Source organism: Capra hircus, chromosome 21, assembly GCF_001704415.2.
Source record: "Capra hircus breed San Clemente chromosome 21, ASM170441v1, whole genome shotgun sequence".
Classification (NCBI taxonomy): Eukaryota; Metazoa; Chordata; class Mammalia; order Artiodactyla; family Bovidae; genus Capra; species Capra hircus.
The window spans coordinates 33,911,371-33,980,832 of NC_030828.1; the positions used below are offsets into that span (position 1 = coordinate 33,911,371).

A 69,462-nucleotide genomic window follows, 5' to 3' on the forward strand; every position below is an offset into this window, starting at 1 on the left:
AGGCTACCCTGTAAGCCAGGTCCCCTCAGTGGCGGGCCGTGGGGTCTGCACTGGCTTGGAGCAGAGCCAGGTTGCCGCAGTAGCGGTACAAGTCCTCGTATTCCTGTCCCACGCGGAGCGATTCACACGGGGCTGGTCTGGATGTGGGTAGATGGGGAAGATGGCCATGTACACCCCCTGGGCTACCCTTCCCGAGGCCCTGCCCAGGCTCAGCGCCTCCACACGCAGTTATGCGTCATGCTGTCCATCATTCTTGCAGAAACCTGGGTAGGGAACGTGGGTCCCAGAGATGGACTCTGGAATCTCTCTCTCTGCCTCCCCCAGGGGATGAGGATGACAGGCAGGGCCCCTGGGAAACACAAGTGGCTTGGCCTTCAAATTGAAGCCAGGCTTGGCTAGGAGTTTCTTGAGGATGACCCTTTGCCAGGCCACACCCATGGCCTCCTCCCTTTACTCATGTGGGTAGCTGAGGGCTCCTAGCCTGTGAGATGATCCTGGGTCCTGCCACCCAGGGAGGAGTTCAACCTGACCCTGATCTCTGACCATGTGAAAGCCTGGGACTTAGTTTCCCTATTCTCTCACTGCCTCCTCCTTCAGGAAGACTCTTTGGATGGCCTCACAAGCTAGGCATGGATTTTCTCCTCTTTCCAGATCAGTTAACTATTCTTTATTTGGAATTTCTGCCTTTCTACCTGATTGCTGGAATATTCCAGAAAGTGGGGCCCAGGTCTCCATCTCTCTGTCTACCCTGCGTGCCCACAGTCCAGTGGCTACTCAGTGTGATGCCCAGCAGGACTGGCCCCAGACCTGCTGTGTGCTCAGCTCTTACAGTTTCACAAAGCCATTCCTCACCTGTCCTTTCATTCCCTCCTCATCTGACCCTGACCAGCATCAGTGTCCCCAGGTCACCTTGAAGGAGGCGGGGGCTCACAGAGGGTCAGCTTTGCCATCAGTCACACCAGCAGAGCTGTGGGTTCATCTAGAGCTCTGCCCCTGCCCCTCCTGTTTCCCTTGAGGCTCCCTGGAGTCCCTGACAGGGGCTGGGCAGAATTTGCAGGGTCTCTGTTCCTCCCCAGCCACCACCTTTACTTCATACCTTTAGGAAAAGTAAAGGCTAATTTGTTCCTGGTGAGGGTGAGGCTCTGCCCAGGGTCTTTCAGCTCAACAGCATCAGTGACAGCAGAGTAGGTGGGGAGGGGGTCCCCATCAATCACCTGCAGCTACACCCCAGCCCCAGAGCAGGCCTGCAGGGGGTCCTCAGTTGACAGCCAGAGGGTATACCTGCCCTCCTCATTAAACCCCACATTCAAGACTTCGAACTCCAGGTCCAGTGTCTTTGCCTCAGTCTTCAGCCTCTGACTCAGCAGGGATGTAGGGACCTGGGGTTCAGGCCCCCGGAAGGCCTTGCCTGTGTTGGGGACTGACCCCTGGGCTCAACACAGTCCTCTTCCACCCACAGTCCCTACCTGGGCCCAGTCTAAAAACCTACATGCTGGGCACTCAGGGCCACACTCCACCTTTCTGTTTGTTTGTGGAGAACCCAGGTAACAAGTTAGGAAGCTGGACCTATCCCAGGGAACAAAGGCAACAGTAGATTCCTCCCATTTAGCTTTTGTTCATTCAACAAATATTTATTGAGCATGTCTTATGTGCCAGGCACTATTTTCAGCATCAAAAGTGAAGCAGTAAGCCAAAGATTCTTGCCCTCCTGAAGCTTATCTTCTAGGCGGGGAGGGACATGGGGCAGATACAAGTAAACACTAAATATAGAAAATAAGTAAACGGTGATGTCTGCTAGACGATGATAAGTTCTATGGAAAAATTTGACCAGGGTCAGGGTTAAGGAGTACTTATCCCTGTGTGGGGAGCATGTGGGTATGGGGTAATCAGGACTTCCCATTTCCAGGAAAGCCTGTTTCCACATGCCTATTCATTCCTTGGAGATCTTGAGTTAGGGAAGTGTCTGTTCCCTGGGAACATATCCTTAACACCTGCTTCTAGAACTAGTTTGTTAACCTTCAAAACATAGAATATGGGGCACAGTTTCTCTTTGCAGAGAGCCCAGAACTTGCCACAATTCTTGACCAAAGAATTGTCAAGCTAGAACCCATCCTTCCTCACCCTGGGTCTTGCTGATACCAGTGGGAGAGGGGGGATTCTGAACACTCCTCAGTAAGAGCCATCTCTGCCATCACCACCAATATAACCATCATCAGCACCACTATTATCATTCTAATCCTTAGCCAGTATCATCACCATCATTTCCTCTTCATTGAGCAGCTACTGGGTACCAGACACTATATGGTTCTTCATTGAGCAGCTACAGGTACCAGACATTATATGGCTCTGTGAGATACATATAATTATCCTCATCTTACAGATGAAGAATCTGAGGCAGAGAGAATCTCAGATAATGTGTCTAGTAAGAAGCAGAGTTGAGATCCGAACCTAGAGATTCTAAATCTATCTACATTTCCCCCTACTAAACATGTTCTGGGACTGGCTCATGGATTTCAATCATACTATTCAGGACTTCTGTACCTTAAAACTCTAGAAGTAAAGTTCTGAGACTAACAGGTGGATTTATGGACAGTACAGATTTCATCCAAAAGCATTCATTTGAAGTCATCTTGACTGGAAGGCATCATTCTCAAAATATAAGAGAACCAGTGTACAGGTGGGCTTTCCTGGTGGCTCAGATGGTAAGGAATCTGCCTGCAATGCAGGAGACCTGAGTTTGATCCCTGATTGGGAAGATAACCTGGAGAAGGGAATGGCAACCCACTCCAGTATTTTTGCCTGAAGAATTCCATGGACAGAGAAGCCTGGTGGACCACAGTCCATGGTGGGTCACAAAGAGTCAGACATGACTAACACCTACAGTCTAGAGATGGTTTGGCCAGTCCAGCTAAGGGCCCTGGTGTATGTGGTAGTCTTCTTCTACAATGATTAAAATTCAGTTTCTTCAGCTCCTCCAAGGAGAAACTGAGACAGAGAGGGTTCATAAGGCCAGAGATGTAGTCACCTAACTTGCAGGTCATCTTGGGCAGATTCCTTTCCCTCTCTGGGTATCAGTGGACCAATCTGTATAATGGGTAGGAGTCAGATGGATAAGTTTTCCCAGATGAATTCTGGTGGTCTAAAACTCTGGAAGTCATATTGGGAAAGGCCACAGTCTGGCCATTTTGGCTGGCAGAGGTTACCTAGAAACCTTTGGCTCCACAGCTGGGCCTGACCAACCAGCCTGAGTCCAGAAGCTATGGTATGCTTCTTCTAGGTCTGAAGTTTTGGAGGTTCAGTGAGCCTCTTCTCTTGCATGTTTGAAGTGACCCTCAGAGCTGCTACAAGATGGGAACCAGTCTCTTCTGCCTTCGGACAAACGTCTGTGCACTGCATCCAGACCCTTGCTCCTGCAGGCCGGCCCTGGGCACACCACTGTGCTTTGGACTGTCCTGAGTCCCTTCCTCAGCGCTTCCCTCTTTCCCCTTCCTCTCTTCTTTGCCTCCCTCCAACTTTCCACAGAGGATCTGAGATGACTATGTCAGCGATAGTATAGATTGAGGGCCCTCTGCATCTGACACCCCACCCCCTCCCGTTTCTAGCCTCCCCTCCCCTCCTTAGTTTCTGGGTGAAACTCATGTTTTGGTGTGTATGTGTGACTGTTTTTTGTTTTTGTTTTTAACTTGTGATAAAATATATGTAATATCAGGGCTTCCCTGGTGGCTCAGACAGTAAAGAAACTGCTTGCAATGCAGGAGACCTGGGTTGATCCCTGGGTTGGGAATATTCCCTGCAGGAGGGCATAGCAACCCACTGCAGTATTCTTGCCTGGGGAATCCCATGGACAGAGGAGCCTGATTGGCTACAGTCCATAGGGTTGCAGAGTCAGACATGACTGAAGTGACTTAGCACGCACACAAGCACACATACACAAGATAAAACTGACCATCTTGACCATTTTTAAGTGTGCAAGTTCAGTAGTGTTAAGGATATTTACTTTGTTGTGCAACCAAGCTCCAGAGCATTCTTCATCTTGTAAAACTGAAACTCTACACCATTACACAACATCTTTCCACTTCCCTTCCCTTAGCCTCTGGCAAGCACCAGGCTACTTTCTATCTCTATGAATGAGATTACTCTAGGCGCCTCAGGTAAGTGGAATCACATGGTACTTGTCCTTTGGTGGCTGACTTATTTCATTCCACGTAGTGTCCTGGGGAGGGCTCACTCTTGCCCCAGGCCAGGCCTGCCCTGTCTCCCCTTCCTGTCTTTGCTGGGGCTGTTTTCTCTGCCCAGACTGCCCGGGCTCCCCTGATGTCACCCTACTCAACCTCCAGTCTGGCTAATAGCCTCCTCCTCTGGAATCAGGTTGTCGACCCCTCCCGGTTGCCACACACTGCATATTCCTCTCCTGTCTCAAATGATGTCTTGCCCATGCTCCACTGAAGGTTTTTCAGGAATCATGTCTGTGTGCCCAGGACAGGGCTGGGCAAAGGATAGGTGACTGGGAGAACTTAAAGCCTTGCAGAAAGAAAGGAAGGAAGGTAGGAAGGGAGAGTGGGAGGGGGGAAGGGAGGGAGGGAGGGAAAGAAGGAAGAATTGAGGGACAGACCTCACCCAGCTTTGGCGTGTGCAGTTGCACGCGGCTCTTTACGACCCCATGTACTGTAGCCTGCCAGGCTCCTCTGTCCATGGAATTTGCCAGGCAAGAATACTGGATTGGGTTGGCATTTCCTATTCCAGGGGATCTTCCCAACCCAGGGATCGAATCCTACATTGTCTCCTACATTGGCAAGGGGATTCTTTACCACTGAGCCACCTGGGAAGCCGGTGAGTGCATGAAAGAATAGGAAATAGTTCTTTTGGTCATTTCATCTGGAACCCATCTGTGATAATGAAGACCATTTTGGGCTTTTGACCCCCACTTGGACTCAGAGATGCATCCTGGTATCTCAGGGGACAGGCTGGTGCCAGGAGCGAGGGGGGCAAGTGGCAGGGCAGCAGGCCTGTTCCTAATTCTCAGGCTTCTCTGAGCCTAGCCTCTGTTCCACCAAGAAAGTCTGGACACCTCATGAATTTTATCAGGTCAGGACAGGATAGTACCCCCATTTTACTGATGGAAAAACTGAGCCCAGGATAGTAGAGCAGGACCAGATCTTGACTCCCTTCCTAGTATTTTCTCTATTCCCAGCTGCCTCCCTGATTCAGCCTCCTGTGGTTTTTCAAAAGGTTTAAACTCTAGGAAGAAGCCTGACTCCCACAGAAGGAGCCAAGAAGGGGCAGGGGGTGTGGCGTGAGGAGAGGAGGCAGTGGGGCGGACTTCCAGGCTGCTTCCCACAGTTCCAGCCTGCAAGGCCTACAGTGTTCTTTCTTCTCCAGAAGAGTGGCCATTCGGAGGCTGCTGGCTTTGTCTGGTAGAGCTGCGGCCTGTGATTAGCCCACTCCAGAGAGCCCCCTTCCTGCTTCCCACAATTGCTCCCCTGCTGACAGCCCCCATGGCTCCTGTGGGCCCGAAGATCCCCACCTCCCAAGGCCCACCGCCAACTCCCCCCTTCCTCACCCCTCACCTCCGCACTCTGAGCTGAGTCTTCCTGGCAGGGACCAGGAGGAGTTCACTGGGTCCTCCCGAGGCCTGGGAGCTGGGACTACTATCCCCTTCTACAGAAGGGAAAACGGAGACACAGAGAGACCAGGTGGATGAGTGAAGGGACAGATCTGGACCTCAGACTGCCTCATTCCCAGGCCAGTGGGATCATGTGATCATCACTGCTTCACACTGGGATTTCAGCCCCCAGCCCCTCTCCAGTTAGCCTCCCCTCCCCAACAGTGAAACCATCTGAGCCCCATACCCTACTCCCTTCAGATCCATTGTGCTAGAGATTCATGGGGTGATAGAATCACAGACTCAGACCAACAAAGTGAAACACAGCAGCCTGTTTCCGTCCATTGCACAGAAGGGAAAACTGAGGCCCAGTGCTGGAAAGGACTTTATTTGTGGTCACTCAGCTAGTGAGTGATAAAGGCAAAATTAGAAGCCTGGCTTCTTCCCTCCTTTGATTGTGGTGGTCAGGATTGGGGCATGGCTACCTTGAAACTCTCCTGTCTGAGTGGTGGCTGATCCAGTCCCCAAGCCTCCGAACCCATCAGTTTACATACTCTTCCCCTGGTGGTTTTTGCTCCAGGAGCCAGCATGGAACATTGGAGGGTCTTAGGTCATTCCTGAAGCCCTCTGGCTCTGGCCTTCAGCCAAGTGTGAGCTAGAGTCATACCCATGGTCCCTGGGCTCACCCCAATAGCCCACTCTGCCAGCCTTGGTAAGAGGGGATAAAGTTCTGGGGTCGCAGGAGGGAGCAGTTGCTAGCCTCTTGGCCAGCATCCGCAGCACTGAGCTTTGCTTTCTGCGTGCCCAGTTGCTCAGCTGCCCCAATGGCTTCAAGGACTCAAACCCCTGAGAGGGCGTCCAGCCTGCCTGGGGGCCACAGGCAGACAGAGCAGGTAGAGGGGGAGAGAGGAGGCAGGAGCTGGCGGGGTGGCACCGAGTCAGCACACAGTGTGACCGAACGAAAGGTACTGCCCGAAGTGTTGAGGAGAGAGGTGTGCTTCACAGTCAGGCTCAGAGAGAGGGAGATGGAAAGAGAGACAGTACAGGACCAGGAGCGAAACAGAAAGGGAAAGCCAGGAAGACCAGAGGGAGACCGAGATAGACAAGAGAGAACGAGGCAGAGCCAGACAGGGCAGAGAGCAGACAAGCAGACTGGGGTGCTCAGAGAGCGGGTGGGCTAGCCAGACAATAACTGGGATGAAAAGATGCGCTGATGGATGGGGACAGACAAGAAGACAGGACAGAGAGAGAGAGAGAGAGAAAGCAAGTAGGAGAAACTGACAGACCCACCGGTGGGCAGAGGTTCTGCTATGTCCTCACCAGAGTCCGAGTCCTGAGAGGTATGTCCCAGGCCGGTCACTTAAGCAACTGTGGGGGCCTTCACGCAACCCTAAGACTGGGCCCCAGAGGGAGTCTCCTAGTCACAGAACGGAGCAGCATTAAAGCTCTGGGGAGGGAGGTTTCTGGGGAAAGAACCATGAGCTCTGTGTATATGTGTGGGTGGGATGGGGGTGGGGGATCTCTGGCAAAGCTTCTGCTAGCTCAGTCACTGCCCCTGACATATCACGTGCCCCCTCTGGTTCTGTTTCCTCTGGATGTGGGTTCAGGCAGGGGTCTCAGGTCTCCTCCAGCCCTAGGATGTGGTCTTAACTCAGACTCTGTTTTTGCCGCTAACTTATTGCTCTTTCCTACTTAACTCATGACCTCTACCTTATAGTCCAAGATGGCTGCTTGTGGGCCAGCCATCACAAGCACATTTCAACCAGTTGGAAGAAGGAAAGGCTAAAGAAACCACCCCTCTTTAAAAGAACACCTCTTTGGAAGTCACGCTCAGCATTTCTTTTTCCATCTTATTGGCTAATACTTAGAACACAGGGTTGCATCTAACTTCAAGGAATTCTGTGAAATGTGCAGTACCACGTTGGGCACAGAATCGTTTCACACAGTTCAGTGATGGTGTCACAGCTCCTCACAGCAGCTTCAACACAGCCTTACAACGTTTTCCTTTGTTTACTAAAGACAGATAATAGTTTTCATTAGTGAAAATTGCCCTTCATTTCCCCAAACTCATCCTTCCCCTGAGTGTGATCACTGTGGACAGTTTGATGTGTGTCTGTCCATTTCATTTTGTGTGTTTACAGACACACAAACAACACACACACACACACAAATGTGTACCTAGTTTAAAGGAACATATGTATATAGCATTCTGCAACTTGCCTTTTTGGTTATTACATGGCATTCTGCCTTGGAGCTCTTCCTTGTTGGTTCACAAGGAATAATAAACTTACCAAAGTTTATTGATGAATATTGGGCTTGTTGACAAATTTTTACATTACTGACAGTCTTGGGCATCTTCTCTGCATATATATACAAGTGGTCCTTGAGGACAGATTTCTAAAAATGGGCCAAAGTTGAATTCTCTCCTAGTGTTGGAGGTTTAACCCTTTCTGTGAAAATCCTTCTCCGTGGGGAAGATAGTCAGGTCAGAGACCCCTTCCGTCCTGGCTTGGATGGCTCCCTCTCCCTCCTGCCTTCCTTCCCTCCCTCCTGTTTGGCAGGCACAGCTCTGGCAACATCCTCATCTCTGTGCCCGCTGTTTTGGGGTCTTTTTTTAAATTTATTTATTTGGCTGTGCTGGGTCTCCGTTGCTGTGCGCGGCCTTTCTCTAGTTGTGGTGAGTGGGGGCCACGCTCTTGTTGCAGAGCATAGGCTCGGCACGTGGGCTTCAGTAATTGTGGTGACAGGCTTAGTTGCTTCATGGCACATGGGATCTTCCCTAACCCGGGATCAAACTCACATTCCCTGCATTGGCAGGTGGATTCTTAACCCCTGGACCACCACAGAAGTCCTGCTCTGGGGTCTGTGCCATGACCAGAAGCCAATGTCACATTCTAATTGGTGCCTAGGCCGCCCCACCCTTTCATTGACTGGGTCCCCTTCCCAGGTTGAGGAGGCAGAAGACATCTCCCCTGGTATCCTTCTCTGGGGAATTGAGGGCCCTGCTTCTGGTCTCCACCTTCATTCCTTCCCTCCCCGACTACCATAGCACCATATGTTGGCATCTTCTGAGCCCTGTTTTCCTTTCCTATCTGGTTCACACTCTTCCAGGTCACCCCTCCTGGGTGGGGGGGGGGATGGGAAAATCTGACCCAAACATCTCCCCTTCCCAACTCAGGGACAGGGATGGGGCGACTGTCCCTGCAGCCTTGGGGGTTGTGCTTGGGGTGAATAGCAGCCCCCAGAAACCCAGCCTTCTAGAGTAGAGAGAAAGCTCTTTGAGAGATGCTTTAGGCTCTCCCCCTGGAATGGATCCTACCTGAATTTTGAGCCCCAAGGCTCCATGAAAGTGTGACAGATTCCCCTCTTCCCAGGGTCAGGGCCCTCAGCCCAGCTGGGCAGCAGCAGGACGCTGATCGGGTTATTAAAAGATTAGCTGGTGGTTCCCCTCCGGCCTGGTGCAATTCATCAGGCAATGGCCCCCCGGGAGTGATGGATGGTGACAAACGGAGGTAGGTAGGGGGTTCCTGAACCCACCCAGGGCCACAGCTGGGGAAACTCAGCCATCAAAGAAAGCCCCGTGCAGGCTTCTCCACCGAGGTGACTAAGGGCCAAGGAGATCAAGTTTCGGGCAAATGGTTTGGGGGTTGGAGAGTCTCTGCCAAAAACAAGCCGCCCTGTGTGTTGTGTGGGGCCCCAGCCGGGCTGTGGGCCTGAGCTGGAGAGATGGGGGTGGGGTGGGCTTCTCTGATCCCCGGAATCACAGGCAGGAGGCTTGGGGGGTTGGGGAGGCCTGGAGGATGGGGGAGGCCTGGGGGGCGGGAGAGGCCTGGGGGGCGGGAGGAGGGGCAGGGCCAGGACTGGTGGGAAGGAGGGAGCTGCCTTTCCTGGAGGGAGGGAGGAGATCAAACACCTTTTAAAGCAGGTGCTGGGGACTCTGCTCAGGGCCAAGTGCTGAGACTGCGGTACAGCCAGTCATCCCTCCGGGATCCCAGCCAGAGCTGGGGCTGGTGCTCAGAGGAGGAGGTCCCAGGTGGTGGGGAACACTCTGTCTGCCCGGAGGCACAGGACTCCTGAGGGTGATCACTAAAGAGAAGGAAGAGATACCGAAGGGAGAGGTCAAGAGAACACTGCGGCAGTGGGGCTGGAGCCAAGCCTGCGGGCCAGGTAGGTTTGCGACAGGTTGGGGAGCAAGGAAAAGGTATGGTGGGGGGCAGAGCACAAATGAAGGCGTGGGGCAGGAAGGAGGCAGGAATGGTAGGGTTGAGCAATTCTGGGGGATGAGGTTGGAGGCCTGGAGATGGCTGGACTTGGGGCACCCTGGGAGCTAGTGCAAGCTCCAAAAGGCAGGGGCACACCAGAACAGTTGAGTCTGCATAAAGTCCGCGTTGGATTCCCAGGTAGCTCAGTGGAATCTGCCTGTAATGCAGGAGACACCAGAGACGCAGGTTCGATCCTTGGGTTGGGATCCCTGGAGGAGGGCACGGCAACCTACTCTAGTATTCATGCCTGGAGAATCTCGTGGACAGAGAAGCCTGGTGAGCTATAGTCCATAGGACCATGAAGAGTCGGACGCGACTAAAGGGACTGAGCACATAGGATTTGCAAGTGGGCAAGAGATTGATGGAGAGCCCTGTCCTGTAGTCAGCAGGCAACAAGGAAGGAGAACTCGGGATCTGCCCAGTAGTCAGTGTCCTTAGTGAGGAAAGAGGGTAGCACAAAGCCCACATCTCAAGACCAGACCACGGTGGTACCATCCCAGGGAGGAGGTGTTAGGAAGGGAGAATCCAGGCCTCTAAAGCTAGGGGAGTCCTCATGGCCTTTTGACCAGCCCTCCTGTGAAGGCAGGAAACCCTCTGTAGCATCTTGATGTTACTAGCCAATTCTTGATTGCCTCCTCTTGTGGCGGGCTCACTACTCTGTGAGATTAAGAAACCTACCTTTGTCTTGAGCTGAAATCTGCCTCCTTGCCTTCCCTCCTCTGAACCAGTTCTAGCCTAGCACTCTGGGAGGGGAAGAACAACTACTCCCCTGAAAGAGCTGGCTGCCCTCCTTCCCACCAGTGCCCACACTCATGCCAGCGCGCTCTGGCTTCAGTCTCTCTTGCTGTGGTGATGCTATTGGTGAGGGGGCAGGAGAATTCCAAGAAGGGCATATCAGATGATGCTACTGATGCTCTCATGCAGCAAGGGAGGTAGGAGTAGAGAGCTAACCCACACTTTTCCTTCATAAGCTGAGCAGCCAGTAATGCTGCCTTCCAACCACTGAATGGGGTCAGGCTGGGTCTGGAGCCAGGATTAGGTATCTGTGTGTGCCGGGGGCAGTTCTCTCTGTGTGTGTGTGTGTGTGTGTGTGTGTGTGTGAGTGCACTGTGTAGATGGGGACAGACCCAGAGCTCATAGGTCCACATGGGGCTGAACCTGCCTTGGCTGCTTATCCACAGGCTCGTGGGGGCTGGACTGCACAGGTAGGGGCATGGGCCGTCCCCCTACTCCTGGACTGAAGCACTCCTTGGCCATAGTCTGCTGTGGGAGATTTCAGGCTCCCTGCCAGAGACTGGGGTGTTGCTGAGGCTCTGGGATGTTACTGAGGTTTCAGTGCTGTAGAAATTTTGGGGGTGCAGTTGGACTTCTAAGGCAAAAGCTGGGATAGGAATGTGGTGAGCAGTGAGGGGTCTCTGGGCCTTTTGAACCTACCCACTATGATTTTGACCATCTTGCCCCACCCATGCCTGATTTGCCAGAGTTGAGGGTCCTCAGGAAGTAGCTGGAGTTCTCAGGTGTTGTAGATGTTCTGGCGTGTTACTGAAGTTCTGGGGGCTCATAAAGGGTTGACACTGGGTTCTGGGAGTTCTTGTGGTGTTACTAAAGTTCTGGAGATATTGCTAAGATGCTAAGTGGGGGCCTCTGGAGGAACTGGGGGTCCTTGGGGGTGTGTCTGAGGTTCTTCCTCCTGCCTTCTGGCCCACTGTCAGCTCCTTTTAAGCTTAGCACTTTGCCCTTTAAGGATTTTGATAACCATGGGCTGCTGAAGGCACACACGTGGGCCTCTGTTCCTGGACGCAAAAATTCCTCAGATTTAATCAACTTGAACAAAAACACGGAGAGGAAGGAAGCCCTGTCCTGAGGTCTGCATGGGCCAACTCCAGCCCGAGGGGCAGGGCTGGGCAGCTCAGTGCCAAGCCCAGATGGCAGATGACTTTTGTCTGCTCAAGCCCAGAAGCTTTTAGTGACCCCCTCTCAGCATGAACACCCCCAGATCTGTATTCAGCTGGGAGCCCTGTTGGCCTGGGCTGTTCCTTGGGTGTTGGCATTGGCCTCATCTGAGTGTGCCAGGCATCTCTGACCCCTGCTCTGCACTCTCCTTGTCTCTCAAATTCCCCTTCTCAACTCTCCTATGACACACCTCATCTTTGCTGCCATTGCTGACCTCAAGGCCTCAACTCCAGGCCCCCTCCTCCAGGAAGTCTCTAAGACTGCTCAAGTGTTAGTCGCTCAGTCGTGTCCAACTCTTTGCGACCCCGTGGACTGCAGTCTGCTAGGCTTTTTTGTCCATGGGATTCTCCAGGCAAGAATACTGGAGTGGGTTGCCATTTCCCCCTCCAGGGGATCTTCCCAACCCAGGGGTCAAACCCAGATCTCCTGCTCTGCAGGCTGATTCTTCACAGTCTGAGCCTCTGGGCCTCGCTCCAGGCCCCCTCCTCCAGGAAGCCTCCAGGACTGCTCAAATCATCTTGTTATTCCTCCTCCCCTCTTCTCCCTTCTCCAAGATTTCACTGTCTTCCAAGTACCTCCACTCGACATCCCCTCCTCTCCTGAGGGCAGGTGCCGGTCTCTGACTCTTCTGGATAGAGTCCCCCTATACAGCCAACCCCAGAGGGCCTGCCCTGCCCTCTACCTGCAAGCCTTTGGAGGAATTCAGGAGCATGTCATTGCCATCTTTCTTTTCTCAAGACTTTTCCTTACCAGCTCACAATCTGACTGGGCTGCATCCTTCCTAACACCTCAGTGATAACCTTCCATTTCACAGATGTGAGCTCTCCTACCTTCAAGCTGGGGTGGTGCTTTGGGCTCAAGAAGTGGGGTTCCCTTCCTAGCCTGAGCTCCGCAACCACCCAATAGCCATGGATCTTCAACTCAGCCTGCTTCCCTCCCCGCCCGGAGTGGAGGCCACTCTACTGGGGGGCCAAGAGGGTGGGTGGGTGAAAGACAATGGGGGACCCTGGGCAATCGCAGCCGCTCTCTGTGGCTTTGACCTTCTTACTACAACCAGTGCCTGGTGTGCTGGCTTCACATTCCTGGGCCATGAAGTCATTGAGGGCAGGGAGTGGGGGCCTTGGAGAGAGGAGAGAGCCCACAAAGAATCTCCTGGCTGGATAACCTACCCCATCCTGCAAGAGAGGCAGGGCTGAGACTCAGAGAAGCCAAGGGAATCACTCACGGTCACACAGCCCGTCCCAGGGCTCAAATCACCCAGGTAGGTTGCCTGCCCAACCAGGGCACTTCTCCCTGCCGTATGGAAACCCAGCTCTTTTCTTCTGGACCTGCTTCCTACCATTTTCAGCCTGGCTCTGACTAGGGGAACTGGGCAGAAGGCTGCCCTCTCTCCACTGTGCCTGGAGCTGGGGAGAGAGGCGAAGCTCATCATTTCCTCACCTCTGCTGAGGGCCTTCCTGAAAGTGGTCTCCGCATTCTTTGCGTAGGCTCCGGGCTAGTCCCGGGAGGAGGCACGGACTTCACTTGAGGTCTCTTTGGAAGCAGAGCAGGCTTTGGGTGAGGAAAGGGTGCTATGGGGAAGGGGCTAAGCCTGGACCTTGTAGCTTGGGCCCCTCCCTGCTGGTCTGGCTGCAGGCCCTGAGGCTGATGGAGGCCCCTCCAGGCAGCGTGAGTGCCTTTCCTCAGTGCCCATCTGGGTGCCTACCTTCGTTCAGGTGTCTGCTGAAACATCACCTTCTCACCTGGCCTGTCCTCAGCATCCTGCCGAAAACAGACTGCTTCTGTCTGTCTGTCTCTCCTCCCTCCTCTCACTTTATTTTCCCTTTCAGCACACGTGATGCGTGTTCTTTCTCCCCGCCCCCACTACACATGAAGGTCCCTGGGGTGCAGAACTTTCTCTGTCTTGCTCACTGCTCTATTCTCAGCGTGGAGAACCTTGCCTGGCACATAATCGGCCTGCAGTTAGAGCTGTTGAATGAAGGAGGGGATGAACAAACCAGACTGGGAAGGCAGATTCAGGCTGCCTGCAGGGTAGGAAGCAGTTTCTGATGGGCTTTTATCCAGCTCCGAACTTCTCTACCTGGTAGAGCAAGTGAGCTCCCCAGCACAGACTGGATTCCAGTTGTTGGAGGAATCAGGAGGGAGATTTAACATCAGAGAGTTAGCTGTTCCCTAAAAGATCCCCTGGAGGAGGGCATGGCAACCCAGTCCAGTATTCTTACCTGGAGAATCCCATAGACAGTGGGGTACAGTCCATAGGGTCGCAAAGAGTCAGACACTACTGAAGCAACCTAGCGGGCATGCATGCAAGCTACGGGTCTAAGACTCCTGAGCAGTGAAGGGAAGGTGGGCTCGGGTGCTGGAGCAGAGGGCTCTGGAAACCTGCCTGGAGAAACAGCAGTGTGCACGAGACAGGCCCATGGAGGAGTCACGGTCACCGGAGCAGGCAGCGAGCCAAACCCAGCTTAGATAGCTTGTGTGGCCCCAGTCAACCATGCATCAGGGGGAAGGAGGGCAGAGGAGCAGAGACCCAGCTCTGTCCTTAGATCGTAGTGGGGCCTGGGAGGCAGGATTCACCCCCACATGCCTGAAATCAGATGGGAAGTGTGGGCTCCTGTGTTGCATCAAAGTTCAGGTTCAGCTCTGAGTCAGCAAGCTACTGACGTCTCTGTGGGGGAGGGGAGGGGTGGCCGGAGCCCTCTTCCCGGAAGAGGGGCCATTGGGAAGGAGAGGGAGGAGCCAAGGCCAACAGGGCAAAATCACGTCCTAATTCTGGAAGGTTTGGTGGGCCTGGCTACAGAATCTGGAAGGACAGCTTCTAGGATCTCAAGCTCTGACCCTTCTGAGCATCACTCAGGCTGTTCCCTCTTTCAGGAACATGCTTCCCTCCAGCCCACCCAACCTGTCCTTTCAAACCAAATTCAGTTTCTTGTGTACAGCAGGGCAACCTGCGTTCCCTTTGTAACCTTCAGATTCGAGCTTATTTACCGCCTCCTCCTAAACTGCTGTATCCTCCTAAACTGTAGACTCTCCTGTCACAGGGCCCCAAACAGTGCTGGCACTTAGTAGGTGTTCAGTGAATTTGTGTTAAAACCATAAATAGATAAATGTCCTTTTCCGAAGCTGTTGAATGAATGCCTTAGCTGGGTAAGGCAGTGGCTCAGGCACCTGTGGGGTATTGAAAGGACAGGGACCCTCAAAAGTTCAGGGACCCTCAAAAGTTCAGGGAGGGGGTCTGCCTCCCACCCAGGAGTAGGGTCCTGAGAACCGCTCTCTGCCTTGTCTGTATCTTGCTGTACTCCCACCCACAGTTGGGGACCAGGAAGGGGAGAGGAACCCCACTCCTGCCTTCCTCACCCACACCCCACACTCTGGGGGGAACAGGAGGCAGGCAGGGCTCTTGCCTACTCGCGGGTCTGGTTTGAGTTTAAAGGACTAATTTAAATGCCTTGTGGGGGTGAGTTATCTCCTTGTGAAATCAAGTTGGAGAAACAAAAAGGTTTTACCCGCGAGGGACACATGTTCCTCCAGGAGAGGGAAAGGACGGGCTCCCTCCCCTGCCTCCACCCCTGGCCCAGCCCCAGCAGTCTCCCTGGGTTACCAGAATGCCTGTCTTGTAAGTAGGGGCCCAGTAGATGTGCTGGGCAAAGGTGTGAGCGATTTGGGGCAGGCGCGGAAGGCAGGTATGTGGGTGCAGTGAGGTGCTGGCCCTCCAGGCCACGCTCTTCCCAGGCTCGGACCGCCGGTGGAGCCGGGCCTCCACCTTTGGGAGGGGGGCTTGCGAGGATCCTGGGTATGTTCCCATCAGTGGCGCCCACAGGGGCCAGTGAGGGGCAGGCTGAGGCTGGGGGATGGTCTCCAGGGAACCTGAACAAAGAGGAGGGGATTGGGCTGGACCCCTGAGAGCGGGAGGGGACAGGAGCCCAGCTGGGAGAGTCCAGCCGGGTGTGCTGAGCCCGCCCGCTGCCCGCCCACCCTTTCATCTCCGCAGCTTCTTCCTCCCTGGTCCTTCCTTGAGTGTGTGTCTGTGGGTCCATCTGGGTGGGTGGGAGGAGGGGAAGGAAGGGGGGAGGTCTCTGTGAGCAGCTTGGATTGGATAAAACTTCCTTGAAAATGGTGCTTTGAGGCAAAGCCTACCGGTGGCCAGTCACAAAGAGACAGACAGGTGCTCTAGCAAGAGCCTAGGGACCCCGAGGGGGCACCGACCCCGAGGGATAATAGCCTCCTGCAAGACCACACAAGACTGGGGGGGAAGGGACAGGAGGGGACAGAAGCCCTTCCCTCCTCTTGCAGCCCTCACTCCCAGACGGGCTTTTCCCAGAAAGCTAAAAGCAAGAAAGTAACCTTTAGGATTAAAGAGAAACCTTTCTTTGTTTGGGTTTTCTTTCTTTCTTCTTTTTCTTTCCCCCTAAGCCTCTTTTCACATCTATAGTGGTTTTTTCCCTCTTGTTCGGTGTCAGAGGAGAAGGGTTTGAGGATGTCCACCCAGGCAGCAGGGAACCAGACCTCCTCCGGGGCCACTGACGACGAGGATTCCTATGACAGCTGGTACATCGACGAGCCCCAGGGTGGCCAGGAGCTCCAGCCCGAGGGGTGAGTTGTACTCTCTCTGGCTCTTCTTGGCCAGCATGTGGGGTGTGGCAGAGGTTACTGATATTGGGGGGTGGTTGGGGAAGACCCTGAGCAAGGGTTGCTAAGAGGGACTCTGTTGCTCATTTGCTCTGTGGACCCTTGGCAAGTCACAGCCTCTCTGGGTTTCAACTCCTCCCCTGTTCTGTGAGAACAGCCCTTGCGCTGGTGTTAAGATACTTGAGGTGGGGGACCTTGGCCATGCTGGGCACCTAACTATCACCTGTGTGGTGTGCTTATTTTTTGACTGTTATTTTGGAGGGGATGGTGGTGCCATGCTGCATGGCCGGCGGGATATTAGTTCCCTGGCTAGGGATTGAATCCGGGCTCTGGCAATGAAAGCGCTGAGTCCTAACCACTGCACCACCAGGGAACTCCCTGTGGTGTGTTTCAAAAATAGACTCCTGGGGCCCCTCTTGCAAACTCAGATCCAACTGGGCTGGGTGACTCTGGCTTGTAGCCAAGACGGAGAGTGCTGGGTGAGTGGCTGAGGGAAGTTGGTCCTGCCTTCAAGGGGTTACTGGTCTCTGAGGTGACCATCTTGGGTGTGCTGTTAATGAGCGTCAGTTTCTCTGAGCAGGCCCGGGTCAGGGGGAGGCCTGGGGGAACAGGCTGCCCTGTTGGCGCAGGCTGGTCTGAGGCTCTGTGGAGATAGGAGATCCAGTTCTCTTCAGCAGGAGTGCCCGGGCCAGGTCAGGGGAGGGAGGTGGCCTCTGCCCAGGCCTGTGTGGCCTGAGGACTCGGCCCACGGCTGCCTCTGCCCAGATCCCTCTATCTTTGTTTAATCTGGGCAAGCTGGCAGAGGAGCTGGACCTCCCTGTGCCCCCATGCTGCCAAGGACACCCAGCCTGCGTGGGCCCCAGAGCCCAGTTCTCCCATTGTTGTTCCTGACCTCGGCCCCATCCCCCACCTCCCTGCTCTGTCTGAGGGTTTGGGGAACTGGAAAGGTGAGGTAGGCCGGGGGTGGGGGGTGGGCGGTGTCAAGCCAGATGTGTGCACATCTGTTCTCCATCAGCAACCAAAACTGGAGAAGGGAAAATGCTCTGGTGCCTTCCCAGGGGCCGGGCTGCAGCCTGGCCAGGCCTGGGTCACCCGGCAGGGAGGCAGGCCCCACCCCAGCCTGGGGGAAGGAGTGTTGTTTAGAGAACTTGGGCTTCTGACCACCTGGGATGCAGTCCTGCGGTCAGCACGATGTACCCACCTCCCTTGCCTGAGAGCCGAGGGCTCCCCAGGTTCCTGCTGTGTGTGTGTGTGTGTGTGTGTGAGCTGAGAGAAGCAGAAGAATGGAGAGGGTCCCAGGAGCCCCAGGAGGACACAGACTTCCACCCAAGTTAAGGCCTTAGTTGGAAGCTGTGTCCATAGCCACCTCAGGACCCAGGCATTGGCTGGGGCCGGGTGCCTGCAGCCAGCTCCGTGGCTCCGGTATTTAGACATGGCCTTAAAATAAAATTGGAAGCGTGGCAGGGACTGAGTGACGAGCAGTACTACCTCTGAGGTAGGTGACATCTCGTATTTGTAGCTCCTTTCTCCCACTGCAGGTGAGAATGAAGAACTTTGTTTGACTCTATTTACTTGGCCCAACCAAGTCGAGCTTCTTGCTGAGGTGGGCGTGGGAAGCTGGGAGCCCAGGGGAATCCCAAGGAGGTGAATTTGGACTCACTTCTTCCCGTGTGAGTCAGACACCCCGGTGAGGTGGTGCCCCCAAACTTGGAGGAGCTCTGGACAGGGGTTCCCCCCGTGCTTCACTGGGCTGGAGTCAGGGTCGTGGAAATGGTGACAGTGTCTGGGATGGACTCAACCTCCTGGTCACACTTACCCACGTGCCCCCTTGGCACCAGGGCCTGGCTGGAGAGGTTAGGGGGTGGGGGTGCATCTGATGGGGATGGGATGCACTGGCAGGGGTCTTCTCTGGACATAGGATTGATCTATAGAAGCCAGGCTGGCTCCTTCCTCCCCGCAAAGGCTCCTCCGGCCAGGTTACGGGCGCTACTTGCCATGTGCTCATGTGTCATCCACCCATCATCAATATTGAGCTCCCCAGCCAGAGCCTGGGGACACAAATACATCTGTGGCAGCTGTCCAGGATGTCAGTCACCTCCCCACCACTTCAAAGAGCTGCCTGGAAGGCGGAACTGGGAGGCTTCCTCCATGGCCTGCCCTCCTACCAAGCGAGGCCAACGCCAGGGTGATCCGCAGGTCACTCTGCTGTGGGAGGGGGACAGGGCCGGGGAGCAGGGCTTCAGGCCTCCCTGGACCCCAGGCCTGCAGACCCCCACCCCAGACAGTCAGCCTCTTTGTCTCACCCCCAGAGCTGTGCTCTACCCTCTGCTCTGGGTGGGGCCCTGTGCAGCTTCTTGCTCAGAGTCAAACTCTAGAAACAGTGTTCTGGCTTCTCCTTTGTCCCACTGTCCTCACCACTTGGCAGTCTGGCCTCTGTCTCCGAGTGCCCATCACCACCTCTGAATTGCCCAGTACCAGGCCTCTGCTTCCTTGGACTCCACTGGACGCTGGCCCTCACTCTTCATCTTGGGATAAGGCCCAGGACCCTACAGCCATCCCAGAAACGCCCCTTCCCTCCGCTCCTCCACATTAAGTCATGTCAATTCTTCCTCCTGAATACCTCTGAGACTGTTTGCGCCGAGCCATTTGAAAATGCTGATACTCAACTGTCTTTGATGTAAAGAAATGGCAGTTTCATATGGTTCAGCTTAATAGCTTCCACATATTCCTTATCCTTCACGGCCTGTTCACTTGCGGCTACCGGAGTCAGACTGCCGCAGTTCGAATCCTGTCTCTGGTGCTTTACTAGCTGTGTGATTGGGGCAAGACGCCTAGCCTCTCTGAGCCTTGTTTTCCTCGTTTACACAAGGAGGATCCTAATAGCATCCACCTCTTAAGTAATAGCTGAGTTAGCATGTGGAACAAGCAGTACATGGCACTTACTCAATGCTTAGTAAGTACTAGGCTGTTCTTTTTGTCTTTAATGTTTATTTATTTGGCTGCATTGGGTCTTAGTTGCTGAACACAGGCCCCAGAGTACTTGTGTGTGGGCTTGGTTGCCCCATGGCATGTGGAATCTTAGTTCTCTGACCAGGGATTGAACCCATGTCCCCTGCGTTGGGAGGTGGATTCCCAACAACTGAACCACCAGGGAAGTCCTTCAAATCTAGCCACAGAAATCTCCTAGAATCTGGAACACTGTCCTGCTTAAACACGCTTAGTGCCTCCCATGCCTGCTATAACCGGCCCTCAGCCTGCCCTCTGGGCTCCAGTCAAGCTGAAAGCCTTGTGCTGCCCCAGCTCCACTCGCTGCTGCCCGCCGCTGCACTTTCTCCTGTTCTTTCCTCCGCATGGATCTCCCTTGGCCCTTGTTTGCCTGAAGAGATGCTAACCATCTTCCAAACTCAAATACCACCCGCCCCAAGGCCTTGCCCCAAATGTCTCCCCCTCTTCATCTTTATCTGCTTGCACTCCCTCAAGGAGCGTGCTCCCACCCTCCCCACCATGGCGTTCTTTGTGTCTGTGCCATCTTGTCTGCCCCATAGCACAAAACATGGGTCCACGGGCCATCAGCCAAGCGTTTGCTCAGCCAAATTTCTGTTGCCCAGACCTCAAACATTTGAGGGTCCATGAGTCTCAGCCAAATGGAGATAAATAAAAGGTAGATGGAGGCGGGTGCCAGGTGGTACAGAAAGGCCAGTGATTCCCCCAGACAGGGCTGTGGAGGGGTCCAGGGTGCCTCCTGGTCTAGGATGAATGGGGAAGGGTCAGGCTGCCCAGGAGCAGTTTGCGGAGGCCCCTGCTCTGGCTGGGCCTGGGGGTGGGGGCAGGATTGAGTCGGACTTTGTCAAGTGATGAGATGCCAGCAGGGATGGCCAGGAGTGGTGGCTCTGGACTCTTGGGGCTGGTCAGGGAGCCTGCCTCACCCAAACCCCACCCCACGTACTCCAGTAAGGTGCCTCAGAGTTGTAAGTGGACTGTGTGAGGCCTGAGCGCAGACAGAAGGAACCTGGTCCCCTGTGGCGCCTACTCTACTCTACCACGAGCACTACTCTGCTTTGGAAAGAGGCTGGAGCTGCTTGGGCCAAGAAGTTGCACAAAAAAGACTTATTCTGTACCCTGTATCCGAAGGACAAGCCCACAGGACTGGGTTCTTTCCTGCTGCTCACTCTCTGATATTTCCAAGCTCAGGACGCCTGGGCTGTTCTAGTGCAGAGTCCTCAGGCTCACCCTTGAGATTCGTCTTGTCCACACAGGGGAAGGAGCCCAGCAGGGTGGGTGAGCCCTCTACCCCCACCCCTAGGCAGGGCAGGCCCAGCTGCAGCAGGGGCTTCCTCCGATGCCTCATCCGCCAGAACTTGGTGGCCCCGTCCACATTGGTGGCCTCCTGCTGGCGCTCCCAGGCTCTGGCTGGGCAAACCCAGAGGTCTAGCCCTCCTGCAGGAACCCAATCCTATCTGCTCTTCTAGGTTCAGGTCCAATCCTGAGCTCAGGGCTTCCACCTGATACCTTTCACTGACACAGGACTCAGCCCTTAGGAAACGTAAAACAAGTAGAGACATAAATCCTGGAAGACCAAGGTGGATCATTCCAGTCACAGACAGACCAGACTCAGATACCAGTGAGTGAAAGGCAGATCACAGAACCAAGTGCTTGATTGCTGGATCCAGGTGGTATGCTCAGCCGCAGTTTGGAAAAGAGGCCTTTGACACCTGGAGCAGTCTGGGGGGCCTCCTGGAGGAGGGAGGAATGAAGCGAGCCTTGATGGAGAGAAAGGCTGAGTCGACCCATTCTGTTTCTCCCATGTCTTCCCCTGGGAGCCCTCTGCCTCCTTCAGCCCTGTAACCTGAAGCCTTGGTATGGGACTGGCACCCCGTAGGGTCATGGGGCCCAGAACAGCTCTGAGAAGGTGGAACTGTGTGTGAGCGATCAGAGGGGTCAAGGGAGGTGATGAGTAGAGCCCCAGCATAAGGAGCCTGGAACCCCAGACCTCGCCGCACACCTGGGGTTTTCCTACCTCAGCCTGACCAGCCTTCATTTGCTCTGCAGGCTGGTCCCCTTCTGCCAGCCCAACGTGCCACCCGGCCTCTACCACACCTGCCTGGCTGTGCTGTCGGTGAGTCCAAACTGACCTGCTGCCCGCCTGAACAGGGGGATGTAGGCTGGGGTGGTGAAGGGAGACGCTGGGAGCCTAAACATGGGGGTGGGGGGTGGTGGTACTGGGAGTTCTCCCGGGGTAGGGACCCAAACCAGAGTGCAGACGGAGTATAACCTCTCAAACTTCTGTCACCTCCGTGCCAGTCCCCAACATGCTGCCCGAGCGTGCATGGGGGTTAGGGGTTCCCAGGGCCGAGGGCTCTGACTCAGCCCCTGGGGAAGGCCTGGGCGCCCAGCCCCGCCTCTGTGCTCTTCTTTCAGATCCTCGCGCTGCTCCTGCTGGCCACGCTGGTGCGGCGCCGCCAGCTCTGGCCCCGCTGCGGGCATGGCAGGCCCGGGCTGCCCAGGTTGGTGCCTTGGCCTGGGCTCCCCTCTCTGGGGGGCCCAGCTGACAGGGCCACTCTGGGAGGGTGGTGAGTTGTTAGGTACCTGGGCCTCAGTGACACCCAGAACCCTCTCAGCCTGGAGGCTCTCCCGTCTGCCCCCTCCATCAAGATCTCCAGGTTTGTTGGGGACTCCCAGAGAGAAGGGGAGGGACCCGCTCAGGGGCACCCACTCCTGTTCCAGACCCCAGGGAGACGGAGCCCAAGAGGGCCCAGCTCCAGGACACACCCCCTCAGGCAACCCATGGTCTGGACGGGCCATGATCACTCCGCGCCATCTTCGCCCTCTTCCCTGAGGGTGTTTCCTACTGACATAGGTTTATGAGGGACTGACCTCCAGCCCCTCTGGCTGAAATTTCTCCCCCTGCCTCCTTCAGCCTTGCAACCCCAGAGCCTGGGGTGGGGATGACTCTGAGGCGTTGGGACTGGGCAGGCAAGTGTGAGAGAAACTGAAGAATCGGGGGAGGTGGAAGGCGGAGCCTCAGTGTAGACAGCCTTGCACTCAGAACTGCACACCGAGGTGGGGCCTGCCATACTGGTTTTGATGGGAATGAGCCGGGGGTTTCTGCTGCACCAGCTGGTTGGAAAAAGAGCTTGCCCTGCCTAGGGGTGGGCCCGGGGGAGAACGAAGCAGGATAGAGCCCTCTGGGCATGGAGGCAAGCTAGAGCAAGCAGAGGGTCTCAGAGGCTTGCTCTGAGCTCAGAGGGGCAATGCCTGGGATAACCATGCCCGCTGTCTGCCCTCTGCCCTGGGGCCACTCCCAGGCCAGGGCGGCGGCCGTTGCATAAGGATGTTGTGACTCTCCAGCTCTCTGAAGGTCTGCCAGCCCAGACAGACCGATTAGTGTGGAGGCAGCCGTTTCCTGAAGCTTCCAGAGTGGGCGGGGTGGGGGGGGGAGCAGTGCTTAGACTTGCTCCTTCTGCGTCTGTGTGTTGGGGGGAGGGGGGCGTGTTCCTGAGTCACTTGCCATAGGGCCCAGGTCTGGATCCGTAGGAGGCACTCCACAGACATTTGTGGAATGAATACATGAAGGGGCCTCAGTTTCCCCATCTGGAAAGCAGGATTCCAACTCCCCCTGTTTGGAACACGGGGTGGTAACGGGCGTGCAGGGCCTGAGTGACTCGCTCTTGTCTGCCCCTGCTCTGTACCAGCCCTGTGGATTTCTTGGCTGGAGACAGGCCCCGGGCCGTGCCTACCGCCGTCTTCGTGGTCCTCTTCAGCTCCCTGTGCCTGCTGCTCCCCACCGAGGACCCGCTGCCTTTCCTGAGCCTCGCCTCACCACCCGGCCAAGGTACCCAGCATGGCTCATGCCCCAGGCTGGATGGACGGCAGCAGGCGGGTAGATCTCCAGAGCACTGGGGCTCCTGATCCCAGTCATGAGCCACTGGCCAGAAGACACTGTCCCATCACCCTCGCCAACTGTCCCACCACAGTGCCTGGAATCTTGTCACTCCATCCTTGGGTCAATGCTGCTCTCTTGGCTCCTGTACAAACTCTGCTCCCCTGGGTGAGGGGGCAAAGGCTGAGTCCCCCAGACCCCAGACAGCCTAGTCCCATGTGAACATGAAGGAATGTGGGGAGGGGAATAGGGAGGGGTCCTGGAGAGTTGATCTGGGCTTAAGGAAGTGGTGGTAGAAAGCACAGCCACCATCCAGAGGAGCCACCGCCCTCCAACGTGTCCTCTTTAGGTCATCTGATCCTCACAACAACTCCACAAAGTGCAGATATTAGCTCCATTCTACAGTGGTGGAGGCCAAGGGTCAGAGATGGGAACACTAATAAAATAGTAGCTGAATTTATTTAGTACTAACTGAGGCACGGTGCTATGCACCCTACATATACCTTCTCCTTTGATCTTGGCTAATATGCTCTCTTATTTCCATTTTACAGATGGGGAAGCTGAGACTTCAAGAGGTAACTTGCCCAAGATCACGGAGGTGATACTAGTCAAGAGCCTGGCTTGAATGCAGGGCTGTTGCCTATTGAATCAGCTGAGGGGCTGGGGAGATAGAGACGGGAGAGAAGTGGGGATGGGCGGGACCCAGGCCCCACCTCTGCTCCTCCATTGTGTGTCTCTCTGCCTGTCTTGCCTTCCAGGGCCGTGGAAGATACTGGCTCTGCTCTATTACCCTGCCCTCTACTATCCGCTGGCTGCCTGTGCCACCATCAGACATGGAGCTGCCCACTTGCTCGGCAGCCTGCTGTCCTGGGCTCATCTGGGGGTCCAGGTCTGGCAAAGGGCAGAGTGTCCCGAGTCACCCAAGGTAACCACGGACTCGCAACAGCCCGGGACAGCGTGGCATGGGGGAGCTGCGTCAGCCGGCGAGGCTCCTTTCATCTCTGTCTACATGCTTCCCTGCTGACTTCTGCTGGGCATGGGATTCATGCCTCTAGCCATGTGCTCATTCCAAGGTCGGCCCTTCTGTGGGAGAGACAGCTGGGCCTGCCCTCAGGAGCTTCCTGTCTGGGAGAGGGAAGGGAGGGAAGGGGCAGAGAAGGAGGGAGAGGAACCCTGAAATCTCCCCATTATCAATTGCCCGGCCTTCCCTTGGCCGGGCTGGAGAAGGAGTGAAGAAAGCTGCAGAATGCAAGCACTGAGTCGGGGGATGGTCTCAGAGGGCTAAAAAGAGAATTCCAGAACCTCAGACCCTGGTTCACTGGGCTTGGTTAGGGTGTGAAGCTGCCTGGTCCAGAGCCCAAAGGGTGTGAGTGTAACCTACATAGTCAGACAACCAGGTTTGAATCCAGCTTTATCCCTTCCTGCCTTAGTTCATTCCACAAACATATTTGAGTATATTCTCTGTCCCAGGGGCATTTCTAGGCCCTGAGTAGAGCTGTGAATAAGACTGATGAAGTCCCTGGCATCCCAAGAGCTGCCTTTTCTGGAAGGGGACACACAGTCAAACAAGCAAATATATGCAATGATGCCAAGTGGTGCCAGGTTCTTTGAGAACACCTTATCACCTTTCTGAGGCTCAGGTTCCCCCACCCACTCCACCCCACTCCCACAGTGGAGCTGATAACACGAATCCTTCAGGGTAGAGTTGAAGCTTAGGTGGTTCCCGTGAGAGTAAGGACGTGGTTGGTCTTTTTCACCAGCCAGGACCTGGCACATACTAAGCTCTCAGTAAAAACATATGGCATTAACAGATAAATGAATCCATGCTCAACCCTAGGAGGGCCTCAGCCCCAGGAGGCAGGGCATGTTCTTCGCAGTTGCTCAGGTTGCAAACTGTAATAGAAAAAAACAAAAACAGGCCAGTGTCAAAGCACCAGGAACATAGGGACGTAGAAGCTGGCTGTCTCCTGTTTCAGGTCCCATGGCAGTCCCCTGGGGTGGGTAGGAGGGACTCACAAAACATCCTCCCTTTGGCTCCTGAAAGGGCCCGGGGAGTCTAGGGGCCTGAAGGAGGGGCAAGCACCTCTGTGGGGCCTGAGAAGGAGAAGTAGGAGTCGGTGCCAAGTGACCTAGGTTGTAGGATAGTAATAGAACCAGAAGCCTTCCCACGCACCCTCGATCACCTTCAGGGGCCCCTGTGAGCTGGAAAGGGAAATGAATCTCAGTCTTTGACTGGGGAAAGGAGGCGGAAGGCAGATGTGTCTTGGTGTTTGTCCGTCCCTCCAGATCTACAAGCACTACTCGCTGTTGGCCTCGCTGCCTCTCCTTCTGGGCCTCGGATTCCTGAGCCTTTGGTACCCAGTGCAGCTGGTGAGAAGCTTCAGTCATGGGGCAGCCACGGGTTCCAAGGTAAAGGCGCAGGGCTGGGTGGGCTTGTACTCAGCACTCAAGACACCTTGGACTCACCCAGGTCTTTTGGTCTCCTACATGTGGTCATGCTTGGTGTAGGGCCTAGAACATAGCAGGTACTCAGAAAACACTTGGCTGAGTCACTGAGGAACTGGTGAGTCATCCTTCCCCAAGCAAAGGCCAAGCCAGGCCCTCGGCTGGCACCCAGGATGCCTGGGGCACCGAGCTGTTTGCAGAGTGGGGACTCAACAAAGGAGAAGTGGGCTGGAAGACAGGGAACTCATAGCCCTATTTCTGGAACAAGGATCTAGCTGGAGAAATGAGACAGGCCAGGGCCTTGGGCCTAATAGAAGCTCTGTAGATGCTGACATGATTCAGAGAGCACCTGAATTACATCAACCCTAGGTTGGATAACTTTGGGTAAAGGGGAGGGCTGGAAGAACTAAGTCGTGCTTGGAGGGCTTCCTGGAGGAAGCAGACGTGGCAGGGGGTGAAGGTCAGGGAAGATCTGGCATAGGGAGAGAGAAAGAAAGGCACTGCAGGCATGGCAAAGAGCGTGAGTGGCAGAGACGGGCTGCATCTGTTTCACTCTTGCATGGTTTGCAGCACCGGGCAGGTCTTGGCACACTGTTCAGTGGTTCAGTGTGTCTGACTCTTTGTGACTGCATGGCTGCAGCTTGCCAGGCTTCCCTGTCCTTCACCATTTCCCAGAGTTTGCTCAAACTCCTGTCCATTGACACAGTGATGCCATCCAACCGTCCCATCCTCTATCACCTCCTTCTCCTCCTGCCTTCAAACTTTCCCAGCATCATGGTAGAGATGGTAGACATGGTAGACACTCAGCAAATATTTCTGAAGTTTTGGGTAGGTGTGTGTGTGGATGAAGATGTCATGGCAAGGGAGAATTCTTATAAGATATGCCAATCATATTCTCCATTCTCCAAGCACCTACCCTATGCCAGGTCCTGGGCTGGGGCTATAGACTCAGCTGGGTGAACTGTGTTGGACTTCCCAGCGTGCTGGGGGCAATGGATACAGAGCTACACTTACAGTGCGAGAATTGCAATCCCAGAGCATGGGTGGAGGAGGGGTCAAGGTTTTTCCTGGTGAGAGAGGGGGAGGAGGGAAACTACCCCACAGAGATGCAAAAGGCTGGTTGCTCTGCAGATGGGGAGGTTGAAGGAAAGGCTTGAAGGGTGGCATCCAGGACAGACAGTGGGTGGGTGGTGGCGCCAGTTCCTGGCGAGATGCCCTGGATGAGAGCAGGTGTGCGGGGGGCGACGTACAGCTGTGCGTGTGTGGTGCCGAGGGGTCTGGCGGGCAGCTGGACCCTGGGCCTGGAGCTCAACAGAGGGGCTGGGACTGAAACCAGAGAAGGAGTGAGGTCCCCACGGGGGAGAAGAGGCGGGTGGGCTCAGTGTCTCCAGGGTGGCCCTGGATCCCCCGCTGGCCCCCTTGACTGCAGGTTTCATGCTCACAGGGTAGCAGTAGGGTCCTCAGTACTTGTCACTACTGCCCTCCAGATGCTCAGAGGAGGAGAGCGGCTCCCCAGGATACGCCGGCACGTCTCTGCCTTGCTCAGGCCCTTCCCTCCTCTCCTGGGGATCTTCTCAGCCTCTCCTTCCACTGCACGCCTTTCTTCTTGGGGAGTCTTAGGAGAAATAAAATCCTCTTTGGCCCTTGGTCAAAGAGTTTTAATCCTCAAAGGACACAGTCATTCTTTGAGCTGATCCACACCTGCCCTGGATCCCAGGGTTTCCATGGCAATGGGTGACTTGGCCTATATTTTCCAAATGATCAGGGGCCAGGGGCTCACCGCATCTTACTGTGGACCTCTGCCACTTGGCAGGCAGCTTAAGGCCTGGAATGTGGCTTAGACAAATCAGGTCACCCTTGTGATCTCCCTGGAGTAGGAGAGGCCTGGGGCATCTGACCCAAAACGGCCTAGCCTGTGTCCTGGTCAGGGATAAACTCGTGGGACATAGTATCCCTTTAGCCCCCTTCTCAGCTAGCAAAGGCCAGAGGGCCAGGAGGAAGGCAGTGATGTGAAGAGACTGAGCAAAGCAGGGGAGGGTTGGAAATAGCCCTTAGGAAAGACTTGCCAGCATTGGGAGTTCTTAGCTAGGAGACGGATTAGTCTTTTATTTAAGGAGGAGGGGAGGACAGCTCTGGGGGGCCCTTATGCCCACAAGGTGCCCTTTCTCTGTACTCTACCACAGCCAAGAGGTTTGTATGGAGCACCTACTGGGTGCCCAGCAAGGTACCCTGAGCCAGGGCCCCAGGGATGGCTCAAGACAGGTCCCACCTTCTTGTCCTCTGTCCCCACAGGGGCTGCAGAGCAGCTACTCTGAAGAATATCTGAGGACCCTCCTTTGCCAGAAGAAGCTGAAAAGCAGGTGAGGTTCCAGGCACATCCTTTGGGCTGGGGGACAGGCCTGGGCAGGCAGGTTTGTTTGGGAGGTTGGCTCTGGGCCCCATGGTGGGGCAGAGTTGAAGAATCAACCAGACCTTGGGGCCCAGGCTCGGGGCAGGAGCTTCTCCTGAGAGCTGCCCCCTGCCTGGGTCTTTCCGCAGCTCCCACACCTGCAAGCATGGCTTCGCATCCCGAGCCTGGATCTACTTCAGACACTCTATCTACATTCCGCAGCGAGGTATGGGGTGGGGAGCTGAGGTCAAGAGTGACGGGTGACCGCACCCCTCATCCGCACAGAACAGCTGCTGTAGAAGGCCAGCTCCTACCTTTAGTACCATTGTCATCAGGAGACAAGGGGAAGTCCCTGACTGGCCTTGGTGGTCCAGGATCCTCTGAGCCCTGGTCCTATTCCTGGGTCCTTTGGGCCGGAGGGGGCTCCGGGGCCTGGGTGGTGCTGGAGTTCACCATACGCCTCCTTTTGGGGACTGCAGGATTCCGACTCCCCCTGAAGCTGGTGCTTTCAGTCACCCTGACAGGGACGGCCATCTACCAGGTATGTCCTGCCTCTGTCATGCCATTTGCCTCTGGACCCCTGCTCCCAACCCCCAACCCTGAGATGACTTAGGCTCAACTCTCCAAGAGCCCCACCCGCAATCCTATCCTCTTGCTTCTGGCCATCTTGGGAATGCTGGCCTACCCAGAAGGGAGGGGATGCTAACCCTTGTTGGGCTCACACAGGGTCAGAGCATGAGTTCTGGAGTCATGTAAACATAGATTTAAATCTCACTCTTTTGTTTACCTCAAGTGATGTTGGACAAGGTACTCAACATCCCTGAAGGTACTAGTTTGTCTGTGAAATGGAGGAAATAGAATTACTTCCTTTCAGTAGGGAAGATTTAGTGAAATAATATATGTTTGATAAATCCCCACCACCACCCCCACCCCTCCCCCTAAAAGAGACAAAAAAAATCGGAACATCCTGGGAGGTAGGTATGAGTCTTCTCCCTTTCACAGATGGAGGAAATTGAGGCTGAGAGATGAATTTGACTTGGCCTTGTTCCTACAGCCAATATCTCGGGGTAGCCAAAATTCGAATCCAGGTCTGGCTAGCTTCAATGCTTGTGCTCATTTAGGGGACACTTTGCTTTCTCCAACATGGAAAAACTGGAAATTTCATGCTAAATTTAGATAGACGATTCAGAGATGCACATGTGCACTTGAGTTGCTTGAAAGCATGTCTGGGGTTGATGAGGCTAAAGTCATATCTGTAACATGCTGATTAGAGGCTTGAGGATGCTGCTCTAAGAGACAGATAAGAACACTGTGATGAGTGATGGGCATGTGGCTGCAGCCCACGGGCTGCTGGAGTTTATCTCCTGAAGTCTCAGAAAACACTTCTCCTGGGATGGGAGTGCCTGGTGTGAGCACAGCCAGGCCCTGCCATCCTAATTTTGGGGTTCTTCCAGGTGGCCCTGCTGCTGCTAGTGGGCGTGGTACCCACCATCCAGAAGGTGAGGGCGGGGATCACCACGGATGTCTCCTACATGCTGGCCGGCTTTGGGATCGTGCTCTCAGAGGACAGGCAGGAGGTGGTAGAGCTGGTGAAGCACCACCTGTGGGCTCTAGAAGGTGAGGCCTCCCAGAAGCCCCCGAGGCGCTGCAGTGGGGACCCAAGCTGGGATGCCTGAGCTCTATCCCAGGAGCCACGGACACGTGGGGCGCCCTGGGCATCCCCTCTCTGAGTCTCGGCTGCCTCCTCTACAAACTGGGAGGCTGGAGCTTCCAGTTTCGAGTCTTGAGACCTGAAGGGGTCATCTCACTGGCCCCCTGTCAGCTTGTGTGGGATCTCTCACCTCCACCCCCACCCCTTCCCCCAGCAACTTTGCCCTGCTCTGCAGGGGTGGAGGAGGGCATGGAGTGTGTGAGCTGAGGGGACAGCCGTGGGCTCTGAGGGAAGCAGGCAAGCGGGCAGTGTGTCAGGATGGCAGGCTAGGATTCTGAGTTAATCCTATGGCAGGTGGATGGGGTCAGGAAGGGCGAATGCTCTCTCTTCCCAATCCCTGTCCTCAAGGCACCTCCTTTCTCCTTCCTTCCCTTGACAATGAGCTCCTGGGCTCCAAAACTATACCAGCTGCCCCTCGCCAATTCTGTGGTCTGATGCCTCCTCTAGCCCTTCGCCCTGTTACCCACTACCTCATCTCCACAGCCCTATGCTGGAGACTGAGACACATCCTCACTTGACACAGGGGGAAGAACTGGTCTGAGGTTGTACAGCCAGGCAGAAATAGAGCCAAGAGAAGAATAAAGTCTCCTAACACCCTGGCTGGGACTATCCACCACCTTAAGACAGGGCCTGTTGGTCAGATGTCATGTGGCCTACACTCTCTTCTGGCTAGGGAGTCCCTGGCTGGCACAGGCACCCTGGCTCCTGAGGAGTAACATGTGATGGTCGGAGCTGAGGCTGCCATTATTGCAGGTGGAGGTATGACTGCTCTGCCTTACCAAGACCATCAGGGAGGGAATACGGGTGGGCAGAGGTGTGTGCAGTGACTGCTTCCTTCCCTGACCACCACTTTCCTGAGTGTATCTGCTCCCCTACCAGAATCTGTCCTGGAACTGTGGCTGAAGCCCATAGGTGACAAGCTCTGGATGGGCTGAAAATGACATCTCCAGGATTTTCCAAGTTGGTTGCAATCTGAGCCACAGGCAGGAGCAGACATGACCCTTATCAGTCCATATCCAAGCTCAGACCTTGCTCACAGCGGCCCTGTTGGGTTAGCATCATTGATCTCCTCTCACAGAGCAGGAAATCAAGAGGCAGACATGTCTAAGACAAGGGATTTGGTTTCTATGCAACACACTTGACACTTACAATCACATGCTGCAGTTTCCAAGCCCAAATGCTCCCACTCTGAATCTCCTTGGAAGCGGGGGTTAAGTAGATCAGTGTTTACCTTTCCAGCTCACAGGCAAGGCAAACTGAGGCCCAAGAGGTTTAGGGATATGCCCTAAGCACAAGGCAAACCAGGGGTAGAACTGAGATGAGATCTGAGGCCCTTTGGTCTGTTCTCAGTCTAAGAGGCTAATGTCTTCTGAGCTTTGAGAGCCTGTTTTAGGGCTACCCACCCGACACCTGGACCATAAGCCCGGCATCTTTCACAGAAAGCTCGCACTCTGAGTCAGGCCAGCTAGATTTGAGTCAGGCCAGCTAGATTAGAATTTGTGCTCCATCGCTTACCAGCTGTGTGTCCTGGGCAAGCCGTTTACTCCTTTGGATCTCAATCTCCCTACCTGTAAGATGGGTGTTGAAGCTCTAAAGGCATCTTTGTCCTCGAGACTCCTGATCAGGTGTGGGAGACAGACTGATCCGCAAAACCCGGGCCTGGAAGGGGGAAGGTGCAGAGTTCCAGAGGAAGCGAAGAGCAGGAAGATTTTATGAGTACCAGGATTAGGAGGGAACCAACTGAGGGAGAGAGGAGTGAGAGGTAGACACCTGGAGACCAAGGCCAGGCTGGGGATCAGAGTCAGATAACTCTTCCCTTCAGTTAACCTATTTGCTCACCTTGGCAGCCTCTGCAGGCAAACTCCTTGACTCCTGGCAGAAACAGTCCAGAGTGTATCTTTGCTGGCATCATGTTGGCTCTAGGAGGGCAGGGCTCTAGACAGAGCGGAGCAGAGCTGTGCATGCCCAGGGCTTTCTTCTAACCTCATGTTCAGTAAAGGGCACCCCTCTGCACGACTGAACCAGGGGCAGGCACAGTGGCCCCAGGTTTCTGTAGCGGTCATCCTCGCTCCTGTCTGTGCCTGAGAATCACCTGGTAACTTTAAAGAAATCCCAAGGCTCTAGTCAGACTCAGAAACCTGGAGGGTGGGGCCCAGCCTCTGTGATTGGACAAGCCTTCTCCATGATTCAAAGACTGAGTTTGAGAACCACTTGTAGCAGGCGCTTTACACATGATGGTTGACCTGTTGGATTTCAATCAACTGTTGACGCAAAGAAATCATTAAGGCTCTGACTTTGGAAAAAAAAAACAAAAACCAGTTCAGTGGTTCTCAACCCTGAGTGCAAGTTGGAATTACTGGGATTGCTTTCCCAAAAGCTAAGGTCTGGGTTCCATGCCCAGAAATTCTGACTTTATTGCTCTGGGGCACAGCTTGGGCTATGGGAATTTTTGAAATTATTTTTTTGGTGCGTGGGGTCTTAGTTGCAGTAGTCAGGATCTTTCCTTGTGGCACTCCGGCTTCCCAGTTGTGATGTACAGGCTCAGTAGCTGTGGCACGTGGGCTTAGTTGCCCTGCAGCATGTGGGATCCTAGTTCCCCGACCAGGAATCAAACTTATGTCTCCTGCATTGCAAGGCAGATTCTTAACCTCTGGGCCACTGGAAGTCCCTGGGCCATGGGAACTGAAAACTCCAGGTGATCCTAATATGCTGTCAGTGATAAGACTCACATCTCCAGTACCTGTGGCTGCACGGACCCAGTGCTTGCCTCTCCTACCAGATTCTGGTAGGGGACCAGATGTGTTTGCTCCCCTCCTGAGTCTCTGATGGGAACCAGGAACACTTTCCTCAGATGACTAATAAGATCAGGGTGCAGACCTCCCAGGCTTATCCTAGATCGAAAGATTGCACAGCCTGCTCCATAACTTCCAAGTGGTGTGGCTGGTGGGTCAAGCCCACCAGCTCTGAGTCTCAGCTTCTTTGTGGGTCCCACGTCTCCCAGGGCCTCTCCTGTGGGATTGTTCTGAGGGTACGGAGTGAGACTGGCTGTGGATATAGGAAGGGTTGCAGCTCTGCTATGCTTAAAGACCAGGCTTGTTCAATGCATTTTCTCCCAGTTGCTGCTGATACAAGGAACTCCTGGCCAGGGTGGATGGGGAGTTGAGGAGGAGATGGCGCAGCAGCGGTTATGTCCCTCATTCTGATGGACTCAGGTCACGCTGATGGGTGCGTGTATCTTCTGTGCTCTGAACCAAGGCCACTAATGCAGGCCTTGATGGGATTTTAGTGTTCACAACATGCTGGAAGATGGGCAGCCCAGCGGTGTGCCTGGTATGGACAAGCTGAGGCTGGGCAATGGTATGGTCTCCTGACGCCTCAGAGCCGGGAGGTCATGGAGCTGGAGGCAGACACCAGGCAGACCCCCATGGAGTCCCTCACTGGGGGCCACACAGCAGTGGAAGCAGCAAGACCAGAGTGAGGGCCAGGTCTGCAACCTCAGAGCTGGCCTCTCCCATCCTGGCCATCAGATGTCACCTGGCAGTATGGGCCAACCAAAGTTGTCGACTTACACTGGATCTGAGAACAGGGAAAGTGACGAGAGGCCTCTGCTCATTGTGGCTGTGGGGTGGGGGTAACTCCCACCCAGCCGTCCCTCGACAGCAGTTCAGAGATTACCCAGGAGACCCGCCCCAGGCCCTGACCTGCCACTTTGCTCCTTTTCGGCTCTCCAGTTTGCTACATCTCGGCCTTGGTCCTGTCTTGCTTGCTCACCTTCCTCATGCTGGTCCACTCGCTGGTGACACACAGGTCAGTGGCAGGCTCTGACACCCCCTGATACAGATGTCGGGGAGAGGTCGGGCCTGCAGGACCCATGACCCAGGAGGGGAAAATCTTGGGACTAGAGGGAGGGAGAATGCCTGCAGGACCGAGCTGTCCTTGAGGCCAGCTGCCCTGCAGTGGGTGGAGGAGGTGGGGTGTCCCTGTCTGGTCGGAGAAACGTCTGTGACTAATGCAGGGCATGGCTGATGAAGGGCTGAAGTGTGGAGTTTGTCCTCTGAGGAGGGGTTACCTGGGAGAGCTGGCTTCCCACTGGGAGATGAGGGAGGCAGGGTGCCATGGGCGGGAGGAGCTGCGTGAGCAAGAGCAAGTGTGAGTGTGGGTGAGGGGGCGGGCCGGCTGGCGCCTGGGGCACCAGAGAGATTCTTGTGGGATATTGAATGCCAAGCCGCCTACCTTGCCCTTTCATGGTGAATGGTAAGGAGCACTGAAGAAGTGTGAGCAGAGAAGGAGAGAAAGTTCTGGTTGGGAGTAGGGTGGGTGGGAAGGGGAGGGCCAGGGACTTAGCAGGGAGCTGGTCCCCGTGCTTTACATTGATCAGACCTCAGGGTTCCTGCTCCGGGATCTTTTCTTACTGGGTTGGCGCTACTTGTTGTTGTTGTTCAGTTGCTAAGTTGTGTCTAACTCTTTGCAACCCCAGGGACTACAGCACACAAGGCTTTCCTGTCCTTCATCAACTCCCAGAGTTTCCTCAAACTCATGCCCATTGAGTCAATGATGCCTTCCAACCATCTCATCCTCTGTCACCTCCTTCTCCTCCTGCCTTCAATCTTTCCCAGCAGCAGTCTTCCAGTGAGTCGGCTCTTCCTGTCAGGTGGCTAAGGCTCTCAAGCCTCTGCCTACCTGGAACCTGGCCTCCTGCCCTGGTGGCTGAGCTGCAAGTCATTTTCTATCCCTACTGTTGTGTCTCACTTTCCTGACTTGGCTCAGGTTGAGTCTTCTGTTTTAATTTGTCTCCCTTGATCCCTGCCCCACCCCCTACCAACTTACTCTTATTCATCCTTTAAAACTCAACTCAGGCATCACCTCCTCTGGGAAGCCCTCCCTGACCTCCCAGGCTGGATTAGTAGGCTCCACTGGGCTCCCACAGCCCTGGGCTTCCCTGCCCGTGGCTGTGGGTTAGACTAGGAGTTCAGCTAGAGGCTGGCCCAGAGCTGGGAATAAGGAAGCATGTGTGCACCCTGAGATCCCTGCTTTCCTCACTCCCACCCTAGGACCAACCTGCGAGCTCTGCACCGAGGGGGTGCCCTGGACATAGGCCCCCTGACCCAGAGCCCCCACCCCTCCCGCCAGGCCATATTCTGTTGGATGAGCTTCACTGCCTACCAGACTGCTTTTACCTGCCTTGGTGAGCCCCCCTCGCCCGCTCCACCTGACCTCAGCACTGACCACCTTCCAACCCCAGACGCTGGCCCCAGTAGGGGAGGGAATGCACTGCAGGTCTTGGCTGCCCCTGCAGGTCTGCCTGTGCTGGAGCTGGCTCTGGGATAAAAGCAAAAGGAAGGAGCCACCTTGCCTCCCCTGCCCTCAGGGAGTCCGCACAGGTGGGATGAGAGGGAGGGGTTAGGAGCAGGAGCCCTTGGTGAAAGAACATCCCTCACTAGGTTGGCTCCTGGGTGCTACCAGGTGTTAGCAAAGAGGGTGACCCAGGGCTGGAAAGTTGAAGAAGGCACATTCCTGCTTTTGTAAGGGAGGGCTATATCATGATGGGCTCTCAGTAGGTAATGAGATCCCTGTCAATGGGAGTATTCAAACATGGCTGATATTGTCCAGTTGCTAAGTCACATCCGACTCTCTGCAACCCCGTGGACTGTATCATGCCAGGCTTCCCCATCCTCCACTAGCATGGTTATGTGGCCATTACTGGGGGCTGCAAAGGGGGTCCTACTCTGAGAGAATTGGACTAGTGGACTTCAAGGACCCTTCCATGCTCCAAGTTTCTGATTCTTCCCTTGGGCACTGCAGTGAGTAAAGTCCTCTCAAATGTGAGCGGGCTGAAGCCAGCAAGGACCTGAGTTCCCTCCCTGCTGCTTCTTTCAGTTCTCGCCCCTCTGGGTAAGGTGGGAAAAGATGATAAAGGGGTTAGAGGGACTGTTAGCACTAAAAGTCATAATTCCTTGAGTTGGTAAACTTTAAGCCTCTGAAGCCCTTTTGTACACATCCTAGGTAAACAATTAGCCCATCATTTTAATAGACAGCTTTCAGGTGCCTACCATGGGCCAGGCTCTGGCCAGTAGGAATGTAAACATTAATTTCAAATACTGTCTTGTCCTCAAGGATGCAGGAGCAATTGGGGGGAAAATAACATTTGCAAAGCACTTTGTGGTTTTCCAAGAGTGGCCACAGATTTCGTCTCACTGCCTCCTCAGCGCGGCCCTCCTGGGTAGGGGCTGCTTTCCCCTTTTTACAGAGGAAGAAACCAAGGCTCAGAGAGGTTAAGTAACTTGCTCAAGGTGGCCCAGCTAAACAGCAGCAGAGCAGGGATCTGAAACCGGGTCTACCTGATTCCAAAGCTTTGAGTGCCTGGGAATGGAGGGGGTGGGCTGATGCCTGCGCCCCTCCTCCCGATGCTGGCAGGACTCCTGGTACAGCAGATCCTCTTCTTCCTGGGGACCTTGACCCTGGCCTTCCTGGTGTTCATGCCCATGCTTCACGGCAGGAACCTCCTGCTCCTCCATTACCTGAAGTCCTCGTGGTGAGTGAGGAAGAGGCTGAGGGTTCTAAGACCCCTTCCCCAAGGGCCACTAAGTGACACCCTCCCCATCCCCTCACCTCTCACAGGCCCTTCTGGCTGACCTTGGTCCTGGCTGTGACCCTGCAGAAGGTGGCGGCCCACTGGCTCTTTCTGGACACTCACCATGGACGCCCGGGGCTGACCAACCGGTAAGGTGGCTCCTGGGCTCGTGGCTCCCTCAGGCCCTTGGCCGCCTCTCCCCTGTCTTCCTTTCTGTCCCCCTCTCCCTCCACTGCTGTCTTTCCCCTTTCTCTAACAGGGAACCCCAGTGGGTGGTAAAAAGAGCTCACCTTATCCACAGAGAGAGGCGGCCATGGCCCAGCTTAGTTCAAAATGCCTCTGTTTACCTGTCACAGGGCCAGAAATACCCCCTTGAGTTTCCCTGTCTTGGGGATCAGCCCTGCTCCCCCCTTTGCAGGAAGGAGGTTAATAGCCATGTCATTTCTCTGCTAGGCTGTGGGAGATCCTGGCCCCAGGAGAGGCTTAGAGTTGTGGACAAGGGACCCAGAGGAGGGAGGTGGGAGACACCAGGATCATAGAAAGATCCAGGTGGACCTGAAGTGAAAATCCAAATCTGCCACTGACCAGCTAGGCAGCCTTAGCTAAGTCACCACATCTGTCTGGGCCTCCCAGATTGGGGGAATGGGTGAGCTGGGTTAAGAGGGCAGACATAAGGCACAAGGCGGGTGCACTGAGGTGTGCTCAGTAAATGCACAGCAGCTGTGGTCATCTCAGTCTGACACTGACCCGAGGAAGGGCCTCTGTGTGGGGACCTGCCTCAGCCCTCTTCTCCCGGCCCGCAGAAGAGCACTCTGTGCAGCCACCTTCCTTCTCTTCCCCATCAACATGCTGGTGGGCACCATGGCGGCCGCCTGGAGAGTGCTCCTCTCCGCCCTCTACAATGCCGTCCACCTTGGCCGGATGGACCTCAGCCTGCTGCCGCTTAGAGCTGCCACTCTTGACCCTGGTAAGGTCACTGGGTAGGAGCTGACGGTGGGGGATGCTCAGCCTGGCCAAGCAGGGAGGGAGGCTCTCCCCTGACCTAGTCTCCTTGGAGGATGTCCGTAACCCTGAGCCGTGGGCATGTGCAGGGGGCCGCGCGCTCACATGCAGGGTGTGCAGGACACTTCCCGGGTCTGTGTTTCGGGGCATCTGGGCCCTCCCCAGCTAGCGCTGCACCCCCCACCCAGGCTACCACACATATTGCAACTTCTTGAAGATGGAGGTCAGCCAGTCACACCCAGCTGCGACAGCCTTCTGCACCCTGCTCCTGCGGACTCAGAGGCCCCAGCCCCGCGTGACCCCCCGGGATGGCCTCAGATTGGGGGAGGAAGAGGAAGGTACACCCTTCCACTGGGGATGGGGGGAGGTGGAACCCAGCTGGCTTCTCCCAGGAGGAAGGCACGCCCCCCTCTCCAACACAGGCAAGGGAGAGAGGGCCAGGAAAATGCTTACTTCCTCTCTGGGCTGCCTGTGGGAGAGAAGAAGTGAGAATTTTCCTGGTCCGTCTCAGGGTAACTTTTTCCTTGATACTAACATATACACACTGTCTGTCACATCACACTTAGTCCTCACTTGGGCATGAGGCCGCCCCACCCAGGCCACCCCTACTCTCCTTCTAAGCCGTCTGTCTTCCCCTGCCCTGCAGCCTGGGTGTAGTAGGGAGGGGGACACTGAGCTGCCTCCAGTCCCTGGTCCCAGCCCTGCCTTCACAGAGCTCCTCCTCTCCCTCTCCTACCGGCCACCCAGAGGGTGACCACCTGAGCTTGAACAAACCCCTTCTGCAGCCCCACACTTCTTCTGGCTTCCCACCCTGTGAAACAGCACCCGGAGCCCCTGTCTCGTCAACCTCCCCGACTCTACATGGGCAATTTTCAGATTCGGCCCCCATCTTGGTGCTGGGGTGGCGGGGGGAGGGCAGGGTTTGGCCGGGTGTTTGTTGAGTGACTCACAGAAGGCCTCTTCTCAGGGATTCAGCTGCTACAGGCCAAGGACCTGGTGGCCAGAGGAGCGGGGCCCAGGGCCCGCCACGGCAGGGCTCGCTGGGGTCTGGCATACACACTGCTGCACAACCCAGCTCTGCAGGCCTTCCGGAAGACAGCCCTGCCAGGTGCTCGGGCCAACGGTGCCCAGCCCTGAGCCGGGGAAGGCTGCACTGCCGTGTCCCTGCCTCCCAGCCTGTCCCTCCCCGGCTCTCCCAGCGTCATCACCATGGCCACGGCAGCCCCCTGCTTGGCCCCAGCTCTGCCTGCAGGTCCCGGGGATTTAGCAGAACCAGCCGGGGCTCGCTGTGGTTGGATGGAAGTCCGTCAGCACTATGAGCCTCGAGCCTTGGGAAGGCTCTGGTCTGCCCCTCTTGACCTTGGGAAGCCAGTAAGGGCTCTGGAGAAGGCGAGCTTGGCCCAGGAAGCAGGTCCAGGCCCCTCCCGATGCCCGGCCCTGCCACCAGCCTCCAGGCTTCCCTGAAGCCTTCTCCTGACCTGGGTTGGCGATTCAGGCCAGGACAGCCTAGCCTTCCAGCTTGGCCCCCTCAGCTTCTCGTCACCACCGTGATGAGACGCAGCGCCTCCTGTCTCTTACAGCTTTCCCCCTCTCCCTCTGGGGGTTCTCATGGCTTGCAAGGCAGCCCAGGAGGAAGCCATGGGCTCCTATCCCACAGCAAAGTCATGGCTCAACCAGACCCCACACCGAGCTGGCCACACTTGAGAGCCTGATATTTTTGTAGTTGGTATGCCCTTAGAGATTATGAAAGAGGTTAGTGTGCTCTCTGTAATAAACTTGTGCTTGAGAAGCAGTCCTCCTGAGGTGGGGGGTGGAGGGGCAGGGGATATGTGGGGAAAACCACCCAGACTTTCAGTGAATCAACAGTGTGTTTGTGGGGCTTGGGTGGGGTTGGGGTATTCTGGTCACATGCTGGGCTGGGTGGAGAGGGCAGAGGGGAACCTGTGGCCACATCCCTTTGGGTGGTGGAGAGACTGGGGACCCAGGGTGCCACCCCTGAGCTGTGTCAGTGTGGGCTTTGGAAGTAGGACTGATTCTGGGTCTTCAAGAATGGGCAATTTGGGGAGGAGGAGAGATTTCAGGAGAAAGCAATATGAAAAAGAGTATGGAGGTTGGGGTGGGGGGCTTCCCTAGTGTCTCAGAGGGTAAAGAATCTGCCTACAATGCAGAAGACTGGGGTGCAACCCCTGGGTCAGGAAGATCCCCTGGAGAAGAAAATGGCAACCCACTTTGATTCCATGGACAGAGGAGGCTGGTGGGCTACAGTCCATGGGGTGGCAAAGAGTTGGACAAGACTGAGTGACACACACACACACACACACACACACACACACACACACACGGAGGTGGGAGGAGACTGGCTTGCAAAGGGAAGGGCCACTGAGGGGGCCCCCCCACTCCTGCTGGGGGTTGGCTGAGGTGGGGACTACTGTGGGGCTGGGGCTACTGAGAGTGGGGCGAATGCAGCCACCCCACACACCCAGATCAGTGGGGCCTCAAGAGATGTCTGTACAGCTGGTGAAGACCACCCCCACCACATTCCCAATCCCAAACTACAGCCTCAAACTGGCAGGAAGCCAGGCAGGGCCAGGGAGCTCCAACTCACCTTCAAGGGTGCCCAGGAAGAGGGCAAGGGAGGCAGAGATGATCCCACTGAAGCCCGTTGAAAAATGTATTCCTAGCCCTGTGTCTGTGATTGACAGGGTCTGTCCTTCATATGGAAACAGTCATAAAAGTGTGTGATCAGGCTGGGACACTGGACACTCAGGGCTATGTAAGCCGGAGGAGGGGGTCTAGTCCAGTCTGAGGGGGTGAGGGAAAAGCATCCAGGAAGGATTTCTGGAGGAGGTGGTACCTAAGCCGAGTCTCAAAAGCTGACTTAGTCAAGTGACAAGCAGGAGGATGTCCAGAGAGATGGAACAGTGTAAGTAAATATACAGAGGATGACGCATCTCAGAGCATTCAAGGAACAATTAATTAGCTGTTCCCATAAGGGTGGGGAGGGGTGACTTCAGAGAGCCAGCCAGAAGGGCCAGGAACGTCTGACCGGAGACTCCGGCTTCACCCTGAGGGCATGGGGGCCACAGGGGACTTTAGCTAGTTCAGGCAGGACACAAGTGTTCCCCAGCTGCCCCCAACTCAGGTCTTAGGCCCACATCCTACTGCAAGAAGCCAAGCCTGCTCAGCTGTGAACAGAGCCAGAGATGTCAAGGGGTCCATGCTGGGTTAGGATTATAAGGCCTTAGATACTCAGAGTCAGTGGAACCCTTGACATTACCATGTCCCACCCCATCCTTTGTTTTCTGAGGAAATCAAAGTCCAGAGATGGGCAGTGACTCACCCAAGGTAACACAGCACAGGGGACTTGGCTGCATCCTGCTGTTTTCCATCAGAGGTGCGGTCATCCTCGGCCTGTGCTCTGGTGACAGCAGCCTAGTGGGAGCTGCAAGCTGACAGAGGGGTGAGGAGATACTGTGTGTAGAGGAGGGGGAAGGGGGGCTGGCCAGACTCCAAGTCTCACAGCTGCTACCCTACGTTCCTGGGCCTCCCTCTCTCCACTTTGCTGGTCTCAGCAGTTCTGGGGGCTCTGGTCAGAGGCTTCAGAGCTTCTTTCACAGGCTCTTGTCCCTAAGCATAGCACCCTTTGATCTGGAAAGGGGCAGGGTTGGAGGCAGCAGGGCTCCTAGATCCAGACAAAACTCGAGGCAGACGCAGGGGAGCATCAGAAACGCTATTTATTTCTCTGCCGCCCCCAGGCTGGCTAACCTCTCCCGAGGTAGAGGGGAAGGCAGGTGATAGATGTGTACCTGGAGAGGAAGGCAGGGCAGGAATCCAGGATGGAGGGGCACATCAAGGGAGGAAGAGTTGGAGATGAGCACCATCCTGGGCCTTCTAGTCCTGTCTGAGGGCAGAGACTCCCCAGCCCTCAAGTCGTTAGAGAACATGGAAGGTCAGCAGGAGCTCAAGCAGATCAGAGAGCCTCCAAGCTATGCCAGCCACTTGCTCTGTGTCCTAATTCTACATCTCCCGTGCCCATCTGCTTCAGGCTACTTCCCCGCCCAGCCCCAAGCCCCAGGCCCTGACCGTAGCCTTAGAAAGCTTGTCAGTCCCAGTGCCTGGAAGTCCATCAGGGAGGCTCCCCCTGGGTGGTTAGGGCATCGCCTGGTCGGCATGCTGCCCCTGAGACAGAGGAGCACGTGCAGCGTGGTTAGCAGCAATTAGCACCGTAGACGGTGAGTTAGGGGATCCACTTTCATCCTAGTCACTAGCTTTGAGCAAGTCTAGAAGTGGGAGTGCTGAGTGTCCCAGAAGGGATGAGAAGGGGAGGTAGGAAGGTGGGAAGTCCCTGATGCAGGCTCCAAGAATTGCTACCCCCAGGCCCCTGCACCACTTGTGAGGGACAGCCAGCGGTCAGGGCAGGAGTCAGCAAGCCCTCAGGTAGGGGTGGGGCTAGAAGGAAGCGAGGAAGAGGAGGAGGAGGCTCTGGCCCAGCAGAAGCAGGCCAGGGGGCTGCTTCCCAGAGACACCTTCTGCTGTCGCTGCAGCCTCGGGGCCCCTGGCGCGGCTGAGGTAGATGATGACCACGTTGTCCTCCGGACCCGACGGCTGCACCTCGTTGTCAACCGTGTAGCAGACCTTCCCCTCGGCCACTTTGCCCCGGAACCCGCGGCCCAGCACGTCCGCGCCACCCTCACCCGGTGTGGCCAGGGCCACATTCACCGAGCTCTCCGCGCTGCCCAGCTCGTTGGTAGCCAGGCAGCTGTAGGTGCCCTCCTCCAGCTTGCCAAAGTCAGGGATGAGCAGGCTGCCATTGGCAAAGGCTTGGAAGCGTGGGCGGCTGCTGGCCGCCAGGACACCAGGCAGGGCACGCCCATCGGCACCCACGTTGGGGCTAGCGATCTCCACGGTGCCACCGGGAGTCTGGATGTGCCAGTGGAGCTGAGGGGCTGGCTGCCCATCCACGTCACAGTGCAGTGCCAGCACGAAGCCCGGACGCAGCTCGGCCCCATCCTGGCTGGGCTGGTAGGTAAGCTGCACCGAGGGTGCGGAGCAGGGCAGCGGCAGCAGACGGTTTAGCCGCGTGCCCTTGAGCACGTGGGGCGAAGTGCAGGTGATGTTGTCCTGCTCTGGGATGGACACGGCCGTGGTCAGGGCCCACGTCTTGAACCATACGATGCCACAGGTACAGTCGAAGGGGTTATCGTTGATCTGCAGGTGAGACAGTGCAGTGAGCGGGGCAAAAGTGCCCTCGGCCAGCGTGTGCAGGCGGTTATGGTTGAGCTGCAGCGATCGCAGGGCGCGAAGGCTGCGGAAGGCGTCACGGGGGATGAAGGTCAGCTCGTTGCTGTCCATCTTGAGCAACTGAAGGGCGCTGAGGCTATGCAGGTCGCTCCAGGCAAACTCGGAGATGAGATTGTGGCTGAGATCCAGGCTCTTGAGTTGGCTCAGAGATGCCAGGGCACCCGCGGCCACGCTGCGGATCTCATTGTGGGCCAGCCACAGCGACTGCAGCCGGGGCACTTCCCTAAAGGCGCCCCCCGGCAGGCTTGACAGCTGGTTGGCCGATAGGCTCAGCGTGGTCACGTTGGCCGGGAAGCCGGATGGCACAGCCTTCAGGTCACGGTAGGCACAGTCGGCAATGTGGAAGCCGTACTTCTCCCCGCATTCACAGGGCTCTGGACAGGCCCGTGCCAGGCCCACAAGGACCACCAGGCACAGCAGACGCAGCTCCTGCATCCTGCAGAGAAGGACATGCCTCCAAGGTGACCCCCAAAGACCCACAGAAGGCACTTGTCCCTCTCAGCACCCCGACACAGAGCTCTTCCCCATCAGAAGGCCCTGCCCACATAATCCAGATAAGACACCCCCCACACCACCTAGCCCACCACCCCCATTCTACAGAAGGGGAAACTGAGGCCCACAGAAGGTCCAGGACTTGCCCGAGGTCACGCAGTCAGGAGGGGGCGAAGACAAGACGGAAGAGGACCCCAGCTCCTTCTCTGAGCCAAGAGCTCTCCCTGCCTCCGCCGGCTCCTAGCTGACTTTGTGACTTGAAATCTGTTTTCCAGCCGCCTCCTCCCCCAGCATTTGGCAGAGCCTCCCTCCTGCCCTCCCACATCCTGGCCACAGCCCCTCCCCCTGGAGCCCCCCAAAGGTATGCTCTGCCCCCTGGCCTAGACAAGGCCCCTTGTGCAGTGCACACCACCCCCATCTGCCCCACCCACCGCTCTCCTGCTCCTACCAGCCGTGACCACAGCACACACCAGACCCTTTCTACAGACTCACACCCTTGGCCTTTTCGGTTCAAACTGCACCAGGCAGCTGCCTAAATAAACCCCTGCCAGGACCTCTCAGCTGGCTTGGATGAGGCCAGTGGCTCAATCCAAATACTGCTGGGGTTTCCAGAGCTGTGGTTGTTAGAGGGATCCGTGGCCCCTGAACAGATCCAAGGAAGGGATTGTTTGAGCACCCCAAACCAACAGGAAAGTGTCCAGTCCCCGTGCCCAGTAGACTGCTTTCTCCTCCCACTGGCCCTTAGAGCCCTTTTGCCGCTGACTTACCTTCAAACTACTCTTTCTTAGTCAAGCAGAGCTTCTTCTAAGATGGAACCAATAAGCAACAAAGAAAGAGTTAGTCCTGGACAGTCTGCAGGGCCAAGGAAAGATGACGATGCTGGAGGAAGGGACAGCCTGGTCCCTGTCCCACCTTCAGTCTGCACACCTGGGCCTGCCCTTATCCAGACAGGGTGCCTGAGACCATCTGTTGACACGAGGCTGCAGGAAGGGAACCCAGGCAGTCCGTACACTCCCTCCTTCCAGCAAAACGACTGCCTCTCTGCAGCAACAAGGACCCGTGTTTCATAAGTGACACCAGAAACTTGAGGGGGAAAAGATGCCAAATTTTTTGTTTTTTTCTTCTCTCTCTCTCTCACTCACTTTTAGCAGCTTCAACTTCCTTAAAGCCACAGCACTAGCTGGACAGGACCCAAGAAAAGATGGGGCCAGAAGGATTTTATGGGAGGGAGGGGTGGGAAATTGAATCCCATGGAAGGTGGGGGACTTTTAACCTCACTTTGAACAGGAGAAAAAGGAGAGGGCATTCTCCAAGTTGGGACCACATGAGGGACTGTGTCTGCATGTCTGAGTGTGGGTGTGACATCTCTGTGTGTGGATGAGTTTGTATGTGTGTGTGTGTGTGTGTGTGTGTGTGTGTGGATGTGGGTGTGAGATCATGTATGTGTGAATTTGTGTGTTTGGGAATGTTTGAGTGTGTGTATTTGTACGGGTTGTGAGGTTAAGTCTGTGTGTTTGTGTGGATGTGCGTGAGTCTAATTCGTATATTTAGGCACGTGTGTGTGTGTTTATGTGTAGAAATGAATGTGCATCTCTGTGACCATGTGTCTGTGTGGGTGGTGGGTGTGTTCCAGTGAAAAGCTGAGGCCAAAGTGTATAAAACACCCACCATGATGCAGAGTCTCAGGGAGAAGCCAAAACTTCAGACCTGTTTTTGTAAGAAAACACATCCTCTTCAGCAGCCCGCTGCCCCAAGTCACGGCTGCCTGCTGGCTCCAGGGCTGGGCTGTCCTAAACACTTGAAGTCCCAGGAGGTCTCTGGATGAGCCGAGCTGGGAGAGGAGGGCGGAGGCTGGGAGAGGAGGGCGGAGGCAGGCAGGGGTGTGACTGCACTCCAGTCGGGTAAAAGGAAGCTCCGGACAGGAATCAGCCAGGCTTCAGCTTTCTGATGGGGATTCTGAGGCACTCAGGCACAGAGACGGCTCTATCACCCAGGACTGTCCACCTGGCAGCCAGGTGAGGTTGAGGACCTTGCTCCTTCTGTAATATTCTCTCTGGGGTCTCCCAAAGGGCCTGAAACCCCACCGTTGGTGCTGCTTGTCTGGAGAGGCAGTATCACTCTTTGAACTCCACCGTCCCAACTCTAACTGCCTCCGGGGAAGAGATTTACACCCAGTTCTTGTTTTATGTATATATATTTTTTATTTCTCTGAAGCTAATAATAGCCTTTTTTAAAAAGTGTCCTTCTATCTGCATTGTCTGTTTCTTTAAGTTGCCTTTTAATTTTCCCCTGTTAGTTTACTTGTTTAGAACTGTCTTTCTTTTTAGAGGTTCTCTCAGTTAATTCACTCAACATAAATGTACTCCCACGTGTTTAAAGGGAGACCCCTCTACTAGGGAGGAAGCCTGTTGAAGGCAGACAACTTGTCCTCCCAGTTGTTGCTAATCCCTGGCACAAGAGAAGATGCTCAATAAATAGCTCTTGACTCAACGAGTGGGTGAGTTGGGTGAGCATCAGATGCCAGAAATGAAAGCACTTTGGAGGCTCCCTTCTCCACACCCTGTTTTACAGATAGGGACTCTGGGTCCAGACCAGGTTCCTTAGGACGTTTTAAGGCTATCTCACACAATGTAGGGGACCCACTTCCCCGGTGGCACTAGCTGCCTGCCAATGCAGGAGACATAAGATATGTGGGTTCAGTCTCTGGGTTGGGAGGGAATGACCACCCACTCCAGTACCCTTGCCTGGAGAATCCCACGGATGGAGGAGCCTGGCAGGCTACAGTCCACAGGGTCGCACAGAGTTGGACATGTCTGAGCGACTTAACATGAGCATGAACGTGTGTGGGGGATCCGCACTCTGTTGGGTATGTGAGCATGTTACCAGCCTTCCTGAGGGTCCTTGCACCTCATTCCACATTGCCAAAGACCTTGATGGTAACCCAGTGCTAGGCCATCCTCAGAATCCCGTGCAGAACAGCTGGGGGTGGGGGTGTGGGGGGAACGGGAGCCATGGCAGGTGAAGCAAGAGTAACCTGCCCACCGAGTCTGCACCCATCAGTCACTGACAACCCTCCCCCATCTGCCCAGATCCCATCACCTCCTGAGGGTAAAAAGGGGGCAGCATGAGCCACCTCTCCCAGGAAGGACAACAGGACAAGGGCCACCGGGACGCAGCGGGCCTCTACTAAGAAGCGTCTCGCGTCCTCCAAGGCGCTTCACAGTGGGCCACGTGGGGCCACCCACCACAAAGCCTGAGAAGCAGTGTCGCGCCTCCAAGGGTGGGGCTTATCACCTCCTAGGCAGCCCCTCAGCTCTCTGGGTGCCATCATCTTATCAAGCTCTTCCTGCAAAGCCTGTCCCACAGGAGATGATGCGAGCAGGTAAGGACACAACCTGGAGTCAGCTCCCCTTTCTCTTCCCAGGCCAGGAGCTCCCTGGGGGCCTGGAGGTGGGGGTCCTTGGTGAGTGTGTGAACACCCTGACTATCCCTAGATCACAGATGCGGGCATAAAGGCCCAGGACTAGAGAGCATCTCCCAGACCCCAAACCTCTGCACCATCCCTGGATACCCGGCAGCCCTTCAACAGTGGAAGGGAGAATTGGAAGGTGTGGAGTGGGAGGGAAGGAGTCAGGTCTGGAAGCCCTTCCTGCCTGCCCCATCCTGGCTCCTGTGGGCCTCAGGGTAGAGTGCCTGGCAGTCCTGGGATGCGGGGCTTTCGGTGTTAAAATCCAGACAGTCCCAGGCCAGCTGGAACAGCTGATCGCCCTAACAGGGGAGGTGGTGCTCGCCTCTTCCCAGAGTTTTTCTTCCGGCTCCCCCTTCTCCAGCCCTCCTTGGAAGCCCAGCCCTTTCTCCTCCCATCCCTCCAGCCTCTCCTTCCCACGGGGCGGCCTATCCCTCCCCAGCTGCAGCGGCTCAGCCCTCCTGAAGCCCCCACCCCAAAGAGGCCTCACTCCTGCTGAGTGACCAGAGCCACGTCAGCTTTTCCTGGAAGGCAAAGAAAGATCCTGGAGAGAGAGAGAAAGAAAATAGAGTGAGAGGGATAGAGCCCAGCAGAGAGGGAACCGGAGAGAAACTGAGAGACCAAGGAAAGAGAGACAGAGAGATGGGGGAGAAAGAAAGAAAAAAACCGCAGCATCACTAAGAACCGGGGTTAGAGTGAAGGTAGAGAAAGGAAGACACAGCAAAGGAGATGGAGAGAGAAGGTCTAGTGGGCCTGGAAATCAGCTTTGAGAGGAAGGAGACAGCAGGCACTCAGAAGCGTGGGCAGCCGTGATGGTAGGGCTTTGCCATCATGCCAAGAGGGCAGGTGGGTCTTGATCCCAACCTCACTCTCTCTCCACACAGCTTGTGGGAATAATTGGTAGGGAGCTCAGCTGCTCCTGGAGGGACTTGGGTAAGCCTGTGGGTCTCCCCAGAAGGAGAGTCTGTCCTGGGCCATTGAAAATACAGTTTCTCTTTTTCATGTGGGAGTCAGATGAGACTGTCTGACGTCCTTCAGCCTTGATGTTCTAGAATTTCTAACGAACGTCTGCCTTCGCATGAGGAGTCTGCGTGCACATGTGTGTTCATGCGCGTTCATTTCTATTTGCATGCACTGTGCTGGTTTTCCATGTGTGCTTGTTGGCACGTGCACACTGTGGGTATGAGGGGTAGACAGCTCCAGCGTCAGCTCCTCGTGCAGGCTCGCAAGGCTGTAACTGGGGGCATAGGCCAGGCCCCATCTTCTCGCCTCCGCCCAGAGGCCCTCGCCCAGACAAAGCATGCCTGGCCCCCGGCTGACTCTACTCCTGTTTTCTCTCCCACCCTCCACTTTCCTCTCCACGCACCCCTCCCCATTGCTCAGGTGTGAGGGTTTCTCACCTAGAGCCAGACATCCTGGAATGTGAAGTCAAGTGGGCCTTAGGAACCATCACTACGAACAAAGCTAGTGGAGGTGATGAAATTCCAGTTGAGCTATTTCAAATCCTGAAAGATGATGCTGTGAAAAGGCTGTACTCAATATGTCAGCAAACTTGGAAAACTCAGCCGTGGCCACAGCACTGGAAAAGGTCAGTTTTCATTCCAAACCCAAAGAAAGGCAATGCCAAAGAATGCTCCAACTACCGCACAATTGCACTCATCTCACACGCTAGTAAAGCAATGCTCAAAATTCTCCAGGCCAGGCTTCAGCAATATGTGAACTTCCAGATGTTCAAGCTGGTTTTAGAAAAGGCAGAGGAACCAAAGATCAAATTGCCAACATTCACTGGCTCATCGAAAAAGTAAGTGAGTTCCAGAAAAACATCTATTTCTGCTTTATTGACTACGCCAAAGCCTTTGACTATGTGGATCACAATAAACTGTGGAAAATTCTGAAAGAGATGGGCATACCAGACCACCTGACCTGCCTCTTGAGAAACCTGTATGCAGGTCAGGAAGCAACAGTTAGAACTGGACATGGAACAACAGACTGGTTCCAAATAGGAAAAGCAGTACGTCAAGGCTGTATATTGTCACCCTGCTTATTTAAATTATATGTAGAATACATCATGAGAAACGCTGGGCTGGATGAAGCACAATCTGGAATCAAGATTGCCGGGAGAAATGTCAATAACCTCAGATATGCAGATGACACCACCCTCATGGCAGAACGTGAAGAAAAACTAAAGAGCCTCTTGATGAAAGTGGAAGAAGAGAGTGAAAAAGTTGGCTTAAAGCTCAACATTCAGAAAACGAAGATCATGGCATCCAGTCCAATCATTTCATGGCAAATAGGTGGGGAAACAGTGGCAGACTTTATTTTTTTGGTCTCCAAAGTCACTGCAGATGGTGACTGCAGCCATGAAATTAAAAGACAATTGCTCCTTGGAAGGAAAGTTATGACCAACCTAGACAGCATATTCAAAAGCAGGAACATAACTTTGCCAACAAAGGTCCATCTAGTCAAGGCTACGGTTTTTCCAGTGGTCATGTATGGATGTGAGAGTTGGACTACAAAGAAAGCTGAGCACCGAGGAATTGATGCTTTTGAACTGTAGAGTTGGAGAAGACTCTTGAGAGTCCCTTGGACTTCAAGGAGATCCAATCAGTCCATCCTAAAAGAGCTCAGCCCTGGGTGTTCTTTGGAAGGACTGATGTTGAAGCTCAAACTCCAATACTTTGGCCACCTGATGCAAAGATCTGACTCATTTGAAAAGACCCTGATGCTGGGAAAGATTGAGGGCAGGAGGAGAAGGGGACGACAGAGGATGAAATGGCTGGATGGCATCACTGACTCGATGCACGTGAATCTGAGTGAACTCCAGGAGTTGGTGATGGACAGGGAGGCCTGGTGTGCTGCGGTTCATGGGGTTGCAAAGAGTCAGACACAACTGAGCGACTGAACTGAACTGAGGGTCTCTTCCTTCTCTTCTTTGGTTTCACTTCCTCAGATCCTGAAAACCAGAAAGTGTCTCCGTGATCTGCCCCACCCCCCACCCTGCTCCCTGTGTTCAGCTTTTCACATCACCTGCTCCCACCTTGGGGCCCTGCTATTGCTCTTTTCTCAAACTGGACTCTGTAGGGCTCACTTCCTCTATCTCTGGAGACTTTCAGATACCAACTCTCCAGATCTTCCCCAGGCACCATATTGTCACTCTGTCCCCTCAGTTCAGTTCAGTCAGTTCAGTTGTTCAGTCGTGTCTGACTCTTCACAACCCCATGCACGCCAGGCCTCCCTGTCCATCACCAACTCCCGGAGCTTGCTCAAACTCATGTCCATTGAGTTGGTGATGCCATTCAACCATCTTATCCTCTGTCGTCCCCTTCTCTTCCTGCCCTCAATCTTTCCCAGCATGAGCGTCTTTTCAAATGAGTCAGATCTTTGCATCAGGTGGCCAAAGTATTGGAGTTTGAGCTTCAACATCAGTCCCTCCAATGAACACCCAGGACTGATCTCCTTTAGGATGGGCTGGTTGGATCTCCTTGCAGTCCAAGGGACTCTCAAGAGTCTTCTCCAACACCACAGTTCAAAAGCATCAATTCTTCGGTGCTCAGCTTTCTTTATTTATAATCCAACTCTCACATCCATACATGACCACTGGAAAAACCGTAGCCTTGACTAGATGGACCTTTGTTGGCAAAGTTATGTCTCTGCTTTTTAATATGCTGTCTAGGTTGGTCATAACTTTCCTTCCAAGAAGCATGGCTGCAGTCACCATCTGCAGTGATTTTGGAGCCCCCAAAAATAAAGTCTGCCACTGTTTCCCCACCTATTTGCCATGAAATGATCAGACCGGATGCCATGATCTTCGTTTTCTGAATGTTGAGCTTTAAGCCAACTTTTTCACTCTCTTCTTTCACTTTCATCAAGAGGCTCTTTAGTTTTTCTTCACTTTCTGCCATAAGGGTGGTGTCATCTGCATATCTGAGGCTATTGACATTTCTCCCGGCAATCTTGATTCCAGATTGTGCTTCATCCAGCCCAGCGTTTCTCATGATGTATTCTGCATATAAGTTAAATAAGCAGGGTGACAATATACAGCCTTGACGTACTGCTTTTCCTATTTGGAACCAGTCTGTTGTTCCATGTCCAGTTCTAACTGTTGCTTCCTGACCTGCATACAGGTTTCTCAAGAGGCAGGTCAGGTGGTCTGGTATGCCCATCTCTTTCAGAATTTTCCACAGTTTATTGTGATCCACATAGTCAAAGGCTTTGGCATAGTCAATAAAGCAGAAATAGATGTTTTTCTGGAACTCACTTACTTTTTCGATGAGCCAGTGAATGTTGGCAATTTGATCTTTGGTTCCTCTGCCTTTTCTAAAACCAGCTTGAACATCTGGAAGTTCACATATTGCTGAAGCCTGGCCTGGAGAATTTTGAGCATTGCTTTACTAGCGTGTGAGATGAGTGCAATTGTGCGGTAGTTGGAGCATTCTTTGGCATTGCCTTTCTTTGGGTTTGGAATGAAAACTGACCTTTTCCAGTGCTGTGGCCACGGCTGAGTTTTCCAAGTTTGCTGACATATTGAGTACAGCCTTTTCACAGCATCATCTTTCAGGATTTGAAATAGCTCGTAGTGATGCTTTCTAAGGCCCACTTGACTTCACATTCCAGGATGTCCGGCTCTAGGTGAGTGATCACACCATCGTGATTATCTGGGTCATGAAGATCATTTTTGTACAGTTCTTATATTCTTGCCATCTCTTCATAATATCTTCTGCCTCTGTTAGGTTCATACCATTTCTGTCCTTTATTAAGCACATCTTTGCATGAAATGTTGCCTTGGTATCTCTAATTTTCTTGAAGAGATCTCTAGTCTTTCCCATTCTATTGTTTTTCTTATTTCTTTGCACTAATCACTGAGGAAGGCTTTCTTATCCCTCCTTGCTATTCTTTGGAACTCTGCATTCAGATGGTTATATCTTTCCTTTTCTCCTTTGCTTTTTGCTTCTCCTCCTTTCACAGCTGTTTGTAAGGCCTCCTCAGACAGCCACTTTGTTTTTTGCATTTCTTTTTCTTGGGGATGGCCTTGATCCCTGTCTCCTGTATATTGTCACAAACCTCCGGCCATAGTTCATCAGGCAGTCTGTCTAACAGATTTAGTCCCTTAAATCTATTTCTCATCCACAGTATAATCGAAGGGATTTGATTTAGGTCATACCTGAATGGTCTAGTGGTTTTCCCTAGTTTCTTCCAGTTTTTGAATCTGCCCCCTCACTCTGCCTTATTTGTCCCTCTTCTTCTTCTTCTTTTTTTTTTAGCTGCATGGCTGTGGGATTTACAGGATTTTTGCTCCCTGACCATAGATTGAACCCGGGCCATGATAGTGAAAGTCCTAAACCACTGGACCACAAGGAAATTCTCTGTCTCTCTTCCTAACACCTTTGATGTATCCGAGTATAATTCTTCTCCATCTCCCCAGTCTGAATATGAGCTCCACATGAGAGGGTATTTGGTTCTGTTCACTGCAATACCCCCAGCACCTGCCAAGGGCCAGTCACCTAGTAGGTGCTCAATAAATAGTGTTGAATGAATTAGTGAAGAAAGACCTCTAGGCTCCTAGCAGGAAACCTCTGCCCGCAGCCCTCCTCTGTCTGCCCAGGGTCCCACCAGCCCCTCCCTTCTGTGTGGCACTGCCCTCTCTGTCGCTGGACACTCTCTAGCTGGCCTTTCTGACCCCCACCTCCTAGCACCATCCTCACTGCCCTCTCCTGACCTTTCCCTTAGTTCACAGGGACCACTTTCAGCAGCAGTGCCAACTGGGACATATTTCATTGGAATTATTTTTGTTCTGCAGGTCAATCCCAAAATTTCCAGAAATTCAGACCTTGGCCACTCACTCAGAGCACATAGCAGATTTCCAGTTTGCAGCCCCAGCCCTTCTCCAAGGCTAGAGGTGGGACTGGGGAGTGCTGCGAATGAATGAGGCTTTGAACTAATGTTCCAGACTGGGGCCAGAGTTTCAGGGTCAGGATACCTGTCCCTAAGTAGCTCTAGGGTGCCAAAACAGGCCAAAAGCTATTTGTTAGGGGTCAGCTTGAAAGGCTAGGTTTGGATGAAGGTGCAGGTTTAGAGGGTGGGACAGGAGTATTTTAAAACCAGGTCTGAAGCAGGGTCTGGGATCCGGAATGGGAGAATAGCAATGGTCCCTGTGCTTTATTGGAAGGCAAAATCCTTGGCAGTAGGCAGAAGACTATAGACTAATGTAAACATGCCAAAGGAGAAACAGGGAGACAAGGGCAGAGAGAGAAAGAAAGAGGAGAGGGCAGGCAGCACTGGAGCCATGAGAGAACAGGGTGTGAAAGGTGGTGACAGCTAGGAGGAGCGTGGAGCATCCTGCCAGCAGCAGAAAGCCCTCCAGGTTAATGCTTCCCATTAACCGGCCAGGCGGCAGCACCGTTTCCATGTAATCCTGCTCCACACAAACCTGCAGAAAGAGGTTGCAGGCAGGGCAGCAGGCTTCTCCCAACCTTGAGAGGCTTCCTGGAGGGTACCAATGAGAGCACCACCCGGAAATGGAGGGAGGACAGGAGTTCCTTCTGAGGCTGCTGACCATTGGGAAGCAGGGCCACAGGGCTGTGCTGACCTCAGCCTAAGGCTGCCTCTCAGGGGAAGACAAGAAGAGGAGACAGGTGGCTGGCCAAGCTGGGGAGGTGGCCTCGGCTGCAGAGAACTCTGGGAGAGAGCCAGGCAGGACAGAATGCTGCACTACATAGGGGTGTAGGGGTTGGGAGAAGGGGGTATGAGCTGGGGGTGAGGAAGATTTGAGGGAGGAGCTTGGAACTTGAATGGTGTTTCATGACAAAGAATGCAAATCATACAACAGAAAATCAAATGGACAGAGAGGCTTAATATAAAATATTACAGTTCTCTGCCTCCCATCCTTTCCTGCCCCGTCCTCCCCAGAGGCAACAAGTTGGGATGGTTTCTGTTTTTAGTTCTGCTGTGGTTACACACATCAGGCCTGCCCAGAACGTTTGCAGGGCCTGGGACAAGGGCACACTGGGGGCACACATAGCATGTGTCTAAATATTTAGAAGTTGTAAATCCTGCAAGCTACATAAAGTGTTCTATTCTCCTACCTTGAAAAATGTACTTTCATAACCGTTTGAAGGCCAAGTTCAAATTTAGAATTCTTGTACTCTTTGGAGTCCTAGAACTAGACAGGCAGGCAGGGCCCACCCACCGTCTCCCACAGCCCCCAGCTGACAGCTGGCCTGTTTCTCTTCCCACCCCAGGCTCCATCCCGTACCACGAGGGGCCCTATGCAAAGAGAAGTGAATGCCCCAGTCCCCCCACCCAAGCTCTGTCCACATCCCCTGCCTCCCTCAAACTGACTCAGGCCTCAGGGGACACACACCCTGGTGTAGCTCTCCCTCAGGAGGAGTGGTTAGGGTGAGAAGACTTACAGATGCCCTGGAAGTAGGTTTCAGGCTGTTCATTTGGGCAGAGAATTCCAGGGTGCCAGGTCTAGAAGTGGGTGCAGGCTCTAGGTGGAAAAGTCCCCTTGAGAGGCATGTGCAAGATGGGATTGCTAGATAAAATACAGGATGTCCATTGAACAGCAATATTTTTTTAGTGTAAGTATGGCCCCAATAGTAAATGGGAGCATACATATACTGAAAAAAAAAAAAAAAAAGAACAAAAACCGTATTTGTTATCTGAAATTCTACCAAACATGGCAACTCTAGGCTAGAGTCAGAGCAGAGCCTTCTAAAGTGCAGGGCTAGCTAAAATAGTCCTGGTTCTTCTGTTGGTTGCCTTTGTTCTCTAAATAGTACCCCTTCCTTCCTCCTCCATAGAGTGGTGCTGTGTGCTGTGCTTTGTCGCTCAGTTGCGTCTGACTCTTGGCTACTGATGGACTATAGCCCACTAGGCACCTCTGTCCACGGGGATTCTCCAGGCAAGAATACTAGAGTGGTTTGCCATGCCCTCCTCCAGGGGATCTTCCCAACTCAGGGACTGAAACTAGGTCTCCTGCATTGCAGGCTGATTCTTTACCGTCTGAGCCACCAGGGAAGGAGATGCCATCTAATGCCTCCCACTAAACAAAATGAGAAATCTGCCATTCCTTTCTCTCCTCTTCCCCTCCCCCACACTCATCTACCTCTCAGCCTGTCTGTAACAGTCTGACATTTTAAAAGAATGATGATATTTAAATGCTGTGTTGAAGTCATAATTACGTCAGTTGCATTTTGTCTTTAGATCGGCTTTAAAAATTAAGAAAAATAAATAAACCAATATTACTAGGAGTACAGTTCACTGCTGAGCAAAGGAATATGTACCCAAGGATGATTTCCTTCCCTTCTGATCTGAGGTCGTGATGCCCAGGCCGTTTAAAGGGTGGCTGAGAATGCCCCAAGGTCATATGTATTCAGTTTTCTTAGGCTCCATCAAGTACTCAAAGGCTTGCCACAGTTTCATTTGCTTTATATTTGGGTGATGGCTTTTTTTGTATGGCTTTTTATTTTCATGGAGTTTCTAATTGCTTTCTTTATTCCTATTGTCAAAAGAATAATGTGCCTTCACCATATTCTAAAAATGACCCCGCTTTGTATACGTCTCCTTGTGCTGACATTGCCTCGTATTAAAAGCCCCTACTTTCCTTAATGACTTGCTTTATTGATATACGAGCTGCTTCTATTTATTTTTGCTTTTCAAGCAGCTGGAAGCCCTTTGAAACCCTGATGCCTTGTTCAGTTATAGAGCCCAGAATGAGGCCAGGCTTGGGAGAGCACCACTGACTTGATGGACATGAGTTTGAGCAAGCTCCGGGAGTTGGTAATGGACAGGGAAGCCTGGCGTGCTGCAGTCCATGGGGTCGCAAATGTCGGACACGACTGAGAGACTGAACTGAACTGAGAGGACATCTAATCAAAAGACCCCTTTAGAACCCTCAAGCTCCTCCCTGATACTCAATCATAATGTTCCCTCTAGAACACCATCAATTCCGGGGAAGTTTTTACTCCAAAGAGGCCCATCACTTTGGAGAATTTTGAGGGTATCCTTCTCAGAAGAATTCCAAACATTATTAGTGGTTTCTGGAGCCCTGTGCCTAGCCCCAGTTCAGTGACTACCTTCAGGAAGCTTCCAGTCTGTTGGTTTATCTTGCCGCTACATGAGGCTCACACATGAAGAAAAGCCCAATTGCCCATCCCAGAGAATGAGAGATCTTCTCTCGCTCTTCTCCTTACTGCTTCCTGTTGGACACTGGAGACCTCTCTCCCAAGAAGGAAGGCTGGTTGCTGGTGGGAAGAGGGCAGAGAGGGGTTGGGAGGGCACATCAATTGACCCACCCCTCTTTAGGTTATATGAACCATTAGGGGATACCCCAAAGGCCACGGTGGGGGCATTGAACTCTGAGGCAGTGTTACCAAAATCTTGGCTTTTTGTGAACCAATGCCAGACAGAAATAAGGAGACAGAGTAATGGAGGAGAAAGAAAGGGTGCCTTTTTTGCCCTGCCAGGCAAAGGGGGAAAACAGTAGGCCAAGGCCAGCAGAACTATGCACCCTGTCCCCAGTGAGTAGGGAGAGGTTATATAGTCAGGCCGGAGAAGGCAATGGCACCCCACTCCAGTACTCTTGCCTGGAAAATCCCATGGATGGAGGAGCCTGGTAGGCTGCAGTCCACGGGGTCGCAAAGAGTCAGACATGACTGAGCGACTTCACTTACTTACTTAGAGAGGAGCACAGACAAAGTGTGGGCCATGGCAGAGAGTGAGTGTGGCCGCCAAATGTGGTGTGGCTAGTTTTCATAGGCTGGGTAGTTTCATATGCATTATTCCATCTATTTTGGAGAATGGGTGGAGGTTTGCAGGAACTGGGCCACTGCCCACTCCTTGCTCTTTTGATAGTGCCTTGGAACTGTCGTGGCGCCTCTGGGTGTGTCATTTAGCTTGCTGACTGAGGATCAGGGTCTAGTCTTGTCTACCATCGTGGTCCCATTTGATTCTAACCGGTTTATGTTGTCTTGGGCTATGTCATTCTTTCAAAAGTTGTGCCCTGTCCTTTTCCCTCCGGTTACATTTTTAGCCTTTTTTTCTTTCTTATTTGAGGCAGGAATTACCAAAAATTGTACCTACCATTCTTTAAATACCATGTGCCAGACCTTTCATACAAACTATCTCCTTAAAACCACACAAAACATAGGCATTTTTATTACCCATTCTAGAGAAGGGAGGTCTTCCCTGGTAGCTCAGCTGGTAAAGAATCTGCCTGCAATGCAGGAGACCACGGTTCAATTCCTGGGTCAGGAAGATTCCCTGGAGAAGTGATAGACTACCCACTCTGGTATTCTTAGGCTTTCCTGGTGGCTCAGATGGTAAAGAATCCACCGTCAATGCAGGAGACCTGGGTTTGATCTCTGGGGTAGGAAGGTCTCCTGGAGGAGGGCATGGCAACCCACTCCAATATTCTTGCCTGGAGAATCCCCATGAATAGAAGAGACTGGTGAGCTACAGTCCATGGGGTCATGGAGAGTTGGACACAACTGAGTGACTAAACACAGAGAAGGGAACACTGAGGCTCGGGTTAAGAAATTCATCAATGTCGCCTTGCTTAGGAAATAAGGGGACCAGAAGGGGCCTGACATTCTGGATCAACTGTGGCTTTATCAGGAAAGAGGAGGATAAGAGATGTGAAGGTGGAATTTGACCAAAATCCCAGCCACCAGAGTGCCAGTGTGAGGAAGGGAGCCAGGCCCTGACAGCTCATTGACTTCTCTCGTGTGGGCACCTTGGAGCCGGTGAAGAGGCTTGGATGTGAGAACTACAGGACAAGAGCTGCGATTTCTGAATTTGGCATCTGGAGCAGAGGAGATAGATTAGCAAGGCGGGAGAGAAGGGGGCTGGGGTGCAGGGAGAGTTGTCAGGAGGTTGTGTCAATCACCCAGAGGAGAAGCAGTAGGAAGAGGGCAGCAGTGGAGTGGGCAGGGGTGAGAGGCAGTGAGGAAATAACCAGATGGGAACAAGTTGGGCCTGCGCTTGGGGTTGTTTCAGGAAGGCAGACCCCTTCCAAGGCCCAAGAGTGGGTTCTTGTCTAACACTCAGAAATGAATTGTCTGAGGAGACACGTGTGCTGACAAAGCAAGAGACGTTATTGGGAAGGGGCGCCCGGGCAGACAACAGAAGGGTAGGGGAACCCCAGAACCTCATGGCTTGCAGTCTCGGGTTTTATGATGGTGGGATTAGTTTCAGGGTTGTCTTTGGCCAGTCATCCTGACTCAGGATTCTTCCTGGTGGCACACACATTGCTCAGCCAAGATGGATTCCAGCGAGAAGGATTCTGGGAGGTGGTAGGATGCGTGGTGTCTCCCTTTGACCTTTCCCAAACTCTTCCGGTTGGTGGTGGCTTGTTAGTTCCATGTTCCTTACCAGGACCTCCTGTCTTAAAATAACTCACACAAACAGTTACTATGGTGCTTGGCCAGGGTGGGTGGTTTCAGTCAGTGTGTTTCTGCTGACAGGACGAGCAAAGGGGCTTTCCCGGGGCTGGCAGAGAGGGCAGTCACTGCTTCACTGGTTCGCAAAGGGATGGTGAGAGGGAGCAGCTTCCGTGGCCCAGAGACCCTCATTCATTCACTCTGTAGCATCCCCTGGGCTCCTGTGATGAGGCAGTTTCTGGGGACAGAGGGCAGGGGATGAGGTGGACAGCAGGCTGCCTTCATAGAGTTTATGAAAGTCCCTGAGAGTGAACTCTCTGAGCAAGAGTTCTTCCCCTCTCCCCCATTCCTTCTTTCCTCTTGAGAGTTTTTAGGGTTGCGGGTGTGAGCTTCTAGGGGAGGGGAGAATCTGGCTGATCCCTCTTCTTGTTCCTCCCCAATCACAAGCTGATTCTTTATCCAAAGTCACATATGTTCCCCAGGGCCCTTCCCACACCTGTCCCATTCTCCAATTTCACTGGGGGACTTCTTTTCTTTATGTTTTCTTTTTGTCTCAGTTCCATTCAAGGCAGTTGTGCACGTCCATCAGAATGACTGCTGTGAAATGTTAAAGCAGTGAAATAGCACTATTCACCTATTAGAATGGCTGAAAAGGAATTAAACAAAAAAACTCTAAAATAATCAGGTGCTTGCTGGGATGCGGAGCAGCTCGTACATGGCTGGGGCAATGCAAAATGGCACAGCCACTTTGGGAAACAATACAAGAGCTTACCTTTATATTTAGTGTACAACCTATCAATTCTACCCTTAGGGAGGTACTCAATAAAAATAAAAATACATGGTCATCCGAAAGCCTGCATGCATATGTTTAAAGTAGCACTATTCATAATCACCCAGGACTGAAACAACATCAGGTAGTGAATGAATTAAAAGAAACACAGGCATACATCCATAATATGGAAGGTTGCTGCTGCAAAGCCGCTCAGTCATGTCCGATTCGCAGCAACCCCAGGGACTGCAGCCTACCAGGCTCCTCCATCCATGGGATTTTCCAGGCAAGAGTACTGGAGTGGGTTGCCATTGCCTTCTCTGATAATATGGAATATTTCCTAGCAATAAAAAACATTGAATAACTGATACACATGACATGGATGAATCTCAGAACCATTATGCTGAATGACAAACAGGATGACCAACTTTTCAGAGAGTCTAAGACAGCTATGCCATACCAGACCAAAAAATAAATGTATAATAATATCATGTGTAATAAATAATTATATACATATGAGCTATTACTTTCAAATTTTTACTAAACAAGTATAAAAATAGGTTTTTATTTGAAATTATGTATTATTCTATATTGTTTACTCTCTGTTACACAAAAGCTATCATTTAAACAATAGTAGCAATGGTGGAAACAGTGTCAGACTTTATTTTTTGGGGCTTCAAAATCACTGCAGATGGTGACTGCAGCCATGAAATTAAAAGATGCTTACTCCTTGGAAGGAAAGTTATGACCAACCTAGATAGTATATTGAAAAGCAGAGACATGACTTTGCCAACAAAGGTCCATCTAGTCAAGGCTATGGTTTTTCCAGTAGTCATGTATGTATGCGAGAGTTGGACTGTGAAGAAAGCTGAGCGCTGAAGAATTGATGCTTTTGAGCTGTGGTGTTGGAGAAGACTCTTGAGAGTTCCTTGGACTGCAAGGAGATCCAACCAGTCCATTCTAAAGGAGATCAGCCCTGGGTGTTCTTTGGAAGGAATGATGCTAAAACTGAAACTCCAGTACTTTGGCCACCTCATGCGAAGAGTTGACTCATTGGAAAAGACTCTGATGCTGGGAGGGATTGGGGGCAGGAGGAAAAGGGGACAACAGAGGATGAGATGGCTGGATGGCATCATCGACTCAATGGACATGAATTTGAGTGAACTCCGGGAGTTGGTGATGGACAGGGAGGCTTGGCGTGCTGCAGTTCATGGGGTCATAAAGAGTCAGACACGACTGAGCGACTGAACTGAACTGAGCAATGGTGGTCATTAATAGTAGAACTAGGCATGTAGTAAGTGTGAGAAAAACTATAAAAATATTTTTGTACTCTTTATATCCTCTGACATAGCAGTTTATCTTTTAAACTCTATTGGATATTAAAATTTTGTAAGTTAATCATATATTCTTAAGATACATACATGTAAGACTTCTAAAAGGAACACTCTATAAATATAATAGTATCAGTTAAACAAAACAGATATTACCTGTACTTAATAAAAAGTAACAAAGATGTTTTTCCTTCTGTCCCATGATATGGTAGCATATTTTTACTCTTTCAGCTTCTTTTACCAATGACACCTCTCTGAATTGCCTGCAGCCTTTATGACAGCCTTCTTTTTCTTTATGTGGTGGTGAAATGGAATAGAGACCAATAGAGTTTAGACAGTTAAACACTTTGACCTGCAGTTCTGCTCTTCTCAAGCCTGCACTACACAGGGTCCTAGGGTTGGCTCAACGTGACAACACTGTGCTAGGCAGCCTCTCAACAAAAAGTGCGTGAGCCTGGAATACTTAGGATTTTACTTATTTGCATCAGCAGAAATTTGAACTTGTAGAAATTAATTTCCACCTCTCCAAAAATGCCCTTCCTCTTTGTACCTACAAGCTCATTTTAGGAGACCAGCTGTTTGTCAGCCTTTTGTGTCTATAAATTCATCCCATATGTTCTCCATGTCTAAGACATCCATCACTGTATTTTACTTTATTACTAATCTGATTTGTTTATCCGTGTCTGGTCTAAATGCAGCATGAGGGGTTTTTGGTTGTGGCACGTGGGCTTTTCTCTAGTTACCTTGCAGCATGTAGGATCTTAGTTCCCCGACCAGGGATTGAACCCACGTCCCCTGCATTGGAAGGTGGATTCTTAACCACCAGACCACCAAGGAAGCCTTAAAAGTCCATCATTTTAAAACATCTTGAAGCATATCGAATGGCATCACAAGTTAAACCTCTTTTCTCAGGAAAAGTGGTTCTAAACCACAGAGGCCATTTGAACTTGTGAAACTGAATTTGGGTTTCAAATGAGTGACGGCAAAGGAATTCAGAAAGTCCTGTCAGCTCGGCTGTCCTTTACCGATGATAATTTTTTGAATTCCGAAGCAGTCTCACTTCCAAGAAATGAGTCGTTTTTTTCATTGGATGAGCTTCTATCCAACCTGCACCTGAGTGGAACTAGTCAGGTGCACTCCGTTCATCCTTTTCTGCAACTTCTTCAAAGAGCACCAGACAATTTTGGGGAGAAATGGCATATAGATTTCCATTTCACAGTAACCCCTTTCTCCACTCTCATCCTCAGTATATTTGAGGAGGGGTGGTGGTCAAGGGCATGCCACACAGCTTTCAGGATCTCAGTTCCCCGACCAGGGATTGAACCCGGGCCGTGGCAGTGAAAGCTGAGAATCCTAACCACTAAGTCACCGGGAATTCCGTCTCAGTGTATTTCTAAGTTATAGAAGGACATTCTTCTGGTCCCACACTTGGAAAGTGTTATTTTATAGTAGGTCAATATTTTAACATCTATTCCATAAGATGTCTTGTAAGCGTATGCCTAAGGAGGCTATCTTCTTCTACTTCTATAAATTAAAAATCTCATTGAGTGCTTATTCATGCTTTCAGGAAACGGAAAAGTGACCTAAACTTTCATCATGAAAATCTCAATATCCAAAGTAAGCAAATCAAACCTCCTTTTAGCAGTGTTATGTAAAAGGTGTACAGGACGTTTAGCCTGGTGAGATTTAAAAATTTCTCTTTGGTGAGAAGTTCATAGACTAAATGGAATTTTTCAACATTTACTTTTGCACTGTTTGCCAATATGCCAACAGACGAGCAAAGTTAACATTTAGACGAGATAACAATCTTTTGTTTCATATAATCTGTGATTTCACTAAGATCTTCAAAGAAATCAGGAAAACAATTTAAAACTCCATCTTTCAACTAAAAATACCACAGACCCCGGGAGAACCTGTTTGGGTTGCCGTTTTCAGCACATGGCTAGATGTGTTACTGAATGTGTGGATGCTGGAACAGCTCACAGAATCCGCTCTGCCCTGCAAAGGGCCAACACATCTGTTAAACAAAATTCCCCCCATTTGTTTCCCCAGAGAACATTTTCGCCACAACCTCTGAATCAGGAAATGTAACTTAGTTTCACAAGACAATTGAGAAAACAGCACCATAATAAATGATGTACCCAGTCTAATTCAGCGGCTGCCATGTTCAATTGAGCATTGGTATCTTTGGGGAGATGAAAACTCTTGACTGATTTAGAAGTAACTGTCACCTCCCAGACTTATGAACAGATCCTTCCTTCCCTAGCCAGGCTGCTGTGCTTGGTCAGGGAGGTACTCCCCTCCATTACAGAGACCTCAGAAGAACATCTCTTAGAACAAAGCAAGAGTGTGTCGCCTCCCCACGCTAGAGTGAGGTTTCAGGATGACTTTTCTAGACTGATGCTCAGCCAGTCAACTGTGTAGCCGGAAAGGTAGGAGGTGATGCTCTAATTGGTGTAACTGCTTCTGGGCCTTACAGGTGACTAAGAGATGTGGGGGAGGGGAGGGTTTCATTAATATAGTATCCTCAATGCTCTGCACTGGGGAGGTGAGTAGGGAGAGTGAGCAGACGCAGTTATAGGGATGCAGCCCACATTTGTGGAAGAGAGAGCATGTTGAGTGCATAGATCAGTTGCACCTTTTAAAAAAAGATTTATTTCTTTACTTATTTTTTGTCCACTCGGTGCAGCATGTGGGATCTTAGTTCCCCAACTAGGGAGCGAACCAATGACCCCTGCAGTGGAAATGCAAAGTTTTAACCACTGGACCACCAAGGAAGTCCCCAGTTGCACCTCTGTCATCAGTTACCCGAGGGCAGGCCTCTCTCTGCTCCATTCAGTTGCTCCTCTCCCATCCTCCCACCAGGAATAAGAAGATGCTCTGTCAGATTGCGTGGACCAGGCAGAGGTCAGTTGGTTGGAAAGAGGCTAGGCCACCAGACTATAGGTTAGCTGCAAGTGAGCCCAATGAGAAGAGAAAGGTAAGCCCCAGCCTGCAATCACAGGGACCCCACACCAGGTGAGGGGGAATATCTCTTGCCATTAATAATTATGCTGTTTCCAGCTGTTCTAAAAACAGCTCAGAGAAGGAATAATCAACTAAAAATGGATTTGAATGATTTTTTAAGTAAAGGGGAAAGAAAAATCCATCGAAATTAATATCAGGGCATAAAAATGCATAGAGATGAGTAAGTGTTGGCAAAAGCTCACTGTGCGGAAAACCGGTGATTGGGGATGTTTGGTGACTAGGGACATTCACCTGTGCCCAACTTGCTTTGGACAAATCTACTTTTTTGCCACAGTGGAATGCTGGTTCAGTTAGACAATGTTTTTCCACACCTCTCAGAATCTCAGACACCAGGGAGCTGGCAGAGATGTGGGATTTGTCTGGGAAATCCCAGATATGGGATCCAGAAATAGTCCAGAGCCGGTCAAGAGTGATGAAAAGATAAACAAGGCCTGACAAAGCCGCCAGGGGGTGGGGACTCGCTTTAGCAACAGCTTTGGGGGAAGGGTTGACAGAGTTTAGCCGACTGGGTTTTGTCAAGAGCTGCTGAGACTAACAGACCAACTTCCTGCCTCAGTCACTAGGGAGGGCTGAGCTGCTGCTGTTAACATATGCATCCAGCTGCAAGAAGTTAGGTAAAAGTGGAGAAAGCAAGGCAAACAACACAGGGAACTCAGTAAGTGGCAAAAATGTTTGCACCTCCAGCTATTGTTTAAGCTTCCTGTGAGACTGTCATCATTAACCATGTGACTCTGCCATCATCATCCAGTCACTGCCTCCTGCAGGAGTAAGGAGATCTGCTTCGAAACAATGTAGCTTTTTAAAGTAACTTAAAATTTCTCACTCTGATTACACATATTTCCAAGGTAGAAGATATATTTCCAGAATCTCTAGCAGCTATAGATTTGAACAGGGAGAGCTTAACTTCTAGGGCAAAGAGGGACTAGGCACAAGGTGTCCCAATCTCTTCCTCCATCCCCTGAGTTCAGCAACTGTTCCTTGGTTCATTCCTCCATTTAGAAACACCTATTCAATGCCAATAATGTTTCAAGAGCAGTCTAAGTTCATGGAAAGAAAAATAAGGGGCTAGTCCCACTCCCTGTAAAGAGTTTACCTTCCAGGTTTCTGATGTTATCCAGGTTTTTAGTTCCGCAAATGATAATTATGTCTTGTCAAATAAACAGAAATCTAGACTTAGATAAGAGACTTAGATAGAGACTCTAATTAGAAAAACTATTGCAATAGGGAGAACATTCATCTCAGAAATCTGCAAACATCTTAAAATCAAACAGAAAAGGGATTTTCGTTTATAGGGTAGAGGAGAGTCAAGAAGTGATAAGCAGAATCATTGGAGGGAAAGCTGAAACGCAAGGGGAAATACCAGTGAGGTTTGGCAGGAAAAGTGTTTTCCCGCTGTGGTCTGGCAATTCCCAGGAGAGGCAGATGGGGGAGGGGGGCACATCCCAATGTTTCTGTGCTTGCGCAGGCTTGGGGGAACTGGGATCAGGGGACTGGAGTGAAAAGAGAAGCCTGCCTGAAGTGTGGTCAAGGAAAAGCAGAGGGTAAGCAAGGGGCCAGTGTGGATGCTTGGTCCATCTGCAGACACTTTCAATAAGTGTCAGGTGGGCGGCTGATAAGTGCAAGACCAGAGCTGACGAGCTGCACTCCTGCCATTTTCCAATAACCATCCACTCGCACGCCCACACACAGAGAGGCTCACAGGGCTCCTATCCTGTTGTGATTTTGATTGCTTTACTCTATATTTTATATTTTTCTAGACCACAAGCAGTGGCTTCCCTTCCAATGGGTAAAATTCAACCTAATTACCCCCAAAGCACACCCGCTAGCCAAAGAAAAATGAAGAAACAGGTTCACATATATTCTTCTGTTTCATAGAAAAGCCAGAAGAATGGAAATAGAGTTTGTAACTTTTAAGTCATGAGAAGAAAAATACAATAAATAAAACGGGACCAAATTAACAAAAGGCAAGACATGGGAAGGGGGGAAAAGCCAAAAAGAAAAAAAGCAAATCGTGGTGGAGAGAAAACTCAAAATAAGGTGCTAGGAATAGATACGAACGTATCAGGCTTCCCAGGTGGCCCTAGTGGTAAAGAACCCGCCTGCCAAAGCAGGAGATGTAAGAGACGCAGATTCGATCCCCGGGTCAGGAAGATCCCCTGGAGGAGGGTGTGGCAATCCACTCCATTATTTTTGCATGGAGAATCTCATGGACAGAGGTGCCTGGTGGTCTACAGTCCCTAGGGTCACAAAGAGTCGGACACAACTGAAGCGACTCAGCACGCACGCATACGTGAACATATCACTAATGAACTGTGAGCAGTTATCGATGAAAAGAAGGGCATTCAAACTGGGTTTTTTAAAAATCTAGTTACACGTGATTGTGTGGTTAACATGTAGTAGGTTATCTACTGCTCCGTGACAAACCGCTCCAAAACGTAGTGGTTAAAGACAAAAATGTTTCTCACCATCTTGTGGGCTGGCCATCTGGGCAGTTCTGCTGGTCTCGGCCTGGCATTGCTGATGTGGCTGATGTCATTGGACAGCTCGACTGAGGCTGAAGAACCCGGGATGTCCGCAATCCATGCGTGGTCGTTGGTCATGGCTTCGGCGGGGTTCCTGGGCTCTCTTCTCTGTGGCCTCTCATCCTGCAGGAGGTTGGCTGGGGCTTCGTCACAACATGATGATTGGGTGGTTCCGAGGGGGCAAAAGAGGGAGCTTCAAGGCTTCTGAAGACTCAATTTCAGAAACCACAGTTACTTCTGCCACATTCTATCCATCAAAGTGGTCCCAAGTCCAGAACATGCTGCTGGCTGGTGTTAGCAGTGACTGCAGGGATATCTGGGATCAGATTAAGAATGTATTGAGCTGGGGGTACGTCTAGTGTGAGTTCAGTTGACAGGGTAACAGTCAGGAAGGCCAGAGGTCCCCAAGCAGCCTGAGGAAATGAACTGCAAGTGGCAGGCATTTTATTCCTTCTCTACACAAAATTAAAAGAGGCTTCTTTAATTCTGTGTTGAGGACACTTGGTTCTGCCTTGAGCTAACCAATGCGGTTTTCTTACAGAAATGTTTTTCTTAAACTGTGTGATTGAAACTGTGTATTTGCTTCCGAATCTACCTTTCTTCAACATGGTTCTGCCTAAAACTAATTTTTTTTCTTTTCCCAAACCTTGGGCTGATAATCGCTCAACAAACCAGGATTTCTGTCAATTGTTTTATGCCAGGGGACACACCTTGTGCCATCCTATCTCAAAAGTGCATATTGTGGGGGAAGGACCTGGTGCAATTCCCTCAGTCTTGAGGTGTCTCTCTTATCTGATTAATAGCTTTCTAACAGACATAAAACACCTTGCTAAAAACTAGCAAGGGGGCACTCTTTCTGTCCCCTTCTGATGTCTATGTCAGAAGCTTTCTCTATCTCTATTATACATTAAAAAAACTTTGCTACACAAAAATCTCCAAGTAGTCAAACCTTGTCTCTAATCCCAAATCGAAATCCTCTCCTCTGGAGGTCACGAATCCTGGCAACACACAGCTCGCAGCAGCAACCTTTCACAGTGACCTGTGTATTTTTATGTGGTTTTAAGTCACTTTCTTAAGCAGTTGTAATTACTCACATCTAATTGTAAAAATGGTGTTTGGGGGTGGGAAGAACTGGGAAATTGCTATTGACATGTATATATTATTGACATTATGTATAAAATAGATAATCTACCATATAGCACAGAGAACTTTACTCAGTGCTCTGTGGTGGCCTAAATGGGAAGGAAATCCAAAAAAGATGGGGGTATATGTATAGCTGATTCACTTTGCTGTACAGCAGAAACTAACACAACATTGTAAACAATTGTACTCCAATAAAAATTAATAAAGAAAAATCATGTTTGGGAATACTTCCATCACCCACTGACTTACCTGGCACTGACTTAACCTGGCACTCTGACTGGAAGGTACAAGGCCAAATATTGAATCATAATATATTCTATGGCATCTGGCAATTACCGAGGTGGGCAGAAGAGAAAAAACAAGGTTTGAGATGCATGGAACAAAAAGCTAGTCTGTAGGAAATTTCTCCCATCATCAGATGTACAAAATTGTAAGGAAAGAGTCCATTTCTCACTGAAGCTTGGTCAATACCAATGGTGAATCCTATCAGGAATATATTCAGTATTTGCAAAATAGACCAATAACTTCCAAGTACTAAGGGAAAATAATCTCAAACTTAGAATTCCATACCCAGCCAAATTATTGATTAAATGTCAGGGCACTTTTTTTTTTTTTTCTTTTTGAGTAAGAACCATATGAAATGGAGTTTATCAGAGTCCATGTCTGTGGGACACAGAACTATAATAGTATTGTAAATCTCAGGTCCAGCTGTGTGAGGTCGCATGTTTTATGAATCTCAACTAGAAATACTAGAAATAAATTTTGATTGAACATGCTACAGTTAAGACTGTTGTTATTGTTCAGTTTCTAAGTCACTGTCCGACTCTTTGTGACCCTATGGATTACAGCACACCAGGATCCTCTGTCCTCCACTGTCTCCTGGAGTTTGCTGAAATTCATGTCCATTGAGACAGTGATGCCATCCAACCATCTCAACCTCTGCTGTCCCCTCTGCCTCTTGTCCTCAATCTTTCCCAGCATCAGGGTCTTTTCCAATGAGATGACTCTTCACATCAGGTGGCCAAAGTATTGGAGCTTCAGCTTCAGCAAAAGCTCTTCTAATGAATATTCAGGATTGATTTCCTTTAGGATTGACTGGTTTGCAGTCCAAGGGACTCTCAAGAGTCTTCTCCAGCACCATAATTCAAAAGCATCAATTTGTTGGCTCTCAGCCTTCTTTATGGCCCAACTCTCACATCCATACATGGCTACTGGAAAAACCATAGCTTTGACTATATGATTAAGACTGTATTACCTTTTTATTCTTTCAATGGAGAATATAAAATGTTACAAAGTCATTACCACTAAAGAAGCACTGGTGCCTTTGGAGTTGACTTGGCCGGGCTTAACTGTTTCCCAGAACTCCCTTTCTTGTATGTCTCCATTTGGGGTGGCCACAAGGGACACTTTGGAGGGATGTTTAGAGAGCTGGAGAGAAGCAGCAGCTACTTTGTAGCTCACGCATACTGCTTCTTTCCAATTGGCTCACATCCTTGGTCTGGGGCAGCAGCCGGGGCTCTGCCTTCCCCTAGAGCCTCTTCAAATTCTCCAGCTCCTGAGTCAACTGTGTTTTTAACTCTTCGAGATAGGGTACCAGCTTCTCCCCCAGGACAACCACATCATCAAGGTTGGAGACAGGTCCAGTCAGTCCTTGTGGGTCCCAGCTTATGCTCTGGGGTGCCAACTTGTCCATGGTATCCCCCATAACATCCAGCTTCCTTTTCACCCTCCCTGCCCTGCAGACATCAGGCTCCAGCTGAAGATGCAAAGGCAACAGCCTTATTCAGTCTGCTTAACCAGCTCCCATGATGTGCAAAGTCAAAGCCCTCTAACAGATCTATAGATAGATGGAGATAAGACACATAGATGGATAGATACCTGATAGGTGTATGGATAGACAGTTAAAAGATACATAGATGGATAGATGAATAGACGATTGATGGATAGATAGAAATTTTTCCTTCTAGTGAGATTGGTTTCTGATTGAACCTCAACTAATACAGAAGGCATCAGAGCACAACTAAAATATCAGGAGGAAAACTGTTACAGAGGTATATCATACAGTTTAATGTTGGGCTTATTTCCTGGATTTTGTGTTGTTTGTGGTATTTGTTACCATTTTCAAAAAATGCAAATTGTTGTGATTTCTTTTCTCACACTATTTTCTGTTATATTTAATCTTGTATAATTATCTTAGGCCCCATGAAATCAGGATCTTTTCCTGCTTCTCTAGAGAAGGTGCTCCATCAAAAAAGAAAAAGAAGAAAAAGACCCAGGAAAGGGACGGTCCAACATCAGACAGGGCACACTTGAGGATGATGGTACAGGGAAGTCTCCGGATGGCAACTGTGCAGCAAGTGTAGGGAGCAAGCAGCCTGGCCTAGATGGGAGCAGAAGGAAGGAGAGCTTCAGAGGAATATCTCCAAGAAAACAGAAGAAACTGACCAAGTAACTCACTTTTAAGGGTACACTGAGGGAAAATGTATATTTCTGCAATAAGTTCTAGGGTATGCTCAGTTGCTAAGACGTGTCTGACTCTGCGACCCCTTGGACTGTAGTCTGCCAGACTCCTCTGTCCGTGGAATT

The 69,462-nt window shown here is 52.3% G+C and overlaps 2 protein-coding genes across 8 annotated transcripts; one reads left to right on the forward strand and one right to left on the reverse strand.

The window, feature by feature from the left end:
* STRA6 (stimulated by retinoic acid 6) lies at positions 9,552-39,236 on the forward strand. 5 transcript variants are annotated; one of them, XM_018066558.1, is made up of 19 exons: positions 9,552-9,769; positions 16,278-16,410; positions 21,496-21,562; positions 21,865-21,950; positions 23,139-23,278; positions 23,878-23,901; positions 24,085-24,251; positions 25,613-25,735; positions 28,064-28,131; positions 28,310-28,386; positions 28,640-28,701; positions 29,615-29,777; positions 33,603-33,678; positions 34,923-35,056; positions 36,286-36,403; positions 36,490-36,591; positions 37,246-37,409; positions 37,633-37,782; positions 38,412-39,236. In XM_018066558.1, exons 2-19 carry the CDS (start codon positions 16,295-16,297, stop codon positions 38,579-38,581), a joined length of 2,007 nt encoding a protein of 668 aa, XP_017922047.1. In that variant the 5' UTR covers positions 9,552-9,769; positions 16,278-16,294; the 3' UTR covers positions 38,582-39,236. The 5 variants fall into 5 exon arrangements, with proteins under 5 accessions (XP_017922047.1, XP_017922043.1, XP_017922046.1 ...); XM_018066554.1 differs by having other exon boundaries at positions 37,662-37,782; XM_018066555.1 differs by lacking the exon at positions 9,552-9,769 and adding an exon at positions 12,900-13,078 and having other exon boundaries at positions 37,662-37,782.
* ISLR (immunoglobulin superfamily containing leucine rich repeat) lies at positions 41,160-44,963 on the reverse strand. 3 transcript variants are annotated; one of them, XM_018066514.1, is made up of 3 exons: positions 44,945-44,963; positions 44,005-44,041; positions 41,160-43,181 (listed from the first exon to the last, which is right to left on the reverse strand). In XM_018066514.1, the coding sequence occupies exon 3, from the start codon at positions 43,178-43,180 to the stop codon at positions 41,894-41,896; it is 1,287 nt and encodes a 428-aa protein (XP_017922003.1). In that variant the 5' UTR covers position 43,181; positions 44,005-44,041; positions 44,945-44,963; the 3' UTR covers positions 41,160-41,893. The 3 variants fall into 3 exon arrangements, with proteins under 3 accessions (XP_017922003.1, XP_017922004.1, XP_005695205.2); XM_018066515.1 differs by lacking the exon at positions 44,945-44,963 and adding an exon at positions 44,906-44,922; XM_005695148.3 differs by lacking the exons at positions 44,005-44,041; positions 44,945-44,963 and adding an exon at positions 43,384-43,507.

Coding starts and splice junctions, on each gene's coding strand:
- STRA6 (XM_018066554.1), top strand. CDS start 16,295: ATGTCCACCCAGGCAGCAGGGAACCAGACCTCCTCCGGGGCCACTGAC. Junction 28,702..29,614: donor CAGGGACGGCCATCTACCAG/GTATGTCCTGCC, acceptor GGGTTCTTCCAG/GTGGCCCTGCTGCTGCTAGT. Junction 36,404..36,489: donor CATTACCTGAAGTCCTCGTG/GTGAGTGAGGAA, acceptor CACCTCTCACAG/GCCCTTCTGGCTGACCTTGG.
- ISLR (XM_018066514.1), bottom strand. CDS start 43,180: ATGCAGGAGCTGCGTCTGCTGTGCCTGGTGGTCCTTGTGGGCCTGGCA.